Genomic DNA, 71,156 nt, shown 5'->3' with positions numbered 1-71,156 from the left:
ATGGCTGCCCGTAACATTGAGAAGATGGCCTCGATTGATGCTCAGTTGAGGTTGCTGGCACCACGTAAGGTCTCTGATGATGACAAACTGGTTGAGTATGATGCTCTTTTGTTGGACCGTTTCCTTGACATTCTTCAGGATTTGCATGGTGAAGATATCAGACAAACGGTAATGTCAATTCTCCTGTTGTGTTTTAAAAAGATGAGTTTTTTAGCCCAACTTCATGGATTTATGAAACCCCATTTCATTTTTTTGCACTGAAGAACTCCTTTTGGTGTTATAAACCGGTTTGCTTTATAATTTCATAAATTGCTTGATATTATAATTTTCAAACTGCTCAACTTAGTTTTTTGTTTCATTTGTGTGTCTCTTCTCATGTTGATTCTCTGTCTGCAAGAGTTATTCTTTTGGTCATATATAACCTCGTGTTACACTAGCACCTCTGGCTTCTTCTTACAAGTGTACAATTTCATCAAAGTTGCATATAATAAATTTTCACACTCCTTACTTTAGTTTGTTATAACTTTTACATTAGTAATGGATCCTGCATTTGTTTTCTGTTTCTCTTCCCATGTTGATTCTCTATGTGCTAAAAGTTTTAGTTTTTTATGAAATATAAATTCATGTTTAAGTAATTTCAATGCCAATTCATTAGCATATTTGCTTTTTTGCCTCAAGTTATGTACATATCTGAACTTGTGGCTAAGAGTTTGTGGTCTGATAGGTTCAAGATTGTTATGAGCTGTCAGCTGAATACGAAGGGGAGCATCGTCCTGAAAAGTTGGAGGAACTTGGGAATATGCTGACTGGTCTTGATGCTGGGGATTCAATTGTTATTGCCAAATCATTTTCTCACATGCTCAATTTGGCCAACTTGGCAGAAGAAGTTCAAATTGCTTACCGAAGAAGGATCAAGTTATTGAAGAAGGGTGATTTTGCGGATGAGAACTCTGCCATGACAGAGTCAGACATTGAAGAGACCTTGAAGAAGCTTGTGGCTCAACTGAAGAAGACCCCCCAGGAAGTCTTTGATGCTCTGAAGAACCAAACTGTGGATTTGGTCCTAACTGCTCATCCTACTCAGTCTGTTCGCAGATCTTTGCTGCAAAAGCATGGAAGGTATATCTGTTACTTCAACTCATACTTAGTTGCATTTATCATAGTTGATTCATTGTTGCATTTATCAATTTGTTACATTTATCATACGTAATACACTATTTCTAGCATTGTAAAAATTTCTGCTTTGAGATTGAATATATCCGTTGGTGATCATTGTCTTGTTTTCAGGATAAGGAATTGTTTGACACAATTATATGCCAAAGACATAACACCAGATGATAAGCAGGAACTTGATGAGGCTTTACAAAGAGAGGTGTATTTTCATTTCATGTATAATGAACCACTTTCAATCACAGGCTTCACATCCTCATGATTCTAAATAGATTGATACTTTTCCTATACTTTCTAGTGATTTATAATCATGATTGAGGATGATATTTCTTGTAAACATACATAAATACAGTGGACCTCAGACACCATGGCCAAATGATTTATTTGATAATTGATATTATTTTCTTTGCTTAGGATAAAGTAGTCTGAATTATATATGTTGCATGCCTATGGTTTGCATTGAATGATTCCATATTTGATTTTCCCTTCTCTTATTTTCAACCAGATAAAACTTCTGTTGCCAATTTTCCATTGTTCTTTATATTCGAACACAGATTTACTTTTAGAATTATACATGGCGAAGCTAGAGCCTAATGATGTTTTTCCCATGTGTAGATTCAAGCTGCATTTCGCACAGATGAAATTCGAAGGACTCCTCCTACACCACAAGATGAGATGAGGGCAGGAATGAGCTACTTTCATGAGACAATTTGGAAAGGTGTACCAAAGTTTCTGCGCCGGGTTGATACAGCTCTGAAGAACATTGGAATAAACGAACGTGTCCCATATAATGCCCCTGTTATTCAGTTCTCTTCTTGGATGGGAGGAGATCGTGATGGTATATTTCTCTTTCATAACAAAGAAACTAATGAAAAAAACACGCACTTTAAAACAGATTTTACAGTCCCAAATATCATATGGTACTGGTTTAAGAAATATTTGTTTCAAATCATTGATGCTTTGTATTTTCTTCATTCGTTTCCACTGTATACTTTTGAGTTTCACCTTCAATATTAGACACTGCCTTATTACTTTCTGTCTTACATAAGTCTAATTTACACTGTAGGTAATCCAAGAGTAACCCCTGAAGTTACAAGGGATGTGTGTTTGCTGGCTAGAATGATGGCTGCTAATATGTACTTCTCTCAGATAGAGGATCTCATGTTTGAGGTATCAATTTTTCTGGTAATTTTTTATCATTAAGCTTTTCGAAAGTGACTCTTAGTGCTTTTTGTCTGCTATTGCAGCTGTCTATGTGGCGTTGCACTGACGAGCTCCGTGTTCGTGCTCATGAACTCCATAGGTCCTCAAAGAGAGATGCAAAACATTACATTGGTATGTATTATTTTGTTCTGAATTGCACATTTAAGTTTGAACTGAACAAATTCAATTGTGGTATTGATGTAATGTAGTGAATTCTTAATTGATGCAGAGTTTTGGAAACAGATTCCTCCAAATGAGCCATATCGTGTTATTCTTGGTGATGTCAGAGACAAGCTCTATAACACACGTGAACGTGCTCGCCAGTTACTAGCCAATGGGACCTCTGATATCCCAGAGGAGACAACCTTCACTAATGTTGAGCAGGTATAATTCCCATCAATGTTCTATAAATTGTTAAAAGATAAATCAAAATCTTGCTCTTAGAAGAAAATTACCTTCCACTGACATGATTATTTGCTTTCTTATTGATAATATTCCTTAACTAGCAAAAGGATGATTAATTTCTCGTGGAAACTCTCTAACCTCCAATTTTCTCTTGTAGTTCCTGGAGCCTCTTGAACTATGCTATAGATCACTCTGTGCATGTGGTGACAGACCAATAGCAGATGGAAGCCTCCTTGATTTCCTGCGGCAAGTTTCCACATTTGGACTCTCACTTGTGAGGCTTGACATCCGTCAAGAGTCAGATAGGCACACTGATGTAATGGATGCAATCACAAAACACTTAGAAATTGGATCATACCGAGAGTGGTCTGAGGAAAAGAGGCAGGAGTGGCTCTTGTCTGAACTCAGAGGAAAACGCCCTCTCTTTGGCCATGACCTTCCCAAAACAGAAGAAATCACTGATGTTTTGGAAACCTTCCATGTCATTTCAGAGCTACCTAAAGACAACTTTGGTGCCTACATCATATCAATGGCCACAGCCCCATCTGATGTGCTTGCGGTGGAGCTTTTGCAACGTGAGTGCCATGTGAAGGAGCCACTGAGGGTGGTGCCACTTTTTGAAAAGCTTGCTGATCTTGAGGCTGCTCCGGCTTCCGTGGCCCGACTTTTCTCCATAGATTGGTACAGAGACCGCATCAATGGGAAGCAAGAAGTTATGATAGGGTACTCAGACTCAGGAAAAGATGCTGGCCGTCTTTCAGCTGCTTGGGCCCTTTACAAGGCTCAAGAGGAACTCGTGAAGGTTGCTAAGGAGTTTGGTGTGAAGCTTACAATGTTTCATGGGAGAGGAGGGACTGTTGGAAGAGGAGGAGGACCAACTCATCTTGCTATTTTGTCTCAGCCACCAGACACCATTCATGGCTCACTTCGGGTAACGGTTCAGGGTGAAGTCATTGAACAGTCTTTTGGAGAGGAGCATTTGTGCTTTAGGACACTTCAAAGGTTCACTGCAGCCACGCTTGAGCATGGCATGCATCCTCCTGTGTCACCAAAACCTGCATGGCGCGCTCTCATGGATGAGATGGCTGTCATTGCCACTCAGGAGTATCGCTCTGTTGTTTTCAGAGAGCCTCGTTTTGTTGAATATTTCAGACGTGTAAGTGCTGCTAGTACTCAGTCTTTAGTGGTTAACCTTTGTTTAGAAGATACCCTTTGGAAAAATCTAGTAGGTTACTGTTTTTCTTGAACCAAAGCGATAATTTGGTTATAAACTTGCAATTCCTTTCCTATGATTCCTGTAATCTTTATGAATATTATGCACTGCAGGCAACTCCTGAGTTGGAGTATGGAAGAATGAACATTGGCAGTCGTCCATCAAAGAGAAAGCCAAGCGGAGGAATTGAATCGCTACGTGCTATTCCTTGGATTTTTGCATGGACACAAACAAGGTTTCATTTGCCAGTGTGGCTTGGTTTTGGGGCAGCATTTAAGCATGTTGTTGAGAAAGATCCAAAGAATCTGCAAATGCTTCAGGATATGTACAACCAATGGCCTTTCTTCAGGGTCACCCTTGACTTGGTTGAGATGGTGTTTGCCAAGGGAGACCCTGGGATTGCAGCCCTATTTGATAAACTCCTAGTGCCAGAAGAGCTACGTCCATTTGGAGAGAGCTTAAGGGCTAAATACGAAGAAACCAAGAACTTTCTCCTCCAGGTAATTTTGATTAGCATTTACTAGTTGTCATAATATGTACAAAAAACACAACATGAAGCTGTTATAATAGCATCAGCATCAATAGAACCTATTAGGAAAGAACCAACTTTTTCTCCTTATATCTATGTATCGTTAATGTTATATTCCTTGCCTAGTTCAGGCCTAATAAATCTTGTTTATTTTAGGTTGCTGGGCACAAGGATCTTCTTGAAGGGGACCCCTACTTGAAGCAAAGACTTCGACTTCGTGACTCATACATCACAACCCTGAATGTGCTGCAAGCCTACACATTGAAGAGAATTCGTGATCCTGACTACCATGTGAAGCTGAGGCCACACTTGTCAAAGGACTACATGGAATCAAGCAAGCCTGCAGCAGAGCTTGTTAAACTTAACCCCAAAAGCGAGTATGCACCTGGCCTTGAAGACACCCTTATTTTGACCATGAAGGGTATTGCTGCTGGCATGCAGAACACCGGTTAAGCTTCCATGTCACTGGGGTGTGTTTTGCTTAGTATGTATGTGTGTTGTGGCATCCATAACAGCACTGTAACCTAATATACTATGTCTACCAGAGGTTTGCACTAATATCAAATAACTGTCACTATGTTGTTCTTGATATGATAAGATATTATATTACGATACAATAAAACAAGGTTTTGGTCAAGGTCTTATGAGAACTCTTCTCATCCTTTGATCTCTTGCAATTCTTGAATTATATTATGCAACTTTTCATCTATTTTTGACATGCTTTTGGAGTTTGGTTTTGTACACAGAATTATAAGTGGGGTTTGTTTTAAAACATTCCTTTGCTTGCATGTTTTCAAGAACGATTTTATAGTACAGTTTAACTTTGATAAAGTAGTAACATAAAAGGTGGAGTTTAAAAACACAATGTTTGAATTAGATTGAGGAAAAAAAAATAATTATAGTGCTTTGTATGGAAAAGAAAAACTGATAAACTGCATCAGTAAGAAATGTCTTCTTGTGTGTTAATAAAGGGAATGGGAGACAGGCTAGCAATAGAAACACAAAGTCAAACACCCTCGTTGAATTGAACTGGATCTACATGCATGATTCATTGCAGTGGCATTATTCTAATGCACGTGAAATTGAGGTAGCTGCGCCATGAATACAGCAACATGCATTTGCCCTTTGCTTCAGTTTTGAATCTCAGTTCTCCAAAATTAAGACCAACAATTAAAGGTCGGTGTAACAGTAGCAGAAAATATATATTTTATATAACTAAACAAATAACAAGCAAAGATGAGGCACCATGCCATACAATTATCTTCCCTTATATATACACATATTTTGCTACCTAGCTAGAGGCACACTCAATAATATTATTGGATTTCATTTCCTGAACCTTCACCAAAAGATACATCAATATCATCCAAGAGATTCTACCTCACCAGTAGCAACATGACGGTGAGCACTGTCACTTTACTTTTTCTTCCTTTGGAAACATGAAGATTCAAATCAACCACTGTTTTTTTCCTTTTTCTTTTATCTCAGTTTCTCCATTACTTTTATCAGTCAACTTGTTTCATATTTCTGTCTGATGATCTCTTTTTGTCTCTATCTTCAGATCATAGAGATGAGAGTACACATGGATTGCCCTGGATGTGAAAACAAAGTGAAAGAAGCACTACAAAAACTTAAAGGTACACACACATATATAAAGAAAAGAAAGCTAGGAACACTTTTTCTAATATTGAAATTGATAAAGTTTCTTGTATAAAAGTGGCTTTTGCAAGTTGTATATTTTATTCACAAATTTAACTAGTGATGCAGAAAAAGACTGTCACCACACCAGTAATTTACACAGTTTCTAGATCAATGAACTGATGACTCAATTCATGGATTTTTTTTTTGGTGGTTCTAAATTCATGTGTGGTTTTGTTAAGGGGTGGATGGCATTGAAATAGATATGAAACTGCAAAAGGTGACTGTGAATGGCTATGCTGAGCAGAAGAAGGTTCTGAAAACTGTTCGAAAAACTGGTTGCAGGGCTGAGTTATGGCAACTTCCATACACAACAGAGTCTCAAAACCAATATTTTCAGCAGCACCATTGCAATGGCCCTCTCACCTATTATGCTTCTCAACCTTCCTCATCTTATAACTATTACAAACATGGCTATGATAGCAGTGATCCAAGCTATTACAACTATCCCTCACAATCTTCCATCTTTGGCCATCAAACTGGTGCTACTTTTAGTGATGACAATCCTCACGCTTGTGTCATTATGTGACCATACCATGTTCATGCTCTTACAAATCAACTACATTATATTATATACCTTTAAATTATGAAGTGTATGTATGAAGCATTAACTAAAGTGTTTATGAAAAAGGGTTCTTTCTGGTTTTGACTATTAATTATGTTTTGAATGACTTTGCTTGTTCTGCAATTCAAGGGATGTACCCATTAGAGTTAATGATGATGGATTGCATCATGATGGAAGAGTCAACTTGTTTTAGCATAATTAGTTAAGTGCATAAATAAGGTTGATGATGTTATAAGATGATGCATTCATTAACTATTACGTTTTGTGTGTTTTTTTTTTCATTTACCTTTTGGTACTCTCTTTCTGCATTTTCTATGCTTTATAGATGCTATAACTATTATGGTCTAAAATTTATTACATATTTCTTGGTTCTTATTATTTCAATTAGTTAAGGAATGGATTTAAACTTGAACATTAATATCTTTATAATTATCGGAAGAGTTATAATTTTTAATTAATTTCTGTATCGTAATTTTATTCTTTAATAAATAAAAATTTATTTAATAAAATATGTAATTCATACTCTCTACTGTAAAGTAGATACATAGTTTCTTTAATTAAAAATAATCACGATATATTTTCAAACTAGGCTTATAAAATTATATACTTTCTTAATTTTATTACTTTTTGTTAATATCAATAATTAATTTTAATTTTTTTTGTCCGTAAGAGGGTTTGAATTGGGTTTTAAAAAACTTTCACAAATCCTTTGAAATCTCTAATCTTGAAATCTCATAACAAAGGTATTTGAATCAAGCAAAAATGAAAAACAAGAATAAGATAAACACACATCAAGATTTATACTGGTTTAATTTTTTGAATGATCATACGTCTAATTCTTCTTTAAAACCTTAGTTGAGGAAAACCCATTAATAAAGAATTTAGTCAAGAATACAAAACATCACACTCAATTTGTATCCTCACCAACATTCAATCATAAATTAAACTAACTAAGAGAGGATCATGCACACTCTCCTCAATCTTACTTTCCCAACAAATGTTACAACTCAACGACAAAACAAATAAAACCTCAAAGCACACTCAATAGTGTAAATATTACAAATCTTGTAACTTTCTTGATGCCTTGGAGAGTTCCTTGTAATCTCCTTCACAAATCTTACTTGAATGCTCCCAGAAACCTTCTTGCTTTGTGCCTGTACTCAAACTCAAACAATTGTTAGTATATTGCAAAATAAATTTCGTAATGAGCTAGGATTTAAGACAGATTTATATAAAAAATCACATTTTGTCGCAGTTTAATCGATTAGGCCCAATTCTCTGTTTTAATTGATTATGTTACTAAGGTAATTGATTAAGACAGACAATTTTACCCTGTCTTGCTTCATGTGAACTTTGACTTACACAATTTAATCGATTAGGTTAAAATCTTAATCGATTAGGCTGAATTCTCTGTTTTAATCTATTAGGTTACTAATGCAATCTATTAAAACATACAATTTTGTCCTGTTTTGCTTTATATGAGTTCTGGCTTGCTTTAACATATTAGATTACTAATGTAATCGATTAATACTACTAGAAATGTGCAAATCTGAACTGTCTAAGCCAATTTCCTTTATCAACTCATGATCTAAGCATTTAACACAATTATCTCATAGTTTTAAACATCTGTTTATCAATTGTATTGTGCAAGAATAAAGTTATGAATTAACTCATTATCAACTCATCATCAAAAACCTTTCACCAACTTTAAGAGGCCAATGCTCCCCTTTCAACATTTTATCAATCTTTTTAAATTAATACTAATATAAAATTTTGGTGTCCACATTTTATTCTAATTTTATCCTTCAAGTGACCTGCTCTTCAAATTTAACTAATTTTTTAGTTTTAACCATTTTCTAAATTAAATAAATAAAAAGTATTTACAAAGTAAATAAAAACTATCTATAACATTTATGATGATAAAACAATGTCGGAACAATCGGTACCGTTATAGAGTTGCGCAGCGGAATAAAATATTCGGAAAGCGTGTTACAGTCACAAATCAAGTTTTGATGGTCCGTTTTAGAAAATCAATTTTCTTAGAGAAAATTTATCAAACAATTGATGTGCATAAAACAGTAAAGAGTGTAAGGAATAGAAAAATTGACACACTGGATTTTTATCCTGGTTCGATTCAAAAGAATTTACGTCCAGTTGTTAATCACTATAAAAAGTGATTAACGATTTCACTAAAATCAATTTCAACCAATTACAATAAGAGTGAAAGGATTGAAAGGTGATGAGACGATTGAAGTCCGGGATTCCAAGATGGACTTTGACAGCATCATCCCATAGTGTGAGTTGTGCGACATTTGTCCATATGTCATCATCCAGAATTATGGAGACACCTTTCACTTTTGTTGTTATGATGTCATCACGATAACGCAGATTGAAGTAGAAGACATGGATGAGATCAGGGTAGATACACCCCTTTTTCTCCACAAGATGAGTAAGTCCTTGAGCGCGAAACAGATCTGGAAATTGAAAACCATAAAAACGATAAAAGTCAAGGCGTATGAACTTTACCGCCATGATTCGTCGTTCTTGCCAAAAATGAACATAATTCGCATGTTTGTCTTGATCCGAGATCCACCCATCAATGGTTGCAGGACGAGGTCTGGAAGAAGAAGATGCACCCGCGATTCTCCTACGGGTTCTTCTGGAATCAGCCATGAAAGAAGTGGATAAAAGGGAACTTGGAAGGGATGAAGAAAGATGAAGAGATTGAGTTCAGATTTGGGTGCAACAGTGTTCTGGGTGCAAATAAGTGACCTTTAATCGATTATGGGGGACTACTTATAAGAAAAATCAAGAAACTAACCGTTTTTAGCCATTTTCAGCCGTTATGATTCGCTGCAACGACTATTTTTTTTAAAACTGGGAGCGTGATAATCAATTATTGTAAGTGATAATCGATTATCTGCTCATAAGTCACTTTCCAGAAATTTAATGATAATCGATTACGGATGACGATAATCGATTATTGTTTCTTGAATACCCAGTTTTGGGTTTGAGAAAGTATAATCGATTATGCCATTAGATAATCGATTGTTTGCGATTAGAGACTGTCTCAAAAACCAAGAAAATCGATTATGAGCTTAGAATAATCGATTAAAAGCGCGAAGGTTACGAAAAAATGAGAAAATTTGAGAAATCTTAAGTCTAAGATATATCTAACACTCCTAACGCTCTTCTAAGTTCGTAGAATCTATCTTTAGGCACTGCCTTGGTAAAAATATCAGCTAGTTGATGTAAAGTGTCAATGTATTCAATTTGGCAATCTCCCTTTTGAACATGATCTCTCAAGAAATGATGTCTAAGTAAATCTAGTGTAGTCATCAACAATCACAAGAGCATAGTAGTTTCCACCAAAACTTTTAATTCTAGACGGACCAAACAAGTCCATATGCAAAAGTTCTAAAGGTTTTGATGTTGAAATCATGTTTTTAGATGAAAATGAGGATTTGGTTTGCTTTCCCTTTTGACATGCAGAGCAGATTTTGTCTTTCTCAAATTTTAAATTAGGCAAACCAATCACAAGATCTTTTGAAATCAATTTATTTAAATTTTGCATATGAATATGTGCAGCTCTTTTATGCCATAGCCAAGGATTTTCCTCTTTAGCAACTAAACATGTTATACTATGACTAGATGCATTTTCAATATCAATCAAGTAAATGTTATTATGCCTAACACCTTGCAAAGCAATTTCAGTAGAATTTTTAAAGTATACAGTGCATCTATCACTTTCAAAGGTTACCTTGAGACCCTTGTCCCATAATTGACTTATGCTTAGGAGATTGTGTTTGAGACCTTCAACTCATAATACGTCCTTTATAGTCAATGTGTTTCCTCCTCCAATGTCTCCAGTTCCAATGATTCTACCTTTGTTGTTATCCCCATAGGTCATAAATCCTTGCTTCTTCTTCTCAAAATATATGAACTTTTTCTTGTCACCGGTCATGTGTCTTGAACAACCACTGTCAAGATACCATAGTGACTTCTTTGACTTAGTAAGTTCCTACAAAACAAATTTGAGCAAGAATTTAGGTCCTCAATCTTATTATGGGTCCTTGGGGTTAGTTTATGCAAACATACATCATGTTACAATTTTAACCCATGCATATTTACCATTTGGAACACCAAAATGTTTGATGTTGCACTTGTTTGAGGTGTGACCAAGTTTCATGCAGTAAAAACAACAAGCCTCATACACTTTATTTTTCACAAAAGTCCATTTTTCTACCCAAACTCTACGAGTTCTTATCACTTTAGACTTTTTGTGTGGATGCGTGTTTCCACTTCCAGCATTGCTTCTCTCAAAGTTTGTTTTGGCATGTGACTTAGACTTAGTTTCATTTGCAAGTAAATTCTCAAGAATGTCAATATCAAACATATGACTCTTACACGATAGACATTCAATAGGTTGTGCAACAACATCAGATTCAGATAACTTAGTTTCTAGATTACTAACTTTGTTTCTCAAAACCACTTCGTCATCTAGTACTTTTTCATACTTCCATTTCAATTCATTATGCTCTTTCTTTAGCTTTTTATGAGCAACATCAAGTTTTTCAAATTCATTTAACAGATCAAGAAATGATTTTTGTAAATCAAATTCATTACTTGACTCTAAGCTAGAATCACTTACTTGGCTTCCTGCATCCTCTAAGTCTGCCATTAAGCACAAATTTGCTTCTTCATCTGAGTCGCTTGAGCTTGAAGAACTAGAAGCATTCTCTTCCCAAGCTATGTAAGCTTTCTTCTTCTTTGGAAGCTTTCTTTCTTTCTTTTCTTCATTTTTCTTATTCTTAGGACAATCAGTCTTCACATGTCCTCTTTCTCCACATCCATAACATTTAATGCTTGATGGAGATCCTTGATTATCTTTCCTTTCTCCACGATATTTGTCCTTTCCCTTTGCTTTCATGAATTTAGCAAACTTCTTAATTATAAGACTCATGTTTTCCTCATCGTCATCGGAATCATCGTCCTCAATTCTCTTAGAACTTTTTTCTTTTGAAATTTCAGACTTGAAGGCAAGCATCTTTCTTTTGCCTTGATCCTCTTCTGCAGTTAATCTTCTTAGCTCAAGCTCATGCTCACGAAGCTTTCCAAAGATAATCGTCATTGACATTTGAGCGAGGTTTTGAGACTCCGAGATGGCAGTCACCTTTGGTTGCCAAGACCTGTCTAATGATTTCAATATTTTCACATTCAATTCATCAGTGTAAAAAGTCTTACCCAAACCTGTCAGGTGGTTCACAATGTGAGTGAAACGCTTCTGGACATTAGATATTGTTTCTCCAGGTTGCATTCTGAACATCTCATACTCCTGGATGAGTGTGTTCTTCCTTGCACGTTTCACGTCGTCTGTACCCTCATGTGTGACTCTGAGAACCTCCCACATCTCCTGTGCTGTCTTACACGCTGAAATTCTATAAAATTCATCAAGTACTACAACAGATGAAATAATATTACGAGCCTTAATATCAAATTGGGCTCTTCTATTTTCCTCAGGAGTCCAGTTAAAGTATGGTTTTTCTACTTCTATACCATCAATAGTTCTTTTAGGAATATAAGGACCATTTAGCACAGCTTTCCAGATGCCTCTGTCAACAGACCCATAAAAATTTCCATTTTGACTTTCTAGAAGGCATAGTTATCACCAGTAAAAAAAGGTGGTCTATTGATGGATGCACCCTCAGCATATACTTGATTTTGATGACCGGCCATTTTCGCAAAGGTTTGAAAAAATATCAAAGCAAGCTCTGATACCAATTGTCGGAACAATCGGTATCGTTATAGAGTCGCGCAGCCGAATAAAATATTCGGAAAGCGTGTTACAGTCACAAATCAAGTTTTGATGGTCCGTTTTAGAAAATCAATTTTCTTAGAGAAAATTTATCAAACAGTTGATGTGCATAAAATAGTAAAGAGTGTAAGGAATAGAAAAATTGACACACTGGATTTTTATCCTGGTTCGATTCAAAAGAATCTACGTCCAGTTGTTAATCACTATAAAAAGTGATTAACGATTTCACTAAAATCAGTTTCAACCAATTACAATAAGAGTGAATAAAAACAGAGAGATAAAACCTTCCTTCGACCAACGAATTGGAAGCAAGCAATCTACACTTTCCTTCGACTGACGAATCGGAACAGTGCAGAACAGTTCTTCCTTCGACCAACGAACTAGAAGAACAATAGCGTTGCCAAGTCGAAGAGAATCGCTCCGACCTTTGACCCACAAAGCGCGAGCTTCTCCTTTTCACGAGACTAGGCAGTGCAATGAACTAGCTTATGGAACTTCCTCAGATCACACTGTATTCTCAAAAGCTCAGAGTTATCTTCTTAGAGTTTTGGAAGAACCTTATATAGCCAACTATTCTGAATTCGCAGAGATGAATTATAACTGCCACAGATAATCGATTATTGTTAGTGATAATCGATTATTTGAGTCAGTTACAGAGTTTATCAACAGGGATAATCGATTATCTGGAGTAATAATCGATTATTCCAGAGCAATATGGTTTTTCAGAAAAGCTCAGGATAATCGATTATAGCTTCTAATAATCGATCAAATGCGTAACAGTTTTGGAAGTACAAATTTTTCTAAGTATTACATGTTCAAAGCATTTCCTAATATATTTATAATCTACAAAGTGCTTTTAAAACAATTAGAATAGTCTATCTTCTTGCAACATCATCAAAATCATTTATCTTTAAATTTACCAATGCTCCTCATTGGTAACAAAAAAATATAATTATAATTATAAAAATAGATATAAATAATATTTATGATAAAAAATAATTTATATTTATTTTCTATATATATTTTTTTATTATAGATAACTATTTTAGTTTTAAAAAAATGGTCATCTTCATATTGGAAAATAGCATGGGTTTTTCGAAGTGACATGAAGACTAAATAAAATATTTTTCTACACTCATGTTAATATTTTTCTTATTTGATTACCATATCATTTTGTTATGTGAAAAAAATTTGCTAAGAAAGTAATTGTGCTTAACCACATGGTTTTATACTCCATTATTATTTTTATACAAAACCGTATTTTACATACAAAATTATATAGTGATATTTTTTCATATATAACTCCTTATTGATGTAGAAGTACATATATTTTCGTATATAAATCCCTACCAAACAAAGTACAAGTACAAATCTTACCCACCAAATTAGAAGTATAAATCTCAACCAACCAACCAAGATAGAAGTATAAATTCCTACTAATCGAGGTAGAAATACCTAAGACCCTTTATTGAATGATTACATACCTTTTGTTTAACATGATGTTCCATATTATTCTTAAACGACAAATTTAGGTAAACTTTCACATTATATTTTATCATGTGAGGTAGGAGTTTTGATTTCATGTAGAGTAAACATGATGTAGAGTAAAATAATTTATTTTTGATTTTATGTCCTAAACAATATTTTCAAATTCATAATATGATAAAAATAGAATTATAAAAAAAAAGGGCATAAAAGTATTTTTTTCCTGATTTCTTTTTGTTGATTTTTTTAGTTGCTTAACATTATATCATGACTTTGTTAGATGATGGTTCACAGGTATTGTTTGTTAATGATTTTTGTTGTTTCAAAGTTTCATTTTCCTTCTATCAATTATATACCTCTTAATGTACGCCACAATTTGTCTACATGTGACTAAAATGATATAATGATATAACTTGTGTGATTGGTAACCATCGCTTTGGTATGGTGACTTACTAGGAATATCATTGTCCTATTGAGTTTCTTCCTTTTCTTTTCATTCCAAACTTCAATCATCAAAGTAAATAAATTCAAAATTCCAACCTTTGCAAATTTTCATCCTTCAATAAATTTACATCTTTTTGTCAAATTAGAAAAAGATATGGTGGATAAATATGAAGTTTTGTTAAGACACATTTACTAATGAATTAAAATAAGAATTAAAATAAACTGTTTCACGAGTTGTTTATTTTATTAAACAATTTTGTAATTACTTTCAAAATTCGGAAATTTGTCCCTTTCAATCAAGTACATGTTGCAATTCTTGTCTTTGTTTTAAATAAGAATGTTGGTTAGTTTGGACAACACATACAACACTTAATCTATATTATATTTAAAATAAGAAGATCGTCAATAACTATTCAACTTTGTATACACCCTCTAATGAAATTGTTATCAACGAGATTTTACGTTTAATCATAAATATTATTTTATCGATTATAGTGATTTGTTGTTTCAAAACTTTTTTTTAGTAACTATTTTTTATTATGATAATTAGAAATAAAAATGTAGGCGTATATTTTTACAATGTATGAATAAGGATATGTGAATTTATATTAATTGATTATATTAAATAAACTAATGGAAAAAGAAAGACATTAGACAATTGAGACAACAGTAGTCACAACCAAGGAAGACAAACTACCATTTTCATGTCGACATCCCTTCTCTCACTGAAGGACAAACTTACAAATCAAATCAAATAAATATAAAATATCGGTAAAATGAAAAACCAAAAAGAACGGCATCATTGGCAGTTACGTACAACGCGGCGTGTTATGATTGGTCGGAAGATGTTATCGAAGGTTTAGAGGGACACGTGGAGTCCATTCAGTGGCTGGAAATCCAGTTTAGTTTCCGCACTCACACACCTTATCGTGCTCCAGAGTTACCGTGAGGACCAAAAAGGAAAAATAAAGAAAAGGAAGGGACACATTTGACATTTCAGGACGGTGTTCTTTTCTACAGAACCTCTGCCAGGAAGAATCGCAGAGAGAGGGTCAGAGTGAGAAATAGAGTGAGAAGCAGCGAGAGTGTTACCAAACCCTAATTTCCAAGAGATCGGCCATGGCTTCCTCCAAGGATCGTGACAACTTCGTCTACATCGCCAAGCTCGCGGAACAGGCTGAACGATACGAAGGTTTGAAGTTCTTCCTTTGTTTCTCGGACTCTGACTCGCGCATGCGCGTCGATGCGCACGATTTTATGATAATTTTTTATGTGCTTGCTTGTTTCTATTTATTTGAGTAAATTTGTGCTCTCTTGTTTCAGTTTATATCGTTTTTAGTCAGAAAATTCATTTTTGGTAGTCAATTTGGTTTACTAATCACTGTTCACTGTGAGTTTGGTTGCGAGGGGAAGTGGAGGGTGAAGAATCTGTTACGATTAGCAGTTCATTTGATTGGAATTTTGCTTTCCATTTCTATTCTTTTCACTTTTATTTTAATTTCCTTTTTTCTGTTTTTTTAAATTGAAAGTGCGTTTTTTCAATATTTTTGGTACTGCATGTCGAAGTTATAGCATCGTACTTGAGTGTGTTAATTTGTTCTTCATGTGATGTGCGTTTTGATCTGTGATGTTCTGTTTTGGTATCTGTTTGAGGCAGAGATGGTGGATTCGATGAAGAAGGTTGCGAATCTAGACGTTGAACTGACTGTTGAGGAGCGAAATTTGCTTTCTGTTGGATACAAGAATGTGATTGGTGCTCGGAGGGCGTCATGGAGGATCCTGTCTTCCATAGAGCAGAAGGAAGAGACAAAAGGGAATGAATTGAATGCGAAGCGAATTAAGGAGTACAGACAGAAGGTTGAATTGGAGCTTTCGAACATCTGTAATGATGTTATGAGGGTGATTGATGAACATCTTATTCCTTCGGCTGCAGCTGGTGAATCCACTGTGTTTTACTATAAGATGTGAGCATTTCCGACTCATTCTCTGCTACAGGGTTTGTTTTGGTGTGATGTGGTACTTTTTGCATGTGGATTGGGGGATGTTACCATATTCTTCTTGCAGGAAAGGAGATTACTATCGTTATCTTGCTGAATTTAAGACCGGCAATGAGAAGAAGGAAGCTGCTGATCAGTCTATGAAAGCATATGAGGTGCAATTTATGTTGCTTTAATGTTTTTGCAGTTTATATGATGGTTTTTATCCTATGAATGGTTGTTTGCTGGGATTGTTGAAAATATGTTATTAGCAATGGATCTAAGGAAGCTGCTGATCAGTCTATGAAACATATAAGGGGCAACTCATATTGTATTGTTTCACAGTTTATATGATGATTTTCTGTTCAATGGATGGTTGTTTGCTGGGATTGTTGAAAATATGTTATTAGCAATGGATCTAAGGAAGCTGCTGATCAGTCTATGAAACATATAAGGGGCAACTCATATTGTATTGTTTCACAGTTTATATGATGATTTTCTGTTCAATGGATGGTTGTTTACTGGGATTGTTGAAAATATCCTGTTAACAATTGATCTAAGGAAGATTCTCTTACTCTTCATTTTTGGTTTTGGGGATTGTTGAAAATATTCTGTTAGCAATTAATCTAAGTAAGATTCTTTCACTCTTCATTTTTTGTTTTGGTTGACAAAATAGTCTCATGGTTTGTTTTGGTTTTGTATTGAGTTTATTTATTTCTCAAACCTGTTGTAAAACTTCTATGTCATGTTGCTTGGTTTCTTTAGGCGTCTGCTGTTGTTGTTTTGGGGAAAAGTGGGAACTCTTCTGATTTGAACAATGTTGAGTGAAAATAACTGTTATTTGCAACAATCTTGTTCTTAAGGTTTTAGCCATTTTGGGTCATTTTTGTCAATGCTCGTTTAAGTTTTCGATCAAACCCTTGGTAATTGATTCCTGCTATATTGCTTTACCCTCTTCCTCACCTTATCATTTTCCTTTTTTGTTAAGTTGCTACCATTGCCATTTTATATTGTCTAGATTATTTGTACACTATTATTTTTTTGTGTAACGTCTATTGATAGTAACTTTATTGTTTCTTTTTAAGTGAATAAGTTTGTAGTGTTGTAATTGCACTGTTTCTTGCACTGAATCAGTATTTTTATTTAGTTCTCATTCTTACAATTTTTTATATATGATTTATGATTATTTTCTTTTGACATTTATTTGATATTGTACCCGAAAGGATTTTCCTCCTCAGAATACTTCCCTTACATCCCTTCGTAACACAACTGTTTTGTTTATTGCAGTCTGCTACTACTGCAGCCGAGTCTGATTTACCACCCACACACCCCATCCGATTGGGTCTAGCTTTAAATTTCTCAGTCTTCTATTATGAAATCTTGAATTCCCCAGAAAGGTTTGTGTCTTTTTGCCTTTGATTTCTAAGTTGAATTATGATTGTTGATTGGTGTTATGTGTTTAATGAGGGTAATTGTATATCACTGTTTCCAGAGCTTGTCATCTTGCAAAGCAAGCTTTTGATGAAGCTATTTCTGAGCTGGACACCCTGAACGAGGAGTCATACAAAGATAGCACCTTAATCATGCAACTTCTCAGAGACAATCTAACTTTGTGGACTTCTGACATCCCTGAGGATGGAGGTAATTATTACTAGAAGACTTGTAGTAACCTTTGGTTCCAGCATATATGACAGGCTACCTATTGTACAACGAGGATAATGATTGCTTGATTACTCGGTTGGAAAGATTAATTCTTAGCTACGCATGGTTTACCCTAAACACTTAATCATTATTTTGATTTGTAAGGTTGTGGGGTCCAGGATCTTTAAATATGCTTTTGCACAATTGAAATAATGATTGGGATGCCTAGCCGTTGACATGATAGACTATTTCTAACTAAAGGATGCAAAACTACTTAAGGGCATTGCAAAATAATTTTTTGAAAAAGGCTATTGTTATATATGTTGGATTTAAATTATGACAATATCCTCTTTGCTGTCTGCTTCTTTTCTACAAATGTTCACTGCAATTGTCTCACGCTATTGCAGAAGATGCGCAAAAAGTGAATGGCACTGCCAAACTTGGTGGAGGTGAGGATGCAGAGGTGAGTAATTCTTTCTTGTTTGGTATGTGTAATTTTATTTTTGTTTGATTGCTTTAGTTCACCTCATCAATTTTTTTTTTTGCAGTGAATTCGATGGTTGATGGGAACTTCCCGTAGGATTTGATGCATGCATTTGGGAATGAAACATGAGGGCCGATTACTTATCTGTGTATTAGTTAGAGATAGGGTTTCATTGTTTCCTCTTTGTTTCTTGTTGATTGGCCATACTTCCCGATAGGGGAAAAAGAAACTCCATTTGTGCTATTTATGCTATGTTTTTGTTTGTGTGGTGTCTGGAAATGGCCTATTTCATTCCTAAGCCTTTTCCTCCCTTCTCTGGGGGATTTGATTGATGAGAATTGATTATGGTGTATTATTTTCTTTTCCAATGACTGCTACTACCCTTACTGCGATTTTGGAGATGAGTCTTCCATGGTTGTTTAATTTTTTCACTTTCATTGCATTCCTATTGTATTGCCGCAAAATGTGGAACATATAAATAAACGTCCGAGAGAAGAAGTGACGTCTGAGCACTTTTCCATCAGCAAAATACGCATTTGTTTCTGAAGTCAGGAAAATAGCCTTTACTCCAGTCTTCTGTACTACAATATGAACCATATACATATATATTCTGTTTTTGTGATCAGAATAGGTTATTATCGGGACATACTCTGCCTTTGGATTCCTTATTTTAGCTTCTCTAAAAATAAGTCGGGTGAAATACATATTTTGAAAGGTTATTAGAAATAAAGAGATTCAGCTAAAAGAAACGAAAAAAGTGATTTGAAAATGAAATGCTATTTTAGGAAAAAAGGTTAATTATGTTTTCTTTCCTATTCTTGTAAAAAAAAAATAGGTTATTTGATTTTTGTGTTTTAATTTGATTTTTTATTTAAAAAAATTGATGCTTTTTATGTAACACTTTAATTACGTGGTGCTGTGAAGTTGAAATAAGTTTTTTTTTACAGAGAAAAGGAGAATATTTGAACCGAGAGGGTTTCAACTTCATCTTCTTTCCTCTTTACACAAGTCACCCATGAAGTAGTAGAGTTAGGTGTTGCTCATCATTGAAGGCACCAGTCGTTGTCGACGACTGAAGATTGCTATCGGAGCCTTGTCGGCGCCATCCATCACTCTGGTGTTATTAAAAAATGCTATGGTATCTCCTTCCCCCTCCATCTTTGGCCACTCGAGTCATCTCTGGTAACGACAATGGCCACCGGAGCCCTCGCTGACGACAGTGGCGACCAAGATCGACAACAGCATCAACCCAGATCTAGCAGTTGCGCTCCTTCTACCTCAACTTCCTGCTTCACTACTTTCTGCTATCATATACAACGGATTTCATCATATGTTTGGTTTCCCCAACCATCTTGCTAAATCTGTTGCATCTCTTCAGGTCTCATTCCCTATCAAAAAGAGTCAATCATAGAGACGTCTACTGCACTGAATTTGAAAAACAAAGTATACGTAATCGTTACACATTTCCACTTCATCATGTCCAAAAGCTGTTTTATCAAATTTTACAAAAAGGGTCTAATTAGATCAATTTTTCTAAAATAGAAATCAAATTAACACACAAAAAAAATAAAGAAAACTATTTGAGATTTTTCTACAAAAAATAAAGACAAAACTTATTTAAAACAATTTTTTTCCTACTTTGTGCTAACTTTATCCTTTGGGCTTCACCTATTCCTCATTCTCTACAATCTTATTTATTAAGTTATTTACTAGAAATTAGAAGGAATTAAATAAAGTAAAAAGAAAAAGGTCAAACATGAAATTTCCAGTTAAGATTTTATGAAAATTTTGCGTTTTATCACTAACTTCGCTGAAATTAAATTAGGATAATTAAGTCAGAATTTGTTAGACATAAAATAAGGAAAATAAAACATTTTTTGCATAAAAATTCAATGTTAAAGGTGCATATCTAATCAAATTTCGAAACCCAAATATCATTATTTCGTTCTCTCATTAGCGATAACAAAAGAGTTTAACTACACTAGTATATTTTGAAATTTTTTGAGATTATACACTATTTCATTTTTTTAAAAGTCTGAACTATTTTCTTTACAAGATACACTATATAATATTTTTCATAAGTCAGAAGGTATCGTAATAAAAAAGAAGTGAATAAGCATTTTTCAATGCAATTTACTTTCAATAAATTTACAATCTACCTACCATTTTGTTTAGCCAATTAGAAAATTGTTGGAAAAATGGAAGAGTATCACAATTTCTCTCTTTGGTGGAATGAAAAAGTAAATGGGAATAGCATATTTTACATTCCTTAAAAAGAAGAATGAGAGTGAATGTAATCTTATATTAAATTATCAAAATGTCCCTTTATGTGTGTATAATTTCATTTTTCTTCTTCTGAAAAACATACAGAATCAACTTTCACTTTCCATTCGTTTTTTTTTTCTTTCTTCTATAACTTAAAGCGTACCCATAAAGTGTAGGAATAAATTTTCAATGGAAAATAATTATATTTTTTGTGCACATTGTTAAAGTTTTACATAACTAACTAATCGAAAATTTGTACTTGATTATACAACTCTTTTATAAGTAGGACATTTTAACTAAATTTATTGAAATAATTAGTAGTTAGATTATTGGGTGTTTAATTAATACACCTGTATAGAGTGTTTGATATATAGTATCATTTTTAGTTTATCAAAAATGTAAAAATAGTAATATTTATTTTTTTACGTTTACTTTCTTTTGAAAAAATATTCTCAAGAAACAACATTTATATTTCTCATAAACTCGTTATCACATAGATGAAATCTATCATTCTCCAATTTAAAACAAAATTTATTGTAGTAAATGACAATAATTTTATTAGATTCTTTATTGCGATCAATAATTAATGATTGGTTTAATCATTTCGAAAGTTTCTATTTATGTATAATCGTATCAAATAGGTCATCTTATTTTGTTTGATCCCAACTAGGTCACTTTTTCGGTAGAATTGAGTCAATTTTGATCTTGCCATTAAATTCAGTAGACAGCGTTAAAATTTGTGTCTAGACTTGCTAACTGCGCAATTTTTAATGACTGACAGAATTACGTGGAATTTAGTTATTTGAAATTTTGAACTCCATGGATTGACCAGCTAGCACCATGAGTAACCTCAGACCACCACCAACCTCGTCGTCGCGCAACCCAAATGCTAGTTCCCTACACAGAACCGACCACCACAACGCCTCAACCACCTAACGTCAACACAACGACGCCGCATCAACATCTTGTCGCCACTGCCTAACCGTCACCGCCGTTCAGTAAACCCAAATCGCGCCGCCCATGCTCATGGCCAGCCACTAGAAACCAACCCTAAATCGCATCGCAATCTCTTTCATAACCAACCTAGAAACGTGAAGCTTCCTCCATTGACGCACCATCACGAAGCTTCGTCCATCACCACCTGTAAATCAAACATAGAGAAACCCAACAGAAAATCGCACCGCTAGTAGCGATGGCAAAACCACCATCTCCCTCGTGCTTTCATCAACCTTCAAAGAGGGAACCATAATCGTGAAAAACGAAAATAGAGACCCTAGCCTACGTGTTCGTCCATTCTAGAACCACCAACCTATCTTCGTTCTTATGCCTCACCACCAACAACAATCCAAAACCTGCAAATCATTCCCAAAATCACAGAAACTGCAGCGCCTTCATCTTCCATCAGCCAATGCTTCTTTCTGCTTGCATAAAATCCCAAATTGAACCTGTAAGAAGCACTAGCATTCAACGCGCCACCACGAGAGGAATTTCCAGCGCCTTCGTTCTCCTTCGCGTGCAACGCAGCACAAGCTCCTTTGCCTCATCTGCAGAACCCTAAGTTGGGAGAAAAGGGGCTGCCAAGTGGCAGTCCCTCATCGACTACATCCATATGGTCAAAGCTGGTCAATCCTGGTCATTTTAATCTTTTGCTTTTTCATTTGTAAATTACATGTAATGAGACTACGTCGTTAAAAATTACGCAGTCAACAAGCCAATACACACAAATTTTAACGCCGTCCACTGAATTTAACGGCAAGGTCAAATTTGACTAAACTTTACATAAAAAAGGGTACTAATTAAGATAAAAAAAATGCGATGACCTATTTGAGACGATTATGCACAAATAACGACCTCCAAAATGATTAAACCTTAATGATTTCTGCAAAAATATTTCGTGACTTCTATTCTCAGAAAATTAAAATTAAAATAAGCACTTTCAAAAACATTTTAATACTTTGTATTCTAATATATAAAAATGGTTCTTTTGAGCAAAATTAGTCTTAGACCAATGCATGTGCACTGAGGTTTTTTTAATAGAGAAATAATATATATTATAAAGATATAGAAAATGATATTTTAGAAATAATAATAATTTAAAATAGTGAGTCTCAATTATTTTAATATTAAAATGTTTTAACATTAATAGTTTTAACATAAATATTTTTATTATTTTTAAAACACACTATATTTCTATAAATAACTTTTATAGAGTTTTTTTAACTTTTCTCTAGGAGTTCTCATCATATTTCTATAAATCACTTTTATAGACTTTTATAGAAAATGTTATTACTTTGGAATCACAGTTGATTTTGTCTGAGTTTCTCTATTTGAACTAGTTACTTGCATTTTACAAATGATCAAGGCCATTTTGTTCTTCCACCTCTTCTACATTTTGAGCCTAAAAGCCAAAGCATAACCTTTGAACCTTAAAGAAAACTTTTTCATTCTTAAAACCTTAAGCTTATTGAAAAAATCCTTAACCTCCTTACCTTGAGTTGAGATGAACATATATGTTAGGATGAGGAGAATGATTTAAGTTTGGGAGAGTTCTTATTATCAAAAGAGAGCATTGAGAAAACAATAAGTTGAGTTAAAAAGAAAGAAAAAGAAGAAAGGATAAGAAGAAAAACCAAAAATGAATTCAATGAAAAAGAGTTGGGAAATAAGTTGAGAGTGGTTTATTCAATTTTGAAGAAAAAGAGATACCATTGTGATTAAATTGTTTGCTAGGTGAAGTACTTTTACTTGAGGATAAGCAAAGTTTTAAGTTTGGGGGAGTTTGATAATGCTAATTCTTACCATTATCTAAGCATCATTTTAGTAGCAAAATCAACTCCTTTCTAACTTGTAACTTGCTTAATCCTCTTCTTTTGTCTTGTTTTCTAAATAAATGTGTTTTAGGCTACATTGATGTAACTTCATCACTAATCCCATTATTTTGTAGCTAAAATTATGCTTGGAAGAATCTCCAACAATGTAGAGAACCGAATCAACCACAAAAGCAAGCAAATCTATAGAAAAAACCAGAAAAAGAAGCAATGCAGTAAAGTTAGGCTCGAGCCCCCTTTTTCCATGGGCGCTTGAGCTCCAGTGCACCAGCTGCTGAGTTTGACTGACGTGTGCCCGGGCCCCCACTCTTTAGGGGCGCTTGAGCGCCATTTTTGTTGACATGGCAGATTTGATCTATTTAACTCAGAAACGCGAAGAGCTTCGGGTCTTTGGGTCTTTGGTCTTAGGGTTAGATGTAGCCTTTGAATTCTTGTGTAATGGATGATTGATTTGAATATATATATATATATATATATATATTCCTTTTCTATCAATTGCTAGTATTCTTGTTTCCGATCTTAAAGATTGCATGTAATAGGAATGTTCATGACTTGATTTTGGGGTTTCATGGATTATAGGGACGTAAGATGGAACCTTGAACTGAAACAAGAGTCCTTGTGGTTATTGATTCTAGGGATGGAAGATGATTCACATGTTGTCTTAAGATTCTAGCTCTTTAATGCGGGTTTGCTTGTTAGATTTTCCAAGGGATTGGAGTTTAATAGGGAAAACCTAGACTCTTCCACCTAAGGGATTAGGGCCAGAGTGTTTTTGTGGATTGACTTTAGTAAATTGATGGAGAGGAGATGAAATAGGGTAAGCACAAGAGTGAAATCGATGAAAACTAACCTTAGTAATGTCATTTCATACCATTTCTAGTCTTGTCCATATCTAAGTGCCTTTAATGACCAAAGTCCAACCTTGTATATTTGTGAATTTATCTTGTTACACATACCTGTAAATGAATGTTGTTCTATTGAGTCTATATGAGTTTTTAATTGCACAATTCTTTAGTATTACGAGTCTCTTGGGAAAATGATACCTGGTATTACCATGGTTTATTACTTGAAACGATATGGTGCACTTGCCGAAATCAACCAACATTTGATGAAATATGATATGTGAAGTTGAGTTAGGATTTAATTTGGCTTACAAGAATTGTATTTTGAAATTTGATATGATGTTTTGATAGGTTGCGTCCCAACTAATGGATGTAATGATGCAGCGGATGGATGGATTGGATCGTGAGCAAAGTTGATGTTCACACATGAAAATCAAATGACAGCGGAAGACTTGGGTTCAGTGGATGATTTTGGTGGATGAAGGAGCTATCGGTGGCAGCGGAGCTAGCTCAGACGACCTTCTATCCCTGGAAAGAAGCTAGAGGAGAGGAAGGGGAAGCTCAAGGATGGTGACTTTTGGGCAGAGTAAGGGCTGGCTTCAAACGCAGCAAAGTTTACTCATCATTTCAAAAGTCTCGATTACAATGTGAGGTGGGTGAATTTATAGATGATTCACCCTCTTTGTGCACGAAGGAATACACAGGTGATCATCATTCCTATTATAAGGATCAAAGGCCACGTGGCTAGGTGCTGAATGTAGCCATCTTACATGAAACACATGCTGGAAAGTGGAAATGGGTTGATCGCTCCTAGGGCTTGCGTTGGGTGCACCTTCATGGGCTGCAATGATGCTTTCCTTGGCTAGCTTCTAGTATTTGGGCCTTGATTATTTGATGGCTTGGGTCCCGTCTATCATCCCCTTTCCCTTGGAAAGGATTTTTCCTCAAATCTGATGGCTTGTTTGAGGACTTATTTTCGGTAGCTTCACAAGAGTTCCTCCTAGGTCAAAGTTTAATCTGCAATAAGCACCAAACATAACTCTAATTAGTTTTATTTGACCCAGTAAGATATATATATGCTTAGAAGAAGGATTACTCTTAATAGAATTAAGATGCCCTACTTCTAAAACTTTATTTTTGTCTTGAGTTAGTTGCAACCTCAAAGGTAACAATAACTCATGTAAATTGCCACATTTTGAAGGTTGTAACATTTTAAAAGATGAATTGGCAATTTCTTTGAAAGAGAAGTTAAATTTAGAACATTCAACAATAAATGGAGAAAAGTGAAAGGATACAAAACCTCCCCTTAAGAGTCTAGATTCTATTGGGAGTGTAGGAGATATTGTCCTCAATTGTTCTTTCTTCTTTTCTTCCATTTCTTTCCTTTCAATTTCTTCTTTCTCTTCCTCTTCTTTTCTCTTCTTCTCTTCTCTCTCTTTCTTCCTTTTGTTTTTCCCTTTTTAATCTCTCAATTCTATATTTGCTTGTCTCTTCCCATAACCTCTTAAGTTTTTCTAGAAACTCACTTTCCCTACAAGAGAACCCTCTTAAGTTTTTAATGAATGACTTGCCTTCTCTAATAAGCTCTCTCATAAGTTCTAAGTTTCTTTGAGTTTCTAGAGGCACAAACTTTCTTCTCAAACAAGCTTTCAATTCATTCCAATCATGGATGGGGGATTTTCTACCTTGTTTAACACTAATTTGCCTATGATCCCACCACTCTTTTGCATACCCTTCAAACTTAGAAATGTATATCCTAGGAACACAATTTTTATTTGTTCGAGAAAAAACATGATATGTTTCACAAGAATCACTAATTTTAATCATGAGTGGATGTATTTCATAATTTTCTTTTCCCAAGCTAAGTAGGTTAAAACACTTATCTCTACCAAAAAAAGGAATTTCCCTATTAGCTTGATCATATATATCACACTCAATCCTATCCATTTCCCCAAAGGTACAATTTTTCCTAGATTTTTCAAGTGTGTCAATCATATTTTTGAAAGTGTTTGGATGGTCAAAACTAATATGACTACTCCTAAAAGACCTATAACTTCACATCCTTTGTTCTTAAAAGCTTTTCTAACCTAAAGGATTATAAGCTTTACTTAGACAAATCCCAGGTAAGAGAGGTGAACCACAAGGGTTGCTTAAGTACCAGGTCTTACCTTGCTAGAGATGTCTTAGACTAACTTAATTACCATTTAAACTAAAATCACCTTTAAAATCAATGGACATGACTTACACAAAAAGAGACAAACAAAAGACTAGACTCCTAATTTAGGACACCTAATGTGACAAGGCTTACAGTTTAATCTATCCTAAACACGTAAAACAAAGTTTAAAGCACAAGCAAGAAAAGTTTTGCCAAGAGTTGAAAGAGCACCAAGGACTCTTCCCACACCACTTGGACTTTTAATGGCCGTTTACAAAGAAGAAACTAACACAACAAACCTATTACAAGTAAAAAAAATACAATTATAAAGGAAACTAAGAACAATTGCTGCCACACTCTGATTTTTGTTCAAATCCATGTACTAGACTACTTTTGGAGTCTCCTAGCTTGTGGTTTCAACTCTCCTTTCTCAGTATTCTTGTTGCAGCTTAAAAGATTCTCCTTTGATTTTCAAAATTGCATAAATGATGTACACCAAAGTCAGTATACAGTCAACCGTATTACCATAAAGCAGCACAACAAAATTAAGATTCTTCCCTTTGCTCTTGGCTTGGCATATTTGATGTGGAGAATGGATTCAATTTGCTCTGAATTGGTAATCTACTGCACTAGCTATCTAATTCTCATCAAACATCATCTACAAGGTTGGTGTGCATCCAATTTCCACTGCTGCAACATATGGTTCAATGATTTCCACGATTCAGTGACTTTGCTGTCAAATGCAAGTTCTGTAGAATGAAATAAGCATTGCTGTTGTGATTTCTAAGGTTTGAAGTTGTCCAATTCTGGCAGTAATTAACAGCCATGTGTGCTTCCAATTTCCAAACCGAGCAAAATATTAGTGAATCAATTCGCCAACGTTATTGCAGTGAACAGCTAGAGAGGAAGAACTAAACTGGTCAAAACAGTGTTGGATGAAATCTACATTTTGACTAGCTGTACAAATCCAAAATGTTGCTCAAATGAACAAAGCAACACCAGTTTACTCAATTTTGCTTCAAAAATTAATTTGACTATATGAGTTGTACTCAAATCTGAACATGTGCACTATCAAAAATTGTCTTTTCAAATCAATAATAATAACAGTTCAACAAAGAAAGAATACTAGCTAAAATAAGAACTTAATGCATAATCCAAACATCATCATTCACGACTGTTATTATATTCAATGAATTTCAGCAAGCAATGAATTGACTATGATGAATGCAGGGTCAGTTAAAAACAATGTTAGCACCACGAATTCAATCAATCACAATTTGCAATTCCTTGGTCAAGCCAAATCTTAACTCTGCATAAAGAACATTTAGTAAAAATTATTAGCCAACAATCTGAATTCTCTCTCAATGGAGGTTGTTGTTATTGATCAACACAAATCTCATAACTGCAGGTATGGTGTTTGTTCACATTTATTGTTTCAGCACTCAACAAGGCATGACAAATCAGGAATGACAAAAATTGCTGCACCAAACAACTTCCAAACTTGAGTTTTTCACTCACTCTCCACTTCCTAGGAGGCTACCAGTGATGCAAAGGTGTTTGGCTAGTATGCACCCACAAGATAGCTCACACAGACCCACCGATAGTCAAGTATTAACAAAATTGCAACATTGCTACTGCCAACAAAGTTAAGTACTCAGATTGCACCTCTGAACATTGTATCGAACATATAATGTGCAAGAAATCCAACAATTAAAAGCAAGCAACTAAAAGGGATTCCAAGAATGGAGGCACTCAAAAGGATCCTAGGAAATGTTCTAGATTAGATTCAGAAAGCAAGAAAAACTTTTACAAGTTGCATAAGATCAAATTCAAGCTCAATTGAGAATTAGGCAAAACTGTTTGTGAAAATGCCTAAAAGAGCTCTTAATTACTGATGCATCAGATTTTAAACAAAATGGCACTGGTTCGGTCAGCTTTTTAAATTGAATTCTATGATTGATTTTGCATTGTAATTTTTATATTTCTCAATTAAACCAAGATTTTGTTGCCAAACTAAACACAATTACAGATGCATCATTCATATCAAAGAGTTTAGAAATTGACAAGCAACTTGTATGAGAATAAATGACGAAATTGGTGGTTGGAATATTCAAATTACACAAAGTTGTTAAAACACAATTTTATGGCACGAACAAGTTTAGTTTATGATTTTAAACTTGTAGATGCTATCAACTGCGGTTAGATATCAATATTTCCAAAATTCACTGGTCAAGTTCCTTTTAACCATCAATTTTAACAACTCCACCAACCAAATTCAAGCACACAAAAGCAAAAGGATTTTTTAGCACACAAAAGGAAAAGGATTTTTTAGCACTCAAAATGAGTTCAACACAAGGATTTAAAACTGGAGAAGGACATTGAAAAATCAAATCAAGATGTTCAACAATGAACTAGATGTTGAAACCAGAATTAAAACCAAAATAGACTCCAATGACAATGTAGCTCAGCCAATCTGCATAGCTGAATAAATTCTGGATTTCCAGTGATGATACCAACCTTCTTGCTTAAGTATGTCATGGCTTATGTGGTATGCATCATGTACTATCTCATTCAGCCACTGGATTACAACTTCACAGAATCAAATTTACTCTTAATTTGACAAAAACAAACATCAATACTACATAACATTTGGAAGAGTGAAAATGAGGTTAATATCATGCACCCAAGCTCCAATTAACTTGGTCATTGCTCTATTGGTGTGCAGATTTAACACTCACTCTGAATTATGCATCCAACTCCCAAAACGCAAAATACACCAAAATTTAACAATTAAAGCAATTTACACATGACTAGTAGACAAACAGAAACAAATTAAAATAAATAAAATGACTCAAATCAGATTTGACCGAAATAATGATGAAACACCATCAAAGAAAGGTTGGCACACAAGAAATTAAACTCAACAGAACCTAATGCAATTAGATTGACAATGTAATAGTGAAAACAAAAACAAAAACAGAGAAACAAATATAAGGACAAGGAAGAATGGATGAAGAACACTTAGCTGGAACAACCACACGGCACCGTGAGCAACCTAGGCTCTGAATACCACTTGATAGGTTGCGTCCCAGCTAATGGATGTAATGAAGCAGCGGATGGATGGATTGAGTCACGAGCAGAGTTGATGTCCGCACACAAAAATCAAATGACAGCGGAAGACTTGGGTTCAGTGGATGATTTTGGTGGATGAAGGAGCTATCGGTGGCAACAGAGCTAGCTCAGACAGCCTTCCATCCCTGGAAGGAAGCTAGAGGAGAGGAAGGGGAAGCTCAAGGATGGTGACTTTTGGGTAGAGTAAGGGCTGGCTTCAAAGGCGGCAAAGTTTACTCATCATTTCAAAAGTCTCGATTACAATGTGAGGTGGGTGAATTTATAGATGATTCACCCCCTTTGTGCATGAAGGAATACACAGCTGATCATGATTCCTATTCTAAGGATCAAAGGCCACGTGGCTAGGTGTTAAATGCAGCCATCTCACATGAAACATGTGCTGAAAAGTGGAAATGGGTTGAGCGCTCCTAGGGCTTGTGTTGGGCGCACCTTCATGGGCTGCAATGATGCTTTCCAGCTTCTAGTATTTGGGCCTTGATTATTTGATGGATTGGGCCCGTCTATCATGTTTGGTTGGTATTGCAATAGATGAATTGATTCATTGAGTAGTGTACAATATGATAGTTGGTACATTTTGAAATTTGTGACTATTGTTGGATTGAGTAAGGCTAGAATCGCATAAATATGTAAAATTATGTTCTGCAAGATAGAGGGTCAAAGTTAGAGAGTTACTGACTTTGTTGTCAATGGGCGAGAATATACTTGTTAGACGAAATCAAACTTAGAGAGCTATTGACTTAGTGGTCCCTATACGAGAATATACTCTTTGGACAAAACTAAAGTTAGAGAACTCATTGACTTGACAGTGGCTGGGTGACACAAGTCTTAGTGGGTGATTTTTATGAGAATTTAAGTATGTAGTTCTAGAGATATTCTCGTTAGGCAAGCTATCTGTTCATAGGACGAGTGTGTTTTCTAGCACTACTCGTTAAGTGAGTAGATAATCTTGCTGAGCGAAATTATTAAAGTCTAACTTGATTTTCATATGTTTGTTATAGTATGTTTAATATGTGATTTTGTGAATGTTAAAAGGATTATTGGTTATAATGTAATATAAGAATGATTGATATATTTATGGATAAATATGCATACAAATAATGATGTATGAAATTGAAGTGATGATTATGGTTATGGATGGTAATGGTGTTAAGAGAATTTCAAGAAATTTTTTCTGTAGTGATGATCTTAGTATATGCATTGTATTTCGGAGATCGATAAGAGATATCCTAAATTCTAATAACTATTCATACTCAAATAAAAGATAATGAATTATCTGAAAAGAGTTACATAAGAACATAATCACGGAATAATTAAGTATTTTACACGAAAGAAACTAATCTTGTAAGTCATTAGTCAAAATCTATTTTAAAGAATTTTAAACTAATTATAATAGAATTCAATAAACTTATAATATATTAAAAAAAAAAACCGTTGTTAACATTTTTATCATGCTATTTTATTTTTAGTCAAAATTTAGGTGACATTATAATTTTATTATTTTGTATGTTAATTTTAATATATAACTATTCATTTTTTTATGATTTTAATTAATTTTAAAATATTATTTAATAAATTTAATTTCAAATTAAGAAAAATTAAGCCATAAGTTAGAGAGAGAAAATAAAAAAAAGGAATTTGGAGTTAAAAGAAATAAAACTCAAGTAGAGTAACACTTTTGACTTTATTTGAAAGAAAAAAATAAAGCAAATATATATATATATATATATATATATTGATTATAAGGAAATTTGTGATTATATAAATGGTAAATAATTTTTTATTTTTATCATATATAAACCTTCTCATCTCAGCATCCAAAAAAAAATAAAAAATTAAAAGAAAAATGCTTCTGTTAAATAAACTTAAATTATGGATCTCTATTTTCGTCCAGAATCTCAAATAGTCTCTTTCTTTATAGGCGTCTCAACTGAGTTCTTATTTTTGTAAAATCGAATCAAATAAAGGTTTGAGGTCAAATTAATCAAAAGCCATTAAGGAGGGTGTTACGTGGCATGCTGACAATATACATGTGTAAGGGAATTTGATATGCTGACATGGCATGTTGACACCCTGGTGGTCGGCCACTCGATCTGGTGGTCGGCCACTCGGTCTGGTGGTTGGTCACTCAGTCTGGTGATCGGCCACTTAATCTGGTGGTCAGCTTGATGGTTTGTTCCTTAACAAGAAATTGATGATTGCTTGTGTTAAATGACCATTCAGTTTGTTTCTTAACAAGACATTGATGATATTGATTATCATTCGGCATGTGTTAAAGACCATTCGGTTTATGTTCGGTCAGTCTCAATACTACCAGACCGAATAGCCGATCACCAAACCGAGTGACAGATCACTAAGCCGACCACCAAACCAAGTGGCTGACCACCAGGATGTCAGCATGTTAAGTTGTTAGCATGTCACGTAACACCTTCCGACATCTTTTCAATTTGACAGTAAGTCTTTGATTCAATTTTACAAAAATAAAGACTCAAATGAGATGTCGAAAAAACAAAGGGACCTATATGAAATTCTAGATGAAAATAGACACCTAAGAAATATTAAATCATTAAGAAAAGAGTGTTTATATAATTTTCCTTTATTTTTATTTTAAATTGAATAGTAGCAGGATGTTAGGTTGATTTGCGGTTTTAGTCTTTATTTTGTTAGGATAAAAAATCTAGTTTGATTCCTGGATAGCTTTTCTCTCGTTCTGTTTTTGTTGCGATTTCAGTTTCTATTTCAAAAGATAACGGGGTCCGTACACGGCTATTTAGTAGCCGTCTTTGTTAATGAATGCAACGCAATATACATAGGAGAAAATATGTATGTGCGTGAAGGTTTTTTTAACAGCTTCATTCTGGTTGTCGTTTAGGAGAGAAGACGGAATATCCAAAGTTTAATGCGGGCGACGCCATCAACTAGACTTTGGAATACGGAGAAGAGTGCGAATACGATACTATCATTTATCAAATGGTGCTTTCTTTTCATATGCTATTTGAATGGTTTCGAAGCCATTCATATTGCGATTGTTAAGGATTCTTTCGGTCTATTTCATTGTTTGATGGTTGTTAGAACAGAACCATAAGATTTATGAACTATTGCTCGTGGAATAGAATGGAATGCCTTTCAAGTTGCATTTCCATAAACACACAGATCTTGTATTCTTTGTTGTATATATAGGACACTCTCATCCATTTACCAACCTCACATTGTTTCTATCAATTTTGTATCCTCAAATTTTGGAGCTGAAATGAGTTGCTGCTGTGAGTTTCAAGGCTGTGATAAAGGAGCCAAGGTTTTGGGTGTCATTTTTGACTTGGATGGCACCCTTCTGGATACTGGTATTCTCCTGTTTTTCTCCTCGAGCTTTAATTTAATTATACTTTTTATCTTGCAGGAGTGTTGTTGCGCGATTTTTGTTCCCAAGTTCTAAGTGTGCAAATTAGGTTTATATCTTTGTTGAGTAATTTTGATTTGTCAGCTACTCTTGTGTTAAATATTTAATTGATGTTGTTCAAGTATCATGAATTTATGATCGACTAAAGGGAAAACTAAGTTAGCTAAGGCAATATTATTCACTGTCATTTTTGGCAAAATTTACTAAAATATTAACAAAAGGTGAAATATGGAGCAAAATTACTCAATTCCAATATTTAAGGAAATCTGGGCGATTTAAGTAACATAATTATGACGCTTCAGGAATCCTGAGTACAATTAAGTGTCACCTCATCTATAGTTGGTGAAATTTTGTTTCTTGTGGGTTCTTTCTGAACCATGCATGTGTGTGGGCGATTGGTGTGCAGAAAGGGCTAGTAGGGGTGTCTTGAATGAGTTTTTGGCTAGGTATGGAAAAGAACTGGACAGGGAGAAGGAAGACAAGAAGAGGTTGGGGATGACACAAAAGGACACAGCAGCTATAATGGTTACGGACTATGAACTTCCGTTGACACCCGATCAATTTATCAATGAAATCACTCCTATGTATAGGGAAAGGTATCAATTATGGCGTGCTTGATTCTTTAATCACTTTTTGTTTGGTTAAAAACCATTTTTTATAACAGTTTTCTACTCTACCATCAGATTTTCGTCTAAAATGTATGGCACTTTTATAAATTGTTTGAAAAAGAGTTGTTTTTAAAACTAGAAGAGGCGTTTTCTCATCTTTTATTGTTTTTATCTTCTTCAACATCTCCCTTGATTGTACAGTCTACTATTTGCCTTGCACTACGCTCTATTAGTTGTCTGGGTAACCTTATTTAGCTTCATTTTAAAATAAAAACAATTATTGAAAATAGAAACCGAATACACACTAAGTGGATAACATTCTCATAGTACTTCCCGTGTTTTTCTTATACATATTAAATGGAACCTAAAGCTAGGAGGTCAGACTGATATGAAGATATCTAGTATGACGAGGAAGGCTGAGTATGGTTTAAAAGTCAATTATTTTTTAAACACTAAACACTGCATAGTTAGATTGTTATATAGTTTGTGATTAGTAATTAGTAAGAGATGTGATTCATTATATATTCTAAATTTGTTTTCAAAGAAATACACTTTTTTTTATTAATAACTTAAATCAAACCTGTTGGACACTGTCATATTACAATTGCTTACACATTTACGGGTTCTTATTTTGAAATCATAAATTGGTTTAGGTGGGCAAAGGCCAAAGCACTACCTGGTGCGAATCGCCTAATCAAACATTTCCAGAAAAATGGAGTTTCAGTGGCTCTTGCCTCAAATTCCTTGCGAGAATACATAGATGCAAAAATTTCTTATCACAAAGGTTGTTTTCTGTGAACTAGCATCTTCTTGTTTATTACTGACTTTCAATTTTAAGACTTTTAAGTTCAAGAAGTGTTGTCTTGTCAGCTTGCTATTATTTCTGAACTGATTACGGACAAGGGAATATGCAGACACAAGTGCTAGTTTCTTAAGTAACATCTGACAAAGAAAACAATAGATAATGCTTCTTTTCTTTTCTTCTTGTTTTAGCTTAAGGTTTTGGAATCACTAAATTTGCTAGGTTAATGCCTTTAAAGTCAATCGTTAATATCTCATTTTAAAATAATTATATAGAACTAAGAAAACCTGATATCCATATGATAAAATTTTGGTACAGAGAAGTTGATTATGTTAGAAATATGATTTGACTAATAATAAATATGAGAATGTGATCCAATTTGATGGAGAAGTATCTTCCCAAATATTTTCCACTATTAGATATCAATTTTGTTTCTAATTTTGTATTTATCTTTTATTAATAAATTATATCTCTTCTCGGTCTCTTTTCTTAGCATGATATGGTACCAGAGAGCATTACATTATCTTCTTTGAAAATGATCCCTGAAATTATCTGCTTTTCTCCATTTCTTCTTTTATACTTTCTTTTTGGTTAAAAGACACTTTTGCTTTTCCTTATTACTGACATATACTTTCCTGTTAAAAGAATTCTTTGATACTTATCACATTTTTTTTTAGGTTGGAAAGAAAGCTTTTCTGTAATTCTAGGAAGTGACCAAGTTAAAGCTGGGAAGCCTTCTCCATATTTGTAAGATTCTATTTGAGCACTTTGACATCTCATATATGCCCGAAACAAAAAATCTTGAATACAAGTGGATTTATTGACAATGACCAACAGTAAGACTTTTCCAGTACCAAATAAATATCCACCATCCCAAGTTTTAGCCGTACTAATCACAATTAGAAGTAAATAGTCAACTACAATTATCTAACTACATAAATTTTCCTCCAGAACTCTGATCACACAACGTTTTCTCACTTTTTCCATCCTATGTTAAGTAGGGAAGTTCGTTTTCTCGGTCAAGTATGCTCTTCTAATTTTACCACAACAGTAAACAAATTCTAATTTTTTCAGATTTGAAGAAGCTGCCAAGAAAATGGGTGTAGATGCAATTAATTGCCTGGTGATTGAGGATTCCTTGTAAGTCTCCCAGAATTTCTGCATACTGTGTATGATTGCATTTGCTATTGTGACTTTTGTTAAGCTTTTGTTTGCGTGACAACTAACAGTAAATTCTAATCTTGACCAAGGATGGTCTAGAATTTCTGGGATCAAATTGCTCTGTACCATCTAAAGTTACCAACATAATCCAAAACAAAGTGATCACTGATGAAGAGGCCACTGTACCACCAGTGTTGAAGCCTATAGTTGAAGTAGACCACCAACCAATCCTTTGGCCATATCCAAACCTACACAGATATGTGTGGATGGCTGTTGAGTGCAAAAGGTGTGATATGTCAAGAGTGTATGAGACACTATGCGATTGGATGAACCTATTTTGGTTGAAATGGACATTATAAAAGAAGTTGAATTTTTATTTTTTTCAATCCCTCTTATCAGGACTCGCTCTATTAGTTTGTTGAAATCATATCCATGTTCTTAGATGAGCATTGCCTATTCATTTTAATCTGCATTATTTTAAAAAATTCTCATAATGTATAACCGACCGTGTACATGGTTCTACTGCTAAATTAATTTTTCTTCAATTTCGTAAACTATTCTCAAAATAAGCTCCCAGACAGTTTTGGTTGATTTCAAAACAGTATATGTTGATGAGAGTTAATCTTCAACTACTGGGTATTCATCTCGGTATGTGAGCATAATATTTTCACTGCTTTGATTCACGTGCAGGATATGTCGCACATCTCCTGCCAAGTTTTGTAATTTCTGTGCAGCCTTGCATATTTCTGTTATTGATATTCATATTTGCTACATGTAATTTATGTTCTCCAATGCACTTTTAACAGGGTTGGCGTCAAGGCAGCCAATGCTGCACAAATGAAGATTGTGGCTGTCCCATCTCAAATGGAAGCTGATTGTAACGGGCTAGCAAATGTTGTTCTTCATTCACTTTTAGAGTTTCAACCTGAGCTATGGGGTCTTCCACCCTTTGATGACTGTAATGCTAATGCACTAATTAGTTTCTAATATTTGTTTCTCTAAATACCATGTCCTCTGTCAGAATAATCTTTCAAACTAATGTTGGCAGGGTTAGATGACACATTACCTATTGAGCCAATTCATCTGAGTGGTTTGTATGTTACTGGATGTCTAGAGGAATCCTCAGGTTTGCCAAATTTCATCTTTTTCGTTTCATAAAACTGGTAATATGAACAAACTCTTTGCCTCTCTCGAGCTTAGGCGTCCATGTTCCTAGTTAGATGCAGTTATGACATTGGATTAATTAGTAATCTTCCAAGAACATGGTTTTATAAATTCTTGATTAAAGTAAACTAGCGCTTAGCTTCTTAGTTGTTAAATTCTTGATTTAACATGGTTTTATAAATCTGATTTAATTCCTCAATCCAGACAATGCAACACTAGCTCTTCCTGATCAAGCTGTCGGGCTTTACTTGGGATGGGCCAAGATCGATACAGATAGGAAATTCAAGATACTGGCTAGCATTAATTTGGACTTCTCCTGTGTTGCCTATAAAAGAACAGTGAGTGATCAATTATAAAACTCTAGAACTTATTTTTTCATTACACGTCAGGATCATCTGATGCACCATTTAGTACTCTTGTGTTGTTGAGTCTAGACAAAGTTTCTTGAGTTCTAGTGTTAGAGCACATAACAAATTTATAATTTTGGTACACATCATAATTTGTATATTTGAATGGAAGCTCATAGTTTTTAGAACTACACTTTTTTTCTGCAATCCTTTCTTAGACTATGCATTACATCCTTCTGGACCACATTGATGAAGGTCACTAATGGAGAATACATGGGGCTCATTTTGCAGCGTGTTTATCTTGTTGATTCAAACAGTGACCTGAAACAGAAGCAGAAGATGCAAATCAGTCTTGTTGGCTACATAAGAACGTGGAATAACAAGGTAATAAATGATGACACCTTTTTGATGGCTAAGGTGGCTATTTTGCAACCAAAAGCTCATAAGTGGACTTTAAGTGCATAAAACAGAATTATTCGTTTTATAAGGGGAAGTTTGATGGTCATTAGAATATTACAGTTTTGCTCCAAAAGCCTTCTCTTTCTGTTATCTTATATCTGTGCCCCCATTTTATGCCAAATATTTGCTTGCGTGAACAGGAACTCTCTTCAACTGCTTTTGATAAACTCGAAGAGTACAAGTCTATTGCAAGAGCTTCACTGGATTTGCCATCATTCACTTGTTTATAGAAAAGCTTCACTAGGAGGGGACAGCCAAGAGACCATATATTTCGAGATGGAAGTAACAAGTATGCAACTTGTTGCAACTTTCTACCATGTGTTTCCACTTATGCTAATAAAAATAAAATTATTATTATTATTATGAAATTTAAATAATTTTTATAAATTTATTGTAAATAGTTTTTATTTATTTTATAAGTAGTTTTATAATTAAAATTAAATTTAAAAGGAACTGTTAAATTAAAAAAAGCGGTTAAATTTGAAGAAATAATATAAAACTGATAAAATAATTATTTTAATTTAAAAAAAGTAATTAAAGAATAAATTTGGAAAATCAATGTACACGTCAAAAAGAGAAATCTCATATATATATATATATATATATATATATATATATATATATATATATATATATATATATATATATATATATTGATTCGTTAGGAAATGCAAGTAATAATTGATAAGTAATGTATTTTCAAAACGTAACAAGTTATAATTTAATGGCAAACAATTTATGTTCTCTATCATCCATGTAGCTAATAAGTATCATCAAATTCAGCCTGGTTAACCGGTTGAATCGATTATCTATAATGTGCTTGACAAGTTTTTGAATTAACATTATGATTATTCAAGGGTGATAAAGAAACCTTTATATACTTTTAATATGTGAAATTAACAAATTGTGATTTGTTTTAAAAATTTTAATATATGTGTGTGTGTGACATAAATTATAGAAAACTAAGTATTTTAACATTCTCTTTAAAAAAAACCATTAAATGTTTTTTATCAATTCATTATTATTATTATTATATTAATAAAGAGAGTTGGTATTTTAAAGGATAGATACTAATGTATTATCATCTGTAATTATTTACACACCACAAATACATTGTTTATAATGAATCATCATATATAACGTATATAATCAAATGAAAAATTATAATTTGACGCCTTTTTTTTCACGTGTTGTTCACAACTCCGTTTAACAATAAAATAATAAATTAATATATTTAATTAAAAATAAATAAATTATTCAATAAAAAATTAATAAAAAAATTCTAAGATAAATTTATAAAAGAGTAATAATAGAGTAACATTTTTATATTTATTTTACACACGTAACTAAAATAGTTATAAAAAAATAAACTCTTTTATATTTTTAAAAAGAAAAAGTTAAAAATAAGAAAAATAATATTAAATGAATGTAAGAAATTTACGTGACTCTTAAGTATTATTTTTCTTTATATTCTTAAACATATGATAACCCTTGTCATGTTCACGCAGGTATTATCTAACTACATATAATCAATCATCCTATAACATATAAATATCCTAAATATCCCTAATTTACAATACATGATGCGGATATTATCTAAACTAATTAGGACAATTTTCTTCCTAAATATCTGCCAAGAACAACTTGGTCTGCATTGGTTGTTCAGACCACGGACACTGTTTCTAGAAAACCACACCACATCCCACAAATATTCTACAAAACAAGTGCAAGAGACAAGAGAAAACACCATGAGACGGCAGATACAAAGAAATCCACTTCGATCTCCACAAAGCACAAACGTTGTCCCCACAAGCAGAATCTATATATATACACAAACATCGAAAACAGTCTCTGTATCTCTGAGAATCCGAAAGCAAAGGAAGAAAAAGGGTCTGTGATAATGGCAGAAAAGGAAGGAGGGGTTGTAAAGAAGGGGCACGAGGAGGGTCTGAAACTTGCTGCTTCACTGCTGCAAGAGTTCGAGCTTCCAGAGGGGCTTCTGCCTCTGGAAGATGTGATCGAAGTAGGGCACGTGAAGGGCACGGGATACATGTGGATCGTGCAGAAGAAGAAGGTTGAGCACGAGTTCAAGAAGATAAAGAAGTTGGTGAGCTATGACAGTGAGATAACAGGGTACGTTTCGAAGAAGAAGATAAAGAAACTGAAGGGTGTGAAGGCGAAAGAGCTTATGCTATGGCCTCCTGTGAGTGAGATCACAGTGGATGACCCTCCGACAGGGAAGATCCACTTCAAGAGTCTCGCTGGTATCACCAAGACTTTCCCTGTTGAAGCTTTTGCTGCTGGCCAGTGACATCCATCTCCATATCTATATTGCTTTGCATCCGACCATCCAATAACAAATAATACCTTCCTTTCTCGATCTATACTATCTTTCATGTAACATGTCCCAAGCTCATCATCATATCTATCTCATGTTTTTCTTCATCAACTTTTGCTAAATGATACTCCATACACGTTCTCTTACCATAAAGGACTCTTATTTATATATATATATTATAGAATTGTTGAAAACTTTGAAAGAATTAAATATATTTTTTAATTTTATAATTTTTATGCAAAATTAAAACTCGTCCAAATTTTAATATATTTAGTTTCCAAATTTTAAAAATAACAGATATATTTATTATATTATATTCCAATTAAGTTAAACTTTTTTTTATTAAATAATGTTGATATTTGAGTTATTTTTATCATTTAAAAAATTTTAATTTAAATGTATGTATGAAATATTTTTTATACGTAAAAGAATTTAACGTCTTTAAATTAAAAAGATTATATACATTAATTTTTAATTTTTAATTTTTAAATTTAAAAAAAATTCAAGATAAAGATAAATTTCAAATTTTATATCTAAATTTAGAAATTATAAATATATTTAATTCTTACCAAAGATATTTTTTACCTTTGGAATGAATGAGTTATTCATATAAAAATTTGACTCTACTTTTCATATAAAATTTTAAAATTGAATGACTATGAATCTTTATTTTTCTTTTATAACACTTTTTTTTATTCAATGTAATATTTTTTACTCATCTTTAAATTTCTAACCAAAAATATATTAAAACTCTTTTTAATATATCAAAATCCAATGCAGTTTGAAGAACAAAATAGTTTATACAATCCAAATTCTCCAAATTCTAGACTGGGTCTCTCTTATCCTATTTCTAGTTTTTCTTTTGTTTAAACACTTCGGAAGTTCCCAGGCTTTTTCCCAGTTAAATTTCCGTTTTATTAGAATTTTTTCAATTTAGTAATAGGAAATGCTAATTTAAGTTAATTGAGTCTCTGCCACTAAATTCACGAGGTTAAGTTTTTGATAAGGTGAAAGATTAACGTGGCAAGTTTTTTAAATATGTCATTAAGCTCTATGTGGAATTTAAAAACATTTTAACATTTTGATTAAAAAATTAAAAAAAAAAAGTCATATTCCATTACCGTCAAGCACCACCCAGAAATCCTCTTCGTGTCCATCATCCAGACCCTTAATTCAGCAATAGCTTTCATTCCTGCACATTACACAATGATAACCATCATCAGAGAACCCAATCGTGTCTCAGAACCATCATCATCTTTCTCGTGCACCATCAACCTGCAATCAAGTAACCCCAAAATCAAAATCGTGACTCCCCCATATTCGCTTTATTTCATCTCCTTCCATCCAGCACCGCGAGGGCAAATCGCCACTATGGCCAACGTAACCAGCGCTCAAGCTCTTCGCGCCGCAACCGAACTCATTATCATTTATTTTCTTCTCCATTAAACCATTTGAAACCTGTAAAGAGAAAACAGAATCACAATTTTGAAAACCCCCAAATTAGCCACGAACCCTAAATCGCGCTGGACACAAAATGCGAGACTTTTGAATCTCTATGGAACCTACGAAACGCCATCATCTCTAATCGTAGGAACCCCAAATCCACTTCATTGGACCAATTCGATCAAGCATTGCCAACGCAGCTGAAGTTTCAGCTTTGAATCACATCAAGTTATATCTTTTAGGTGAACTCTCTCCACTCGCCACTCCCCAAAATAAACAACCTTCTTTCCAATTTAATCAAACCAATCAAAGCCCTTCTCAATCTTCTTCCTCTGATTCTTGCCTCTCCTTCGATCACTACCTCACTGAGCTTCTCTACCCTCAAATTCAATTACCCCTTTTCGAATTCGACTCCAAACCCCAAATAATCGACCTCGACACCCCCAAACCCCTCACATCGCTTCACAAGAAAACGACGATGGTGAACTGGAGGTGAATTATTTTCGGGAGATGTCGTTAACGCCTTTAACTCTAATCTCGAACCTAATTTGATTTTACTAAACCCTAATCTTGTGGTGCTTAATTTCATGAAAACCAAATTTCATGATGAACATTAGGGTTGAAGATGATGAAAGATAAGGTTGAAGATGATGAGCCCTAATTTGGGTTTCAATTTTCAAATTTTTTTTAATTATATATTCCACGTATACAGCGTAGGGAATGCCACGTTTAAAAAATAGGTCACGTCAACGTCCTAGCTCATAAAAAAACTTAACCCCGTAATTTAACGACAATGACCCAATTGACTCAAGTTTTCATTTTTAGGACTAGATTGGCAAAATCGATAAGACGGGATCTAACTGGCAAGTTTTCATTTTTAGGACTAGATTGGCAAAATCGATAAGACGGGATCTAACTGGAAAAAACCCACATAAATAGGGACTTTCGAAAGAGTTTAACCTTTTCTTTTCATTGAATCATTTCTCACATTTATTATTTTTTCTTTTTTTTTTCTCTTTCATCGTTCGGCAGATTTTCTTTCTTCTTTTATATCTTTTACTGCGTATCCCTTATATATATTTTTCTCTTTCTTATTTTACGTTTTTTTATCTCCCTTCCTTCTCTTCCATCTATGTGATTTATATTTATCTTTGTCTTAAATTTTTAAGGATTAACTAAGTTTTATTGGTCAAGTTTTTTTATTTGCCTTTAGCTTTTAGTAACTCTTTCTAAGAAAATTATTAGGAAGTTTAGAATCACTAATTATTTATGGTTTCTACTAAATTTTTATTGATATGTAATTGATTTTTTTTAGTTTACCAAAAACAACTAGGTCATATAGACTAAATATGTCCTTTATAGGATTAACATCATCTAATAATTTTTTTTCTCTTTAAAAATGTACACAAAAAGTCAAAATAAAACAAAATGTGAATTGGTAAATCGGATACAAATTTTGGTTCCTATTTTCGTTAGCTTTGTTTGATGTGAGACTCATTTTGTTCGAATGTTCAATGTAGTCTCAACGGCACATCACCAATCAGTAAATTACACAATTATTAGCTGACGTGGGTAGGACTAGAGTTGACTAAGAATGGTCACGCCAATAAGGGCTTGACATGTGACAACCCCTTTCTTCACCCAAAAATTAGGGTTTCATATTTGCATCTACAAATTGGGGGAAAGCTTGCTCTAGTGTGGTGGAGAAGCTTGCAGAGAGGCATTGGTTCAACAGTTGAAGATGATTGCGTGATTCGGCTTTGCGTTTCTGTGATTTGAGTTTTGCTCGACAGAAGTTGGTGGCTTTTCACCGTTGCAGCGTGAATCGCGCTTCTGGTTTGAAGGAGATTTCTGATTCTGTGGATTTTGATCTTCTGTGTTTCAGGTTGATGGTGATTGGTGGAGAATGAAAAAGCTTCACAATGACATTGCTCAAAGACGCGAGGAATTCACGATTCGGTTTTGTAACCGAGACAAAAAATCCTTAAATTAAATAATTATTTTAATTCAAATTAAACCTAGGACCGTGATTGTAAAAATAATCAAATTAAAAAACTTTTATCACAACGATGCTACAAATAACTAAGGCCATAAGTCTGGTATGATTTTAAATAATTATTTAATTTTTGAAAAACAGAATAACCAAATATGCTAGGATTGTATACCATTCATTTTTGTAATTGAAAAGAAAACAATACACATGAAAATAAATCATAATGAAAAATGGATACAAATTAAAATGACTTCAAAAAAAATCTTAGAGCCAACATTTAGTAGCAAATAAAACTAATTAGACAATATATATATATATATATATATATATATATATATATATATATATATATATATATATATATATATATATATATATATATATATACGGCAGAAAAAACCACACATACCTAAAAAAACAAAGACCACAAATGAAATCAATAAAGAAAGATAACCAATGAACTCAAAGCTATAAAAACAGAAACTGAAATGAAAATAAAAAAAAAGACGAAAATAAAAAAAAAAATAAAGAACTGTAAACAATACTCAAACCTAAAAAAAGAGGGACAAAAACTAAAACAATTACAAATCAAAAACAGAAAATTAGGAATAAAAAGAAATCAGTACAGGAAACCAAGATAAAAATGACACAATCTAAACAATCTTAAATGAAAACGAAAAAAAAAAGTCAATGTTCAAAGAAAAAAACATTTCAATCACTAAATAATCGAAACAAAAAAAAAAGAAAAATAGAGATGGAGACCTCCATGCAAACCTCACAAGATCGAGACAGGGTAGAAGAGAATATGATAAGACGAAGTAACAAAAAAGACAGTGTGAGAGTAGAGTAAAAGAAACATAAGAGTGGTAGGGTTTAGTTTTTTTTAACATGCAACTAGGGTTTTAGAATAAAAATAAAATGTTTTGGGAAAATAAAGAGAAAGATTTTGAGATTGTACATCTGGTAACAAGAGAGGATGTAACATGTATTGATTTAAAACAATAATAGTGTTTTTATGTTAAAAACTACTTAAACAGATAAAAAAAATTGAATTTTGAAATGGGAAGTTGAGAAGTGTGGTTAAGATCATGTGTTTTGTTTTTGCTATTTCTATTTGTGTTTAATGTATTGTTTTTTTTTATGTATATTCAAATGAAACCATTGTTATTAATAATCTATTTATACGATATATTATATTTTGATTATATGAAATGCTTAACATATCATAATACATAACTCTTATTTTAATTTTATAAAAGCCTTTATAATTTTTTTTTAAAAAAAGTAGAAGAATAGAAACAATATTTACAAAAGAAAAATTAAATTGTAAATATTGTTAAATCAATTTGGTTTTATTAAATTTGAGAATATATACACTTCAATATTCAACTTTATAATGATGAAGATATTTTTTTTTCTCATTTAGTCCCGATTACTTGAAACTAATTTAAATTTTTCCTTTAATCATATTGATGAAATTGGAAGTATAAATTGGATTTCTTTTAATAAACACTTGGACGGCAGGAATCCATATACACTTAGTGGATCCGAGTACTTTAAATATTAACTATTTAATTATCTAATTAATTGCATATATATTTTTATTAACTATTAAATAAAAATGTTTATTACGCATTTATTACCTATACGTACGCGCGTATACTATACATGAATTAAATAAGTAGCAAACAATAGCTTTTATGGTAGTCATAGAATTAATGAAGTATATATGCACTTATTTAATGGTTGATAAACTGAAAATTGAAAGTATTTGAAGTAGAGTAAAGATTTTCTTACACACCTAAATATTTAATATTTATTTAACACTACTCTTATTTACTTTTTATTTTCTTATTTCTTAAAATAATACAAAAATTTACATTTTTTTTGACAATTTTATTTTTATAGTATACGTGAAATGAATGTAAAAGTTTTTTAATATATACATACATTTTGTCCTCGTATAGTCTCACCAACTCCACTGTCATTTAATGTGTAAACCGTTTTGCAGTGTTGGCATGCTACTGAATTATAACTATTGTGGCATATAATTATGGATGTTAAAAAATTGCTATTTTGTGCAAATTTAGGATAAACTGTGATTCAGAAAGATTAGTTGAGCTTTTTTAGAGTTAATCTATATCAAACCAATTTAACTAAGATTAAAATGATTTAGATTAGGACATTAATTGTTTTAAGCAAATAATTTAAATAATGTTTTAAAATTTTATTCTCATTTAAAACTTTTAAGTTAAATTCTATCATTAATAATTTTACATTTTTTATATCACCGGTTTTCCGGATTCCCCGAAAAGAGGAGAAAATATTCCTTTAAATAATTATCAATTATTGTAATAATATTTCAACAAACTAATTAACAAGGCAGACAAAATAGTTTGTCATAGCATGCAATAATTTTCTCAAGTTCTTACATGTGTTACCGTACGTGGAAGTACCTTAATTACAATGATTAATGTCGGAAATCATGTTTTGAAAAAAGCCCTAAAAATTACGGTATTATACCACTACTAAAAAAATCGACATTTAAATCCCTAGTTAATAGTTACAACCTACATTAACTACTCTGCAACTGACATTGAAATTTAAACACTAGTAAATTATGACAAAAATTCTTAAAGTTTCATCCAATTTCTAGTGATTTTTCTCAACTCCTACACTTACACTTTGGCTCCTTATTTATTTATTTATATATATATATTCCACTTCACTCTTATTATTCTCATTTGTTTGAAAATATTGCATTGCACACTCTTAAAAGAAAAACCTTCTATAAACATTAAAAATCAAAGATCAACTGCATACAAAACATTGCAAAAAATGTTAGCGTGATTTAGTCTTGAAACATTGAAGAACTAAATAATGTTTTACAGACGAAACTGTTTCTCACATACAAGCAGTTTCGAGACAGCATATTTTTCCTCGGAATAACAGCCATTGACAGTTTCTTTTCCTTGTTTGAGGTGTTCTAAATCTAAAACAATAATATGTTTAGTGTGACATTTTAACATTTCACGAAACCTGGTGCAATAAAATGAAGGACACGGAAGGGAGAGGCATAGCACTTTCCGGGCAAAGATATACATATATGATTTCAAAATGGTATCTAAAATCTATCTGAGGTTTTCCTGCCTGAAAAATTGGTTTATATCACAGGGAAAGCTGGAATTCCTAGTTTGAACAAAACATTGGTGCATTGTTGGAGCACCTTCTTCAATATTGCTGTGGTTTCTGGTTGCAGCTGAATGCAAATAATGAATTCTTCTAATATCTAGAGACTATTACTTCTCTTTATTGATTCCTCTAATAACTCATGTGTTGGCTGGATCATCTCCCTCACCTTTTCTCCATTTTTATAAATTTTAAAGGTTGGAACACTTCTTATGTTCTCAGCTTTTGCTATTGCAATACACTCCTCTGCGTCCACCTTCAATTAAAATTTAAAGAAAATCAGAAAAATATGGCAATTATGTTAGGAAGTACAAAGAAAACACTTATTTGTGTACCTTAATAAATTTAACAGAGGGATATCTAACACACAAGGTGTTTATAAATGGAGATATTTCCTCACATAGTTTGTTTGGTGCCTCTTTGAAATAAACTACTGAAACACCTGAAAATTCAGACTTTTGTTAAAAAGTTACCAATGAAGCAAGAAAAATGCAGAGTCAAAATATTTGGATGGTTACCAGCAGAAGCAATTGCAGCTTTAAATTTGTCCAATGCTGAGATTTCTTCAACTTCAACTCCAAACTTGGTACCGTATACCACTAGCCGAGATTTTTCTAATGCTAGCTGAGCCCGACGAAGAGACTCAGCAACTTCATTGTCATTAGGAAGCTCGCGTTTTAAGGCTTGATAATCTTTAAGAACATCTGCCCATCTTTCAAGCTGCAACATGATCATGCATCTTTAAAAATGACAATGAATCAACTTCAGATAACAAAACAGCAATGAGCACACACAAAGACACACAACATGAACAGTACCAGTGGATTCACCTTTGAATTTGATGCAGCCCTTCGGAAAAGAGCCTTGGTGTAATTTGGTTGAATGTTAAGAGCTTGGTTGCAGTCTTGAACGGATTGTTCCCACAGTCCAAGTTTAGACCAACAAATTGCCCTATTGCAATATAGAACATAGTTGGAGTTGTCATACTTGAGGCCCTCTCCATAAGCAGAACAAGCTTCAGAAAACTTGCCAGAGCTGAAAAGATCATTGCCCCTTGAACGAGCCCTTGCCACCATTCTCACAACGTTTACAATCCTACCAACTTCAACATTACTGTAATCCAAAGTGCTAGCCTTTTCGGCTGCCACAACAGCATTCTCAAACCTGCAACAATCCATTATTCATTTCTCACTCAAAGGCTTTATTTAGCTTTGGGTTTCAAGTCTAAGGTGTTTAGTGTTTACCTCCCCAATGCCATCTCAACCTGAGCAGACACAAAAGGCACATAGGCTTCACCAACCATACCAAAGAACTTTGTTTGAGAATATGCTGCAGGACAGCCTTCCAACTTGGGAATATTCAAGAGACTGGATTCAGCATCCTCAAGTTGATGCAGTTTTAAATAAGCTTCTGCCTTGCAAGCCACAATCTGAAAGCAACAGTCCAACGAGTTAGCCCAAAACGAATTGTCATAAACCAACTATCCTAAGAGCTTAAAACTACCAAGCAAAGATTCGAGAATGATTTTATACTTGATCATAGAGATTCAAATACCATACCACAAACAAGAGCCGGTTTGACTCTGTTCTCAATTTTCCATTTTAAAAACTGTCTTCTAAAATAACTTCACAGTGCTTACTGATCAATCTCTCATCCCAAATCTATAAGGTTTAAAGTTGCTAGTAATAAAACAAGTGTTTTATAGACCAAAAACAAGAAACACCTTGGACATCTTTTCTCATCTTCCTTTTTTTTCACCTTGTACCACACCCTCCACTAGCTACATGAGCGACCAAGTTTAGTTGCATTTTGAAAACTAGAAACAGAGTTTGGAATCAGAAACCAATCACAACTTGACTATCATAAAACTTTATGCTATTAAAAGACAAAACGAGATTAATTTTATGAGACTTCTCCGACATAATACAATAGACCATGGTAAAATCAGAAATTCATATTACCTGAGGCGAAAAATCTGCTCCAACAGCAATAGCAGCCTCTGATTCCCTGAGCACCCTCTTCCAATCACCAAATTTCCGCGAATCCGCACATCTATTCAAATGCTTCTCCAACAACAACAGCTTATGCTCCTCAGACTGATCCTCTTGAATCCCTGACAGACATAAATGGCGCCGGGAATTCTCAACCTGCCCAAACCTAAACCATTTCCAATTTCAATGTCAACAAAACCAAACTCAAATTCAAATTAAAAATTTCATCTCATCTCATTACATTCATGAATTACCTTAAACAAAGAGAGGCAAGCCTCTTGTGCGCTCTAGCATAAGCAGGGTCCAATTTCACAGCCTCGTGGCACTCCCTGACGGCCTCCCCCAGCCTCCCCAGAGCCGTGAGTGCCGCTGAACGGTTGCTCCGGCACGCCGCGTTCCCAGGTGAGATAGCCACAGCACGATCGTACAATGCCAGCGCCTCCAAAAAGTTCCCGCTTCTGTACAGCTCGTTCCCTACCCTCTTCAACTCCTCAGGATCGGACCCTCCGAGCGCACGCTTCACCGTGAGTGGCGACGCGGCCGTGGGCACAGCCACTGGAACGGGATAGGCGCCGGAGCCACCACGCATTATGCTGCCACGGCCGTAGTTCACAGTGCCCGAGCCGAGAACGTCAGTCCGGTTCGGTCCACGGGAGGGCAGGACCGGTTTGAGGATCTTCCCTGAGGGGCAGATGTTCCCACTCGGAAGCAGCGAGGAGCCGCCGCCAGAGTAGATTAACGGAGCTCCAGCCGATACTGATCTCCGGTGACCAGGACGGGAAGGCTGGGCAGACGGATCGAGACGTTTGGATTGGAGAGTTGTATTTTGTTGTTGCAGAGTGTTGGACATTGTTGTTGTGGTTTTATGTTTGTGTGTGTTTTGTTTGTTTTAAGGTTGTTTTTTTGTTATATAGGAGATTGCAAAGGGTTGAAGAGAATGGTTGTTGTTAGGTTACAGGAATGGAATGTAATGTGTTTGGTTTGGTTGGGAGTGGAGAGAAGAGAGTTTGAGAGCAATACTGTAAATGGTAAACAGTATGAGGTTCCAGTTTTTTTCTTCTTTGAGGATCAACTTTCCTTCTTTGTCATTATTTAACTTTCTCTTTCTACTCTCTAGATTCTCTCACCATTTTCTTTCAACCATGCAAACTGTTTTTCTTTTTACCCTGAGATATTTATATTTATTATTTTTATTATCACTTTATGAATTTATTCTTTTCATAAATTACCGTCAAAGCATATGTTAAAGTACTAAAATAAATATTGTTCTTCATAATAGGTTATACTAAACAGTATTAAAATCTCTTCAATAACATATTTTTGTTATTATAGTAATTGTTTTTATTGAGAAGGGTATTCTGATACTTTCCAAACACATTGAAAAACTTATGTAGTATACACATGTATACTTATTGTTGTAACATTTTCAAAATAATTAAGGAAAGTGAACAAAAGAAATAAAAGAGAGAATCATAAAGTTTTAATTGAACTTTGCTCCTTATTTTTTTATGACCAACTACGCAAATTAAATATAGATAAATAAATGGGAAAATAAATTACTTCTAAGTAACTATGAGTAGAAATTAATAGTAAAAATATTGAATAATTTAATCATTCTGTATTTTACAAACTTTTACTGGGATAATATTTTCTTATAATTGGTTCTAATATTAAAAATTTAATTTCACAGAAAGTTAACACTCAATTGAGAACGTTTTATATAAATGATTGTGTTAGAAACAGTTCATTAACTGTGTTTAAAAAGGATGTACAGTTAGTTACTTACAAATATAATATCTATTAACTCAGTTTAAGCATACAAAGAACATAAAATTATATTTAATCCCAAATATGATGACAATTACTTAAAGGTCTTTCACACACACATATACATATATATATATATATATATATATATATATATTATCTTACTATATCACTTTAACTTTAATGTCATTCGATTATTATTATATATATACATATGAAATTTTTTTCATAATTTATTTGTAAGAAAATAAAAAATAATAATTTATGAATTAAAATTTATTTCTGCACTAGTTGGAAAAAAAATTAAAAAAGTTACATGTAAAAATAAATATTTTTAAGAATTACTTTGTATAACTAAGTTATGTTTTTAGAAACTTGAAAATAAGTTCCTTCAAACACGTTCACATTATGATTCCAACAATTAATTTTTTTCACATTACTATGTGAATGTTTGATTATATTTTCTACTATTTCTAATTAACACATATAATTTGAAGAAGAATATCATTTTTATTAAACTACTTTTAGTTTATATATACTTATTTTTATTTACTATCATTTATTAACGTTTTTAACTTTATTACTGCTTTTATTATATAACATTTGTAGTGTCAAATAAAAAACACTAGTTTTCAATGTATCTTCCAAATACACTAAAGTACTTTTTATTTGGTGATGCATGTCTATAATCAAATTAATCATTGGAGACATTTTAAAGAACATGATATTTTTCTTAAATCTCTGTTCACATATGTTCACATAATGAAAAGAAAAATTTATCTGAGCCTCAGGTGATGTTTTTTTTCTCTGTATGTTTGTTTTAATTCTTTCTTACCATATTTTACATCCACATTAATTGTGCTCTAAAATTTTTAATTTATATTGTCTTAGTTCAATTTTTTAATTATTGTTTTATTTTTAACAAAGAAATTACTTTTAAAAAATATTACTAAAGCCCTGAATTTTATTTTTAAATTAAATTACTTTTTTCTAAAATATATAATAGAGGTTATGATTAAAATCATGACTTAGAAAAATCAAATTAAAATGTTGTGCTTAGTTGTGTAACTTTAAGAAATAAAAAATTAAGAATTCATGCTAATGACTAAAGAAAGGAATTTAGTTTAAAATTCAATTTTAACAACAATAAAATATATATATATATATATATATATATATATATATATATAAGAAAAGAAAGGAAGAAATTAAATTATATTGATGTACCTTTTACTAAATACAACATTATTTAATATCTTTTAATTAGTTTTTGTGTTTTCAAAATCATATAATGTTGTATTTAGTAGAAGATATATGGATATAATTTAATTTCCTCCTTTCTAATATATATATATATATATATATATATATATATATATATATATATATATATATATATATATATATATATATAATATTAATCTAAAAGTATTTAATGCACAATTTTTAGTATATCATTATTTTTATTAAGTATTAATAATATTTTATATCTTTAATCTTAATTATATAAATTATAATTTAAAAGTTAAATCAATAAAATTTACTTTTTGATTTTCATACATATCTCAAATATAATTATTTACAATTTGTTAAGATGAGAGTTCGTCCACTTGATTCTCATGCATATTTCAAATTCATATGGATGTCAAAATCAAATCACAATTATACTCAAATCTTATCTATAGAGACTTTAAGCTTGTGATCACTCATTAAGTTTTAAATCATTGAATCCTGAACAAGTGAAATCATATATTAATTTCAAGAGTTTAAATTACTAATGAACCAAGTTCTATTCCTAGATACAAACATGTATTAGGTGTTCAATTTCACTTATAGATTCAAGTCATATTTTTCAATACATCAAGAATCACAAATCAAGCATGGAATCAATTCACATCAAGCATTAAACATGAAAATTGAATACTAACATGAATTAGAAAAACATATATTAACAACACAAAATTACACAAGAATTCCATGTTTTACAACTAATCTCAACAAATAAGAATAACTCTCTATGGTGAAAAACTTAGGGTTCTACAAATTGAAGAGATACGGAATAAATGGAAAGATGCAACCCATATGCCAAGATTCTTGACAATTGTTTCATGCTCCAGTTATGCATCCTCTTTGCATCAACACCTTCAATTCATAGTTCTTTTTCTTCAATCCCAAAAAGGGAAAAACCACCATGGACGAGGAAACCCAATAAGGATAAGGAGAGCTTCTCAACATTCTAAACAACCTCTAAGAGTCTTGCCTAAGCACTCTAGGTGATTCTATTTATATAAAAATGAGGAATCCCCCTAAAATCTCTCGAAAACATTATTAAATACCCACTTTTGTGTATCAAAGCTGACAAACTAGCTTAACGGCTTCATTTTCACCTCCTAAAAATAATGTTCCTTGACTTAACTTCCTGGGCAAGCTAAATTTTTGTCTATAGTGACTCGAATATTACAGGTTTGAGCTGTCATTTTTGTCCAGCGAGTTAGTATGGTGCCTAATGGTAATTTTATGGTCGTTCGAGGGTGGTTTATGGCAATTTAACCCTACAAGTGAATCTTTTCTTAATAGTTGAATGCGATTCTAATATACGTGGAATGAGTATTTGTTTAAAAATAATTTTTTCTTTTCTAATCATGTTTTCTTGAGTTCCGATTTGTTTTCCTCTACTAAAATTGTTTTATATTTCTTTATTTCACAAATTCAAAGAGAATCAAAGATAAAACAAACATATTCTAACTAAAACACAAGAAAACATAAAAACACACTAAACTTTTGAAAACAAAACAAAATAAAAGTTATGAAATTTATTCATGAAAGTATATATATAAAAACACAAACTATATTTTTATATAAAGTTTGGATTTAAATATATACATGCGTATTGTATGTATTTGTATTTTTTAAATTATCTCGAAATGGAGAAGAGAGATTAAAACCATTTATGCCTTTGGGTGAACTGTATTTAGTTCATAAGTTCAATATAATAGAAGAAGAAAAAAAGTGTTAAATATCCACGTCTTAAAAAATGTTATTAAATGTGTTATGAAACATAATATATATATATATATATATATATATATATATATATATATATATATATATATATATATATATATATATATGACTACCTATACATTATGATCTAATACACCATGTTATCTAATTTTAATTATTATGATTAATATGGTATGATGTGAAAATTTGAAAACATGATAAAACAAAAAAGTTATCTTACAGTTTGATTATCCAATAATATAATTTATTGAAACATTAAAAAGTAGACTATGACAAATAAAATATAATTAAAATTTTGATAATATAAAATAGTATCGTAATATTTTTAAATATAAATCCAATTATATTTCATAAAGAATATTATAATTGAAATATAGAACTATATTTATTCACAGGTAAAAAATTATATTAATCATTGCATGGTTATAAAAGTCTCGAGTTAGCTCCTAAACTTATAGACATAGCTTCTAAGTTTACTTCTGAGTTTACGTTTCTAGACATGATTTTCGAGTTAACTTGGAAGTAAACTCGTTTTCTACGTAAATTCGGTAGAATCGACTGTGAAATCGTTTTTTTGTGTAAACTCGATCACACTCCATTCAGGCTTCATCTGCGTTCAGTTTGTGATAGCCGTCATGTCTGTTTCGCGCTCTCATCGCACCTACTATACGTCGCGCATACTGATCTCACCTCCTTCCCACTGCATCACTCACTGTTGAGTGAAGTTATTTTTTTTTTTAACAAAGTAGTGAGCTTAGCACTGTTTTGGTTTGTAATAGGTAAAAGAAATTGTTTTTCTAAACAATAAAACATAAGTGCTTGCCACTGTTACAATTTTTTTTTATTATATATTTAATGAAATGCATCAAAATTATTGTCAATAATCCAAGTATTTATGTTTTACAATATTTATTTTTATGAACAATATATCTATAAATTTTATTTATTTAAAGTTATATAATTTTATTGACTTATTTGAATTAAGATATTGTTTATATAATCTTTTTCCATCTGAAATAAACTCTTACAAATTTATGAGTTGAGTCTACCAGTGGAGTTTACATAAACTCTCGAGTTTGATAACCTTGATAATATATTAATTATTTTTTCATTAAAATATACTATAATAAGTAAAAATATATACTATAATAATTAATTTTATTATTACCATTGTTGTATTTTGTAAAACAAGATGAAAGTAAAAAAAATTATCAGTATTTCAGAAACATATATAGATGAATATAAAAAAAAACTTACTTTCAAATGGATGATGATATTCATCCCACTTTTCTGCATAAAAATAAGAAAAATGAAGTTTGTCTTTAATTAACCAGACAACCCCTGTTGACCACATTATATGTTAAATTGTGCATGAAGTGGGTATAATAATATTAATATAATCATATCATAATTAAGAATAGGAAGAGAAAGATTATCTTCTCATTTTTGTTACATTTATAAAGTGATAAAAAAAATATCAAAGTCACAGTTATCATAAAATAATAATATTTGAAAAGCATATTCTAAATTGATAAATTCGTCACTAGTAGATTCATAATAGAATAGATAAAATAGAACAATAAAATATTTTAAAGATATACATGATGTACACAAATGAACATGTTTCAGTCCTTAGAATTGTAATATTATATAAATGTAAAATATTAAAAAGATATAAAAAATGTAAAATAAATAATTTAAAAGGGTTATATGTAACTGATTTAAATAAAATACTGATAAATAATAAACTAAAATAATTCACTTTCAGATATACCAATAATTATGAAGAATGGTGTGATGATAGTTTAGTACAAAATGTGAAGGGAGAAAGGTTATAGTTGCATGATGAATTGGTGATTGAAGGTTGAAGGAGTGAATATGAATGCAATTAAAAGTGATTATTGTGAATTAACGAGATTTGAGGGAAGAGTGGGTTTGGCATAAAAGTGAAGTGATATAAATGAAGTTAGTATATGAAAGGAGTAAAGTGGAAAGTGAAGAATAAAAAAGAGAGAAGTATGTTGTGGGTGAAGACCAGACAGGGTGGCAGATGGACATGTGCAGTGCCAGCTGGGTCCATCATATTCCCTCCAACAAACCAGACACTCTGTGGGACCCACTTTCACCATAATAAAAACAGTCACATTTCTGTGTGAATCAAATTCATATTAATGTTATATTTTCAGTTATTTTCACAAACTAATCTATATTTTATGCATATTTTATTTATTTCTATTATCAAATTAATATTAATAACAGTAAAGTGGAATTAGGAAAGGATTATAGGAAAGTGGGATTGATGTTGAAACTTTGATCAGAAACATACTTTTAAGGATCAATGGCTCCATTACATAGTATCCTTATGTTTATTGTCTTCTTGTCCCGGTATCTCTCCATTCCCATTATGACTTTTGCTACCTTCTTTTCTTTAGTTAGAAAAAGAATATTGCCCAAAATATTTAACTGTTTTTTTCATCTATAAATTTTGGTTAAACCTTAACAAGACTATACATGTCATTTCATTTGTTTATTTTGTGTCAACATGGTCATGAATTTGTTTTGTTATTTGGGGATAGGTTTTGTTCTTTTTACTAGTGGCCACCATCATCACACTTGCCCTAAGAAGTGGATCACATTACCCTATATCACCCTACTAGGGTATTTATCTATCGGAAAAAGATTCCCTGTAAAAATTTAAACATTGGATCAAGAGAGAAAAGAAAACAGCATTCTCTCTTCACAACATTATCTTAAACTCACTTTATCAGACAAAGGTAACTTCTTTTGAAAGAAGGAAGGAATTTTTCCAATCCACCCTAGCCTGCTGAAAAAGAATCTCAAATAAATTGATTTCACTGTCTATGTTAAACTTTATCACAGCAAGAATCACAACCCAACTTGCAGAACTACATAAACTAGAACTATTAGGACTCCAAAATCTATGCCCCATTTGGATTATGTTTTCATAAATTCAGTAATCATAGCTTTTTAGTTTTTCTTTTTCCAAACTAAAATACTACCTCCTCCAACTCAACTTCCACTTCCAAAAAAATTTCTTCTAACATCTTATATCAGCAAACTTTGAGATTTTTCTTTTTCTTAAATGCAAACATTTTTTTATTAATTTTCTCATTTTTTATTGCTCTTAATCCTGATGTGAAGCAATATAAATAGGTAAATTTGGATAACATCAAACAGTGAACTACTTCAACACAATTCTTATAAGAGAAACATGTCTAGTTTCCACTTAACTTTCTCAATGTTTGGCACCTGGGGTCTCTTTTAACCTTATTATGAAGGCTCGTGTACTTTAACTTTAAATGAACACTGAAATTAAAGACTCGTGCATATAGACAAAATTCATGTTAGCAATTATTCTAAGCTACTCGCAAGCATATGACATACCTTATCACTTTCTCTTCTTTTCTTTCTTTCCTATTTTTACTCCCTCCCTAATCCAAACAAACAAACCTTAATGATAATTGACACCATGTTAAAAAATTATAAATAAAAAAAAAATTAGCAAAAAATAAATAAAGAATGAAATGCAAATATATTCTACATAAATAGCAATTAATAAAAACTAATAAGTTAACGAAAATAAAATAAAAAGTATGAATACATTTTTAATTACTATAAGCCTATGTTACTTCATGTATTAATATGTTATAGTTTATATGGAAGTTTCAAACAATATTCATTTACCATGGTGATGCAATATCCAAATAGTCATTATGTACTCAGAGTGAATATAAACTTTTTATGTGTTCATCAATGAGACTTTGAATAGCTCTAAATTTAGTGGATGGAGCATATTCATGCCAAATAGTTGTTACGACTGTGACAGTAGGGATTGCTTTTTCTCTTTTTGAATGGTGAGAAATGAAAGAACATTTCCATATACTAATCCATATTTTTATTTACAACTGAACCCCACAGTTTAGATGATCAAAACTAGCCCCCATATGTATATTCCATCAAAAATCAAAATTGGTTTAACAAACTGTACAAAAGAATGAACTTTCTGAAATGTACATATATACTGACTCAAGAAGTCACAGGTCTGGAGCAATTGAGTCGAACTTGACCTTGAAGTCCTGTCAAAACATCAAGATTAGACATTTTCAACATGACTCTGGCAAAGTCCATGCGAAAAGTTGATCCATCATCTGAAGCATAAGCAGAGACCAATTTAGCAGTTTTATCCTCAGCCATCAGTTGCTGATCAGCAAAAAGTAGTCCTCTTCCTCTTAGCAGACTTTGGTAGTAGTGAGTGTCAAATGTTGAACCTGATGACACTGAAGTTGACAATGCTTGCATGTATGACATCCCTGATTTAGACTGAACATCACTGCTCATAGGCTTTGAAGTCATAAACTCATCTTTATTGGTGTTGGTGTTTGAATTGTTTGGACAATTTAGCCTCATCTGACGAAGGAAATCAGGAGGTATACTAGGATCTGGTTGTCTTGTGTCCTGAAAGTTGTATAACCTTTGCAGAATGAAATCACAACCAATTTTTCCAATGTTGTGTCCTCCTTCAAAGCATCATCAATCAAATCAAGACATCCCATTAGTCATATTCCATTCATGGATGACAATAAACAAACTATATTTAAGATGAAACAAAATGTAGAGCAACTACCAAGAAGGCTGACAGTTTCTCTTGCATTAAATCCTCTGAGATTAAAGAGATGCAATGTGCGTGTAACATTATCATCTGGTCTGGGAATCTGAGCAGTTGCTTCTTCGAAAAACGATTGATGGTTGTCTCTTCTTCCCGTTAAAACTGGATAGAATGGCCCACCAGCCTACCATGGCCATGTGTAAAAAAGATATCATATGTGCAATGATGTTGGACTTCTAACAAGAGTAGTACATGCATCAAAAGTGGTATTTTCAAAGACTTTACTACCTCAAATCATGATATCATTATTAAGGACATAAAAATGCATTGTTTATCTGATAAAATATAACATGTAAACACATGATTGACCAAGCACAAGGGTGACATAAAGAGAGACAAAACAAATGAATTAAGACAAACTTGCAATTAAAGTCCAAACTCTAGGTGGTCACGCAGGATATACTCTCCCTAGTCAATTGTAAACAATGAAATATGTACCAGAAGAACAGAATCCCTTGCTGCAAGAGAAACTATATCAGCACAAGACACAACACCAGGACACGCTTGCTCCACCTCCTCCTTTATCAAGTCAATCTTGTCAAAACCTCTCAGTGTCTGATTTGGCACAGCCTGCTTCTCCACCGAACTGTTACTATTACCATCGTTCTCATCCAACAGCAACGAAGCATCACATCCCTGATTCATCAACACCCCAAATGCAACATAGTCCAAAAAGAAATTGAATGAAGAATACAAAACTGTTTAGAATGTCATCCAATAAAAAATAACACGTATGCTAAGATTATTAGCCATTATACTAATTATTTTCATAATCCTATCTAACTAATTTCTTATTTACCCACAAAAAGATGTTAAACATCAAAATTAGACTGCACAAAGAAAAAGTGAAAATCAATTATCTACAAAGGCACAATATCATGATCAAAATTTAGATTGTCACTATTCTGAGTACAAATTGCAGCATTTAAATGGTACATAAATAACATTTAGATTGAGCACACAAATAACACAGGGTCCCGAGACGTCCTAGAGCACCGGATTTATGTACAGCATATTGCGCAAACACTAAGGTACAGAACCTCTCAACTTAGAAAAAGGAATCAAGAAAAACCCAATCAATCAAGAAAGAGTCATTTGAACTAGCATAGCAAAGACTCCAAATTCAAAGTCTTGGGAACAAGAATCAGAAAAAAATAAATAAATAAATAAAGCACCCCATACAGAAAGTGCAAAACTTTATCAAAAAACAAGAAACCCCATAAAGAAAAGAAGGACCTGGATGAAGCAATCGTGGAAGAAGAGACGAAGCAGGGCAGGAGCAACGTCCCTGTGGTCGAAGTAAATGCGCGTGAGCGCTGAACGGACAATGCCCTCGGCTTGGGGACACGTGTCCTTGTAGAAATCATATTCAAGATTGGAGCCGTCTCGGATCCTTTGGTTGAATTGGAATGTGTTGGCAAGCTTCACGGAGAAGGAAGAAGAATCAGAGAAAGAAGCAGCAGAAGATGAAGAAGGAGTGGTTTGGATTTGGGTTTCGCCTCGACGGCTTCTGAGAGAGAGGAGAACAGGGACGAAGAGTGCGACAACGATCCAGAGGTTGATGATGCAGCTTCGCATTTTTGGTGGTTGTTTCTGCAAAACCTTTGGTGCAAGAAGAAGAAGAAGAAGAAGAAGAAGAAAGTGCCGGTAGGGTAGTTATTTTAGTTGCTAGCTGTCGCACTCATTTAACTGGATACGTAATTATTGCTGTGTTGTTATAAAGGGATATTGCAGCAAGCATTTGGGCTTTCTCGGACTTCGGTCAAGGCCTAAGGGATTTTCTATCTGCACCCCCATAAAATCTATTAATCTCAAATATAAATTTTTAATTACTCAAAAAGAAAACAAGTTTAAAAAATTAGTTCGGTTTGGATCAAAGTTTTTTTTATATATTGATGAGCTTTATTTCTCAATTGACATTAATTGGAATTTTTTCATCAACTTTGTTTTCTTGGTTGATAACAAATACACATTTCTTTTATTTATCAATGAATATTATTTTGAGTTAATGTCATACAGGTTAGTTTTCGTCAATATTGATCAATCATAATGTATGTCAAAAGTATTTATCAACCAATATTAATTAGTATTTTTTTTAATAAACATGGGCAATATTATTTAAGCCATTGTCAGTTGGAACTTTTATGAAAGGTATTTTTCAACTTATATAAGTTAAACTTTTCTAGTTGGCATTGAAATTAATTATTTTCTAATTGATATTTTTAGAATTAATTATTTGTTAAATTATGTCATAAATACTTATCTATTGATATTTGTTAAGATTTTCTCAATAGGATAAGACTATTTTTTTAGTTACATTTTTTAGTAGTGGTTATTTTGTTAATGTCTATACTATTGAAATAGTTATTTCTATAAATGGCAACTACAATGCTAATTTCAAATTAAAAAATTAAAATTTAATATTTGAATTATTGGATCTTGACTAATAATTTTGACGAAACCATAATAATATACAAAATTTATGTTTAATCATTATTACTAATAAAACTAAAATAAATAATTAGATCATTCTCATTCAAATATGTAAAGAAATTGAACTTGTGTTGTTTTTATCTTCTTTTTTTATCATTTTTAAAAGATGAATCTATTTTTTTATTCTTCATAAGTATACATATTTAAAAAAAATCAAAACTAAAGAATAAACTAATATATTGATGAATGTAATTGTTAAAAGAAAAATATGTGATAATTAAGTCACAATTAAAATGAGATTATTATAAAACACATAACAGTTAGCTTTTTCTTTTATATTAAAAAAAATACTATACAAAACACTGATGTGATAAAAAAATATTAAACTAATATTTTAGTATTAAGTGGGACAAGAGAGTTATTTATTTTTTCATAACATAACAAAATATATAAGAAATTGGAAAAAAATAATGAGCTTGTGTTTAATTACATTTATTTTTCCTTAAAAGGACATATAAAAAATTAGAAGATGAACAAAAACAATAAGTAAATCAAGAGATAAAAGCAGTAACGATAAAAAAATTATTCTTTATTATATTTAATTTTATATTTACTATACATTAACATTAAATGACATGTTTTATAAAAAATAAAAAAATTATTTAATTTAATATTTATAAATTTTTATTATGTATTGAATTTTAAAAGTTTGGACACCACCATTGTTGGCCTTTCAAAAAGATTCGCCTTGATAATTATATACTTAAAAAAAATAAAATAAAACTAATATAAATTTAATGTATTTAGGTTTCTCAAGAATAATTTCATTTTTTATCAAATATTAAATTAAAGATTGGTTAAATTAGGAATTTGTTAACTATTTACCTTACTTTATATGAATACAAAAGTCTTTTAAATAAGTCATTAGGCATAATTTCAACTCACAATATCTAATAACCATTTGCTACATCAACAATAAAATAAAAGGTAAATGTTACTCATTAAGAAACATATTTCCCTATGCATTTAATGTATTTGCATGTTATTAACACTCTGGGTAATATAATAATTATGTATTCTCGAACTTTTGAAATTTGGATTGTGATGGTCGTGCATGCATGTCCTTTTCATCTCCATTGTCGAATAAATAAAGCTCCGAAAGTAAATATAAACTAATTAATATGCACTCCACCTAATGATTAGCTGCTTAATTATTCTCATCTTTTCGCACACTAAGCAAATACAGCTGGATTTGTTAATTTAATATGAGATTTTCTTTGGTTCGTGCGTTGAAAATTGAATACATTAACATCTTCAAATATATATAATTATTTTATATTTTATATAGAAAAATAAAAGAATATTTATTGCCGAGAATTTATGATATCTAGGGCGTTGACGTGAATCAAAATTGTTACACTGTAAGATACAATTTCTTCCTAGAAAACCGTTTTAAATAAATATTTTCTTTGAGAAAAACAATACACTGAAGTAGAACAAAGAACTTTGCAAAACATAAATCGCTTTTCAACCATACTTTTACATTTGTGTTCGAAACCCAGGAGTGCTATACATAATTTTCATGCATGTATATTCAAATATGGTTGCATGTAACAACCTAGAATTATAAAATATTTATATTTTATTGAATTTTTACAAGTCAAGTATTAAACAAAACTGGTTATGGAGACAGAAGAGTGTATACACAAATACATCTACATAGCATAGTGTTATTATAGTCCTTTTTCTATGTAATAGGTCTTTCAAGGCGTATAAGTTACTAAAATTCTTCAAAATGCAAAACAGGATTAAAAATTCACTAGGTATATTTATACACATCTTTTTCAATAGAACTGATCTCACTATCCTCTATTTATTGGCATCATCACTTATAACATCATTTGTTCACATAAGCAATAATTATAAAAAGAATATCTGAACAAACAAATAAAGAAAAGTAAGCTAACGATAATTATAAGAAATCATAACAATTCAAACAAATTTTGAATAACATCCTCAAACATACATTTTGCAATTGAACACATTCATAAATAGATAACTCTTGACTTAATTTATTTGAATTTATGCACTGACTTGTAGAAGCTTTGTACCTATCTTTCAAAAACTTAAATTCCTTTAAGTGTTACAAACATTCATGGTTGCTCCTTCTCGTGACAAGGTAAATTCTTTATAACTTAACAGAAAGGATCTCAGACCTTCTTAACCAACTATAGGAACCTCCTTTGCTCTTCACCAGCTAGACCCCTTTCTCTATATGAGTTTGTGAGTATAGAAGAGTTAAAACTAACTTCAAAGTGAGTGTTCATGCATAACATTAAAGTAACTAGTCACACTCTTCCTCCTTAGGAAGAAATTGACAAACAAATAGTCATAATATTTTAACTATACATTCATATATTCTCTCAAATTCACCTTTTCTAGTATAAAGCCAAACCGATTTGTAAATGACAAAATCTTACATCTGGTAAGTGATTACGAGAGCCAAATTGGTCTACATATAACAAAACCTTGTAATTTAACCAATGTCAAGCACACCAAAAACCCATTTCAAGTTTCTACCAAGTCTAAAACATTTTCAATTTCATTATAAACCTCTTATTTAACTAACTTAACTCATTTAACATACATTCACAAAAAAACCACAATTTTCACAATACATACATATAAAAACATGCAAGTTAGGATTCTTCATCTTATACAATCATAGAACAATCATAAGAAGACCAATCCAAAATATCAAATTACAACATCCATACACAACCATAAACCACACAAAAATTATAATGCAATTGTTCAAAATTTTAGCTTCTCTTACCTTCTTACTTCCTTTTTTTTCAATTGACACCACAACTCATAATCTTACAAAGGCTCTAGAATCAACAAAATTAGCCCAAATTAGTGATCCAAGTACTCCCTTGGAACCAAAATCAAAAGAGAATCCCTAAGAGGTTCAAACAATACGTGCAAAAGGGAAGAAGACCATTGCATATGAAATCAAGAATAGGTTCAAGGAGAAAAAACAAAAAAACTTTAAAACTTTAATATAATTCTTGAATAGGTTAGTTTGAAGAGATTTCCATGATTATCTCATGATAGTTCCTTATTAAGAAGAAGAAAAAAGAGAAGTGAGAATTGAAAAAAAAGAATGGAGATGAAGTGGAGAGAAAACGTGCGAACATGAGGAAGGGATTTTGTTTTTGTATGAAAAGGAAAGGTTATAGGGATTCTGTTTTTGTATGAAAAGTGTCGGAAGTCTCACATCGACTAGAGATAAGATCAATTTATAATATATATAAGTGGGTGCAAACCTCCCCTTACAAGTTGGTTTTGTGGGGTTTAGTTAGGCTTAAAGTCTACTTCTTAACATGGTATCAAAGTCAGGTTAGAGCCTATCACAGCGAGATTTGTGTGGACATATTATTCCACCCACTATCGGGCCTCTATCGAACCATCCATTAATGTCTAGTCTCATGCTCGAGATGTATATACCTCGGCGTGAGGGCGTGTGGGTACAAACCTCACCTTACAAGCCAGTTTTGTGGAGTTGAGTTAGGCTTAAAGTCCACTTCTTATTTGTATTTTAGGCTTAACTCATATTTCTTTATCATAAATTGACATTTCACCCTGTACCTCAAAGGGTTTTACCCTACACCTCCAAATTTTTTTGAAATACCTATAATGCCCTTCATTAAGAGGTGATTAAATTTTAATAAAAGTAGAAGAATTTTTTGACCATATTCTTTTACTTAGGATTCTCCCATTAAAATATAGTGTTTTTATAATTTTAAGATATATAGTTATTTTTTAATGAAATATTATGATTTTATAAATATATAAATATTTTAATTAATTAAATTAATTATGAATAAAATATTTTTTTGTAAATTTTTAATATTTATTTTAAATTATTTTAATGAATTAATAATATTTAACACTACCTATAACATCCCAAAAATACAGTATAAAACTATATAAGAGAATCATCACATGTTAACAATACTACAGACCAGTTCTACACAGAACGAGATACGATTATGGCCGAACGGCCTTACACAACAACAGGGAATTTAAAAACTAACGCTAGCTACTACTAGACCGAACGGTGTACCAAATAAATTATACCGAACGGTCTTACAAAAGGTAATGCTAACACCAGACCAAACGCTCTCAAGGTTCGACCTTCACTTCCGTTGCATCTTCCAATATTTCTTCAAGCAGCTCTTCTCCTTCTGCTCACATCCACACGGATGATCATTTCAACAGGACAACGATCGGACGCACAATACAGACAAAGATGATAAACAGGGTAAGTTTATGTAATTTAATTTATTCAAACACACATACAACATTCATAACAAAACCAACAACGACCACATCATAATTCATACATCCATGCATGCAAATAACGACCACTTGACTCTGACTTTCCGGACTGTATGAATCCTGTGTAGCTACGACGTTCGTGCACCCGGGTGATGTAGTAACTGGGATACCCTCAACAGTTGTCACCCAAGGTTAATCCGTTCCATCCAAATTAACCATAAGGACTAGGACCTCCTGCCATTCCCACACGTGACTTACTCTTCTCTACATGAGAACGAGTAATCATGGAATATCAGGATGAACGCCAGCTAAGCTTTGCCCACATTCATACTTTACCAATCAATAACCACTTTCTAAGATATTCCTCCCTGGAATACTCGTTCATAACCAAATATTTCATACACATCACATCTCAATTTTTCTCATACTTAATCATTCATACCTTCAAATGAAAAGAGATCATACGCTTTTATCATAGCCCAAGTACGACTGGAATAACGCTTCTTAGAAACTAACAAGACTGAGCGCTACTCATCTACTACAATAAACAAACTCCTAAGGGTTCAACCGGACGCCACGAAGCCTAGGTCGAGTACTAAGACTCTAGGCCGAACACCTTTTAAAGACCAACACTAACTTATACTAAGTAATAATACTGACGAGAAACTATGAATTAACGAACGCTATCTAGTTTGAATAAAGACTCTGATTTTAAGCACAGTAATACTATATTACAGAAAACAAGACCTAACGCTTGGTTTAAGACCGAGTCCTGTAGAAACCAAACATTATAGAATGAGCGCTGGTCCAAGACCAAATGCTTATCAGGAACGAGCGCTACTGAGACTGAACGCTTGATCCAAGACCGATCACTAATAAACTCACATAAAGCTGTTTAGGAAATCTAAAGAAGGACTACACTTAGGCCGAACACTCATTATACATATCTATTATTATAACATGAACTCTACTAACGAAATTCCTTGTAGAAGAAGAACTTAATGTAGACGGACGCTTAAAGAGTAACAGAATGGTTAATATGAACTCTAGGTCAAAGTTTAACTAATCCTATATAGTATTACAGGAAGACTTTTATACTCTATCCTCAAAACATGAGAACTAAGGTAAGACCATGTACTCCCAAGAAAACCGAACGCTCGCTAATGACGCTCGACCATGCCAATCACCTTTGCTCAGAATACTACGGTTCAAATATTAAACTCTATCCCAACTCAGTTCACAACTTATATCATACGTTCATCCACACATCCAAACCAGCAGTACAATCATATTTCATACTCATCAAATAATCACATGTATCATGCAAGCATACAAACATTCCACACAACAAGGTAAATTAAATTATATAAGCTTCCCTTACCTCGATATGTAACCGAACGCTCAAACGAAGCATAATAGAGCTTCCCTCTACCAAAGAACTAACGTTCGACGGCCACGTTTTTAGGAATACTGAACTACAGAGAAAACCAGAAACACTCAGAATACTACCACCCACTCAGGCGACCAGAACTAGAGAGTTGCATGTGAGGATGAACGAACGTGCTAAAAGAAAAAGAACTTACCAGCTCAGAATCACAAACTGGTCAGTTTAACTGGAAACTCTTGACGCTGGGAGTGCTCCAGCGGTGCCTGAGAGGTGATCGGAAGAAGAAATGGTAAGGTTTTCTTAGAGAGAAGGAGGAGATTTTAGAGAGAAGAAGGAGAAAATGGTTTCAGCAAGGTAAGGGAAGAAGAAAGGCATGCAGAAAAGTGGCACGACATTTGAAATTTGGTCTTAAATACTGTCGTCGCCCAAAACGAACGACCACTCCCATGCAGCCACTTGTTCTCCACTAACTGAGACGCTCACTCACTTCTTGACACATGGATCCCACTACTTAGGATTTTTGGGTGCGTTTTAATGGGGTCTGACACTACCTAAAAAATATTTTAAATTTTTTATATCATTTTATAATAAATTTATCAGTTTTAAATAAATTTATTTTTTTTCATAAATTAAATTAATTCATACAAATTACCTAATTAAACATTTAGAAATAATATAATAAAATATTTTAAAATAATCTAATAAAAATGTAAAATAATATAATTTAAAAAAATTATAAAAAAAACACTGTATCAGATATGAAAATCCGAAAAGAGAAGTATCGAATCTCGAAATTTGATTCTCCCTTAATCTCGAGATTCGATGTTTCTCTTTTTTTATTTTTATATCCGATATAGTGTTTTTGATAATAACTTCTATATATGTCTTTCATTTATGAACATTAAGCACATAATTTATTAGTTTCATTTGTGATTAAATCTTTTAATTTTTTGGCACAAATCAAAATAACAAGCACAACACAAATTTTTTAATATATAATAATAAGATCATAAATGAGTAATAATAATAATTAATAATACAGTTATTATGATAATGTTTACCAAACCTTATTAATTAGAGGGAAAATTTGGAATTTGGAGGTGTAGGATGAAACCCTTGGAGGTGTACGGTGAAACACCCATCATAAATAGAGGATCATGTGTGTATATTTAACCCAAGGGAGATTAATCTCATATATAGTTTTCAATATATTCAACATGGTATCAGAGCCTAAGGTTCTTTTAAGGAAAAAAAATTGTTGCCTCTACCACTACATCCACCTCTGCCAGCAGTGGCGCTATCTATCGTTGTCGGCAGCGCTATCGTCTACAGTTGCCACTATCAGAGTTTTAGTTTCAATTGATGATCACATGGTTTTGATCGTCTCGGCCAGGCGACCATCATGTCATCAACAACGCCTTCATCGGAGCTCCTACGTGTTCTCAACACCTTTTGGAATTTGGATTTGCTCCATTTTTTGTCATGCATGATTGCATGTCTAGTAGCAATTAAGAGCATTAAGGTCGTTAGTTTTCCTCTTTCAGGTTGTCGCACGTCCTTTTTCTAGTAATTTTGAATTTTTTATGGTTTCTCTCTCTTGTTCATCCGTAACTTCTTTTATTGTCATTTCTTTTGACCTCCCTTTTGTCACCATTCCATTTGACTCAACCGTATATGTTTTTTCTCCCATGAAAAAGATAATTTTTGTTAGTTTATTTATAGTCGTGGTGACTCTTCAAGAATAACCTCTTCAACAAAAAGGAAAGGTTATGCTTCTTATTACTTTATAAGGTTTCACACTTAATTTTAAATAATGTTTTAAGCAAAATATTTAATATAATTTATTTTATAAAAAATTTTAGTATTTTCTTTATATTATGTGCTTTTAGTGTAAATGATTTATAAATTAAAGATATTTTATTACTATTATCTCATAAATTTAATTTTAAACATTGTATATGAGCTTTATAGTTTGAGGTTTAAGACTTGTTAATTAAACTTTCGAATGTTGGTTATGATGTTTAAACATGTTTTTGGGTTTGAGAATATGGATCCATATACATGACTGCATATATTGTTCTTTATCATACATTCTAGAATTTAATTTTAGTGTATAATACAGTTATCAATTTAAAATATTTTAAGTGATTCTTAGCATCATCATCACTCAAAAAGTAGTAGATGTTATTCTAAATCAAATTTTATTACAAATTTGGGACATATATAAATCAATTATGCTATAAAACTATAATTTTTTATGCACTACAAAAAAATGTTAATCAATTTTAGAAACTAAAAATAATTAATCATTTTAGTGGTGAATTTATATACTAATTTATAAACTAAAATTATTGATATTTAAAACTTTTTTTTATGAATAAAACATTATAATTCATTTGTGAATTGGTTACTAAATTAATCTCTAATGTTAGTTACCAAAGTTTTGGCTAAGTTAGTGTCTAAATTGATCACTAACTCATAATATTAATTAATTAATTAGTTAGTGTGGGAATGAAGATTCATATGCCCAGTATAAACTAGTTCATAAACTGTGTGAAGTAAGACCTAAGTGCTGCCCAGTATCACTAACTTTCAATGTTTTGAGCCACAAAAAAGTAAGCCCAATCAGGGTGCAATTAGTAATTTTGGGGTGTAGGAAACAATGGCCTATCGCATAATAGTGAGATAGCTATACTCCAGTTAACAAATTTTCCTACATGCATTCCGAGGCCCTTAGACTTGTTGACCCTTATTTTCATTTTTATTTATAAAAAACTTCACATTGTTGATTTAAAGTTATTTTTTAACTGGTTTTTATAACAAAAGTTGTTAATTTGCCTTATGAAGTTTAACATTGTTACGTAAAAAAAAAATGTATTATTAATTTACTTGTCTTTATGCATAAAAATCCATCAAGCTTAAACTCACTCTAGCAAAACGTGCTTTTCATGTATAAGAGAAGTTTAAATAGTTTTCATATTTTTATAATTTCTGATCAAGCTTAATTCAACCACTAGGGCTTAAAGGTTTTTTCCTTCTTCTTATTTTAGTCCTCACTTCGTTTAGTTTCATTTTTTTTTCTTCATTTAGTTTTCTATCATTTTATTGAGCAACATAATCTTTAAATTTTTTAACTTTTATCTTATAAGTTATGTGCATAACAAAAAATAGCATATTATATTCACAGTATAAGCGAACTGAGGCCATACTAAAGTGTCGTCATGCCTACAAATTCTTCTTTAGAACAGCTTTTACTTAAGACTTTCTGAAAGAGAAAAATAAAATTAATTTCCCACATAAAAATTTTACAAATTAACTTACATAAGCTAACTTTTAGTGTTATGAAAAATAAAAATCAGGTTTTTCATTCTCTTTTAGAAGCATCTTGTAGAAAAAAAAACCCCACCTTACAGTTGGATTTAAACTTCTCTAAAACAAACCAAAATCTTGCTTAGAATTATCGTTTATAGAAAATAAAAAACCAGATGGTAGGTTACTAGAATAACTGCAAGAAAAATTACTTAAAATTTAGACACATAGTAACGCCCTAGATTGGGCTTCTGGAAAATGATAAAAAATATTTAAACGGAAACTGATAGCATGAAAGCTATGTATGTCAGTTCATATTTACATTGTTTTTAGGTTATTTAACGATTTGGCATAAGCTTTCCAGACAAAGCTTGGTGGTCGACAAGCATTGTCCAGGAGCACTAAAAATGGTTCGAATTGCTTTAAAGAAATTGCCGGTACTGAAATTATTGAAAGGTTAGCGAGGACATGATTGAAAAGTTGAATTGACATGGGTCGCATTTGTGGACGTAGATTACTTAAGCTATAGTTCCTTCCTCGGTAGCAGAAACACAGGAGGTACAAACTACAAAATGATAATACAACTTACATACTAGCATTCTTTCATAAAAACAAAACTAGAAACCCCAAACTAACAAGAAACTGCAGTTCTGAGCATATAGGAAAATGATTCCAGGTAAAAGCCATAATTTGTTCTAATTGCTGGAGTGGCGCAACTCTGGACGAACGAAGTCTGCATCTGCTGGCACAGAAATGTCAACTGTGGGTCTCAATTTGGCGCAGACTTCAATGGCTCCATGCACTGGGTCCGAAAGAAAGTTGCTGAGTAAGTCCTGGTTAACAGGGGTTCCATTGTCCACCGCCACCAAGGCCTGCTGGGTAAGAATGTAATCAAATCGTGGAGCCCATTTCCTCGAACCCAACCTAGCCGTGGTTGAACAGTTATCAACCATGAAAGAAACGCCACGAGCATGCATGAATGGATTCAAAGAATCAACTGCCTCGATGACACTCTCGTTAATGATTTCGGAGTAGGAATGCCCTTTCTTCCTCAGGATCTCAATCTAGAAATTTAATAATCACAGAGTAAATACATAATTCATTTTTGCTCTACATATCTATCGCAGAAAAAAAACATCCCTTAATCAGTCACAAGCACAAAATTGAAAGCAAACGGAGACAAATGTACAGGCAGGAAACTATGTGGATCCATTCCCAAAATAAAAGCAAGTAAAATTCCAAGAGTACCTGGGCCATCATCAATGCCACAAAGACACCAGCAGTAAAAGGATATAACGGGCCTTGATCACCTGCTGGTCTTGTAGAACGGACACGCTCACCAACCTTCCACATGCGGGTTTGATCAATGTTACCCATGGGGAAAGCAGGTAGACCCTCTTTCTCCTGTAAAACATGTATTGTTTAAAGTCGGTGGTGCAAAGGCTGACTACTCTAAAGGGGAAAGT

The 71,156-nt window shown here is 32.6% G+C and overlaps 8 protein-coding genes across 10 annotated transcripts in view; 5 read left to right on the top strand and 3 right to left on the bottom strand.

Annotated features, from left to right (window-relative positions):
* The window catches only part of LOC108334199 (phosphoenolpyruvate carboxylase 2), a 5,486-nt gene extending 329 nt beyond the window's left edge, over window positions 1-5,157 (top strand). The window contains exons 1-10 of the mRNA XM_017569903.2: window positions 1-168; window positions 725-1,119; window positions 1,288-1,372; window positions 1,786-2,008; window positions 2,237-2,340; window positions 2,418-2,505; window positions 2,603-2,757; window positions 2,936-3,934; window positions 4,105-4,491; window positions 4,677-5,157. The exon at window positions 1-168 is cut by the window's left edge and continues 329 nt beyond it. Coding sequence (XP_017425392.1) covers window positions 1-168; window positions 725-1,119; window positions 1,288-1,372; window positions 1,786-2,008; window positions 2,237-2,340; window positions 2,418-2,505; window positions 2,603-2,757; window positions 2,936-3,934; window positions 4,105-4,491; window positions 4,677-4,973 — 2,901 coding nt within the window. The 3' untranslated portion in view covers window positions 4,974-5,157. The remainder of the gene's footprint in view (window positions 169-724; window positions 1,120-1,287; window positions 1,373-1,785; window positions 2,009-2,236; window positions 2,341-2,417; window positions 2,506-2,602; window positions 2,758-2,935; window positions 3,935-4,104; window positions 4,492-4,676) is intronic.
* A 133-nt stretch (window positions 5,158-5,290) lies between these two features.
* Window positions 5,291-6,874, top strand: LOC108333742 (heavy metal-associated isoprenylated plant protein 28). 2 transcript variants are annotated; one of them, XM_017569217.2, is made up of 3 exons: window positions 5,291-5,921; window positions 6,082-6,157; window positions 6,401-6,874. In XM_017569217.2, exons 1-3 carry the CDS (start codon window positions 5,916-5,918, stop codon window positions 6,745-6,747), a joined length of 429 nt encoding a protein of 142 aa, XP_017424706.2. In that variant the 5' UTR covers window positions 5,291-5,915; the 3' UTR covers window positions 6,748-6,874. The 2 variants fall into 2 exon arrangements, with proteins under 2 accessions (XP_017424706.2, XP_052726350.1); XM_052870390.1 differs by having other exon boundaries at window positions 5,291-6,157.
* An 8,648-nt stretch (window positions 6,875-15,522) lies between these two features.
* On the top strand, window positions 15,523-19,020 carry LOC108334132 (14-3-3-like protein D). 2 transcript variants are annotated; one of them, XM_017569790.2, is made up of 7 exons: window positions 15,523-15,719; window positions 16,185-16,491; window positions 16,592-16,679; window positions 17,791-17,900; window positions 17,996-18,144; window positions 18,552-18,607; window positions 18,693-19,020. In XM_017569790.2, exons 1-7 carry the CDS (start codon window positions 15,647-15,649, stop codon window positions 18,693-18,695), a joined length of 786 nt encoding a protein of 261 aa, XP_017425279.1. In that variant the 5' UTR covers window positions 15,523-15,646; the 3' UTR covers window positions 18,696-19,020. The 2 variants fall into 2 exon arrangements, with proteins under 2 accessions (XP_017425279.1, XP_052726349.1); XM_052870389.1 differs by having other exon boundaries at window positions 15,530-15,719; window positions 18,552-19,020.
* A 13,541-nt stretch (window positions 19,021-32,561) lies between these two features.
* Window positions 32,562-38,196, top strand: LOC108332528 (bifunctional riboflavin kinase/FMN phosphatase). The gene is made up of 10 exons (XM_017567827.2): window positions 32,562-33,188; window positions 33,651-33,840; window positions 34,506-34,636; window positions 35,332-35,401; window positions 35,729-35,794; window positions 36,622-36,773; window positions 36,864-36,941; window positions 37,184-37,317; window positions 37,618-37,710; window positions 37,926-38,196. Exons 1-10 carry the CDS (start codon window positions 33,098-33,100, stop codon window positions 38,013-38,015), a joined length of 1,095 nt encoding a protein of 364 aa, XP_017423316.1. The 5' UTR covers window positions 32,562-33,097; the 3' UTR covers window positions 38,016-38,196.
* Window positions 38,197-39,556: 1,360 nt separating this feature from the next.
* On the top strand, window positions 39,557-40,209 carry LOC108332836 (uncharacterized). The gene has a single exon (XM_017568138.2). It carries the CDS (start codon window positions 39,686-39,688, stop codon window positions 40,094-40,096), a length of 411 nt encoding a protein of 136 aa, XP_017423627.1. The 5' UTR covers window positions 39,557-39,685; the 3' UTR covers window positions 40,097-40,209.
* Window positions 40,210-46,424: 6,215 nt separating this feature from the next.
* LOC108333138 (inactive TPR repeat-containing thioredoxin TTL3) lies at window positions 46,425-49,817 on the bottom strand. The gene is made up of 7 exons (XM_017568484.2): window positions 48,994-49,817; window positions 48,710-48,905; window positions 47,993-48,177; window positions 47,579-47,912; window positions 47,267-47,468; window positions 47,084-47,190; window positions 46,425-47,004 (listed from the first exon to the last, which is right to left on the bottom strand). Exons 1-7 carry the CDS (start codon window positions 49,587-49,589, stop codon window positions 46,849-46,851), a joined length of 1,776 nt encoding a protein of 591 aa, XP_017423973.1. The 5' UTR covers window positions 49,590-49,817; the 3' UTR covers window positions 46,425-46,848.
* A 7,581-nt stretch (window positions 49,818-57,398) lies between these two features.
* LOC108333420 (putative Peroxidase 48) lies at window positions 57,399-59,890 on the bottom strand. The gene is made up of 4 exons (XM_017568852.2): window positions 59,454-59,890; window positions 58,656-58,853; window positions 58,176-58,341; window positions 57,399-58,068 (listed from the first exon to the last, which is right to left on the bottom strand). Exons 1-4 carry the CDS (start codon window positions 59,793-59,795, stop codon window positions 57,578-57,580), a joined length of 1,197 nt encoding a protein of 398 aa, XP_017424341.1. The 5' UTR covers window positions 59,796-59,890; the 3' UTR covers window positions 57,399-57,577.
* Window positions 59,891-70,162: 10,272 nt separating this feature from the next.
* LOC108334178 (ketol-acid reductoisomerase, chloroplastic) overlaps window positions 70,163-71,156 on the bottom strand; it is a 3,950-nt gene continuing 2,956 nt past the window's right edge. Inside the window, exons 9-10 of the mRNA XM_017569872.2 lie at window positions 70,939-71,094; window positions 70,163-70,754 (exon numbers count right to left, since the gene is read on the bottom strand). Of these exons, the coding sequence (XP_017425361.1) occupies window positions 70,386-70,754; window positions 70,939-71,094 (525 nt within the window). The 3' untranslated portion in view covers window positions 70,163-70,385. The remainder of the gene's footprint in view (window positions 70,755-70,938; window positions 71,095-71,156) is intronic.

The sequence above is a fragment of the Vigna angularis genome, chromosome 11, assembly GCF_016808095.1.
Source record: "Vigna angularis cultivar LongXiaoDou No.4 chromosome 11, ASM1680809v1, whole genome shotgun sequence".
In the NCBI taxonomy this organism is placed as follows: domain Eukaryota; kingdom Viridiplantae; phylum Streptophyta; class Magnoliopsida; order Fabales; family Fabaceae; genus Vigna; species Vigna angularis.
The sequence above is the reverse complement of the archived record's forward strand: the minus strand, read 5'-3'. Positions and strand labels throughout refer to the sequence as shown.

What these genes read in the sequence shown, in the direction of transcription:
- LOC108332836 (XM_017568138.2), top strand. Translation starts at nt 39,686, where the DNA reads ATGGCAGAAAAGGAAGGAGGGGTTGTAAAGAAGGGGCACGAGGAGGGT.
- LOC108334132 (XM_052870389.1), top strand. Translation starts at nt 15,647, where the DNA reads ATGGCTTCCTCCAAGGATCGTGACAACTTCGTCTACATCGCCAAGCTC. An exon ending in AGTCTATGAAAGCATATGAG is followed by an intron (nt 16,680 to 17,790) that starts GTGCAATTTATG and finishes TGTTTATTGCAG; the next exon opens with TCTGCTACTACTGCAGCCGA. An exon ending in ATCTTGAATTCCCCAGAAAG is followed by an intron (nt 17,901 to 17,995) that starts GTTTGTGTCTTT and finishes CACTGTTTCCAG; the next exon opens with AGCTTGTCATCTTGCAAAGC.
- LOC108333742 (XM_052870390.1), top strand. Translation starts at nt 6,055, where the DNA reads ATGATCTCTTTTTGTCTCTATCTTCAGATCATAGAGATGAGAGTACAC. An exon ending in AGCACTACAAAAACTTAAAG is followed by an intron (nt 6,158 to 6,400) that starts GTACACACACAT and finishes GGTTTTGTTAAG; the next exon opens with GGGTGGATGGCATTGAAATA.
- LOC108332528 (XM_017567827.2), top strand. Translation starts at nt 33,098, where the DNA reads ATGAGTTGCTGCTGTGAGTTTCAAGGCTGTGATAAAGGAGCCAAGGTT. An exon ending in TGGCACCCTTCTGGATACTG is followed by an intron (nt 33,189 to 33,650) that starts GTATTCTCCTGT and finishes ATTGGTGTGCAG; the next exon opens with AAAGGGCTAGTAGGGGTGTC. An exon ending in ATGTCTAGAGGAATCCTCAG is followed by an intron (nt 36,942 to 37,183) that starts GTTTGCCAAATT and finishes TCCTCAATCCAG; the next exon opens with ACAATGCAACACTAGCTCTT.
- LOC108333138 (XM_017568484.2), bottom strand. Translation starts at nt 49,589, where the DNA reads ATGTCCAACACTCTGCAACAACAAAATACAACTCTCCAATCCAAACGT. An exon ending in CTTGCCTCTCTTTGTTTAAG is followed by an intron (nt 48,906 to 48,993) that starts GTAATTCATGAA and finishes GAAATGGTTTAG; the next exon opens with GTTTGGGCAGGTTGAGAATT. An exon ending in GGGCTGCATCAAATTCAAAG is followed by an intron (nt 47,469 to 47,578) that starts GTGAATCCACTG and finishes ATCATGTTGCAG; the next exon opens with CTTGAAAGATGGGCAGATGT.
- LOC108333420 (XM_017568852.2), bottom strand. Translation starts at nt 59,795, where the DNA reads ATGCGAAGCTGCATCATCAACCTCTGGATCGTTGTCGCACTCTTCGTC. An exon ending in CAAGGGATTCTGTTCTTCTG is followed by an intron (nt 58,342 to 58,655) that starts GTACATATTTCA and finishes TGGCCATGGTAG; the next exon opens with GCTGGTGGGCCATTCTATCC. An exon ending in AGAAACTGTCAGCCTTCTTG is followed by an intron (nt 58,069 to 58,175) that starts GTAGTTGCTCTA and finishes GATGCTTTGAAG; the next exon opens with GAGGACACAACATTGGAAAA.